Here is a 71,097-nt window from a genome sequence, read left to right as displayed (position 1 = left end):
TATACTAAAAAATCAATATCTACAATACTGATTATAATGAGTATAAGAACTACGTTTTATAATGAGTATAAAAATATTGATTTGACATTGTGAATGTTGATACATTTTTCTATAAGTTTGGTCAAAGTAGAGGTACATTGACTTCAGACAAAACTTAAATGCACAATGCAGACTAGTTCCTCTGTCCAGGTGCGTGCCATGTCCTATCTTGTCATCACAACAAGGTTAGCTATTAGAGTACTACTACCTCCCTTCTAGTTTAAAGGGCTCGATTCAAAAATTTCACCTACTCTTAGCAAGATGGAGGCGGTGGAATAGTTTTTGTAGTCTGCAAAAGTACTCAACTAATGTTGTCGTTCTTCAAAAAAATGTGTTTACCAATGCATGCATGAACACTAGTTACTCTAACCCCCCTCTCTTCTTTAATTCTTTGCCACATCATCATGTTTGCTATTCCCGTGTGCATGATACCGCTAAGATACCACCATTATGGCCAGCCTTAATCATCGCATGCAATAATTTAGTGCACCTTGAAATATGAACATGTGTGGGGCGTGTATGTTTTTAATGACTTGAGACTATACCTAGCCCGGCATGCAAGATGACTTATTATGCACCGTTCCCCATACCTGCAGGAAGCCCGTTCGTCTCCAAATCTTTTCCTCTCCATGTGTGGGAACAATATGCCTGCCAGACTCTCCTCCCTCCGGCGGTCCCACCACTCCACCCCGTGTGGGAAAAATCTGCATGCATGACTCTCCTCCCCCCGCGCTCGTCCAATCCGTTGTGACCAGCAATATCTCCACCCCTTCCCTCCCCCATAATTTACTCCAACAAATATGCCCACGTAGCTGTTACGTTAATCATGCAACATATCTTCTGGGACGCTGCTTCAGTTACTTAACTGCAGGTGCATTGGGTCACTGACATATGGGCCCAATAGGGGTCTGGCCCACATGTCAGTGACGCAACTGGACCTGCAGTTAATTCAGTGCAGCTCAGTCCATATCTTACGTAGGTATGCCATTGCTCGCTATAAATACTGCACCTCCCACGACATTCGGAAGAACGCTCATGTTCATCGCTATCTCCTCCCCCTCCCTCTCACGTCGACCACCATGGCATCGCCCCTCCCAAGCCCTAGGCGACCCTCGCTGCACCGCCTGGGCGGTCACGCATCGCCGTTCCGTTCCTCGCCGCCACTAGTCGAGGAGGACGCGTAGGCGTTCCACTCCTCGCCGCGATGCGTCGGCGTTCCCAATCTCGCCAGCACGCGCGTCGGAGGACGCGTCGGCTCCCCGCTACGAGGAGAACGCCGCGCCGCCCGCCAAGCCCCCCCCCCCAGCCTTGAGGAGCTTTGGAAAGAAATAGATGTCGCCATGTGGGAGGCTTTGCCGCCGGCAGAGCACGCCAAAATAGAGGCGGAGAAGAAGGCCGAGGAAGAGAAGCGCGCGCGGGGCAAGCTGCCTGGCAGGTCTATGTCGCGTCCGAGAGAGTCAGGTGATTGGCTCTTTGGCAGAAGGCTCGTGCAAGGGCCGTGAGGGTGGCGGAGGACGCCCGTGCCAAAGCCCTGAGTGCAGTCGGGCCCAAGCGCCTCATCTACGCTTGGTGGTACGTGGACCGGGTGCACGCTTCCAGCGAGGAGGAGTACCTGTTGGCGCCGGATCACCACACCGGTGAGATCGCGCTCGCCCGCCGGCAAGCCGCCAATCAGCACCTCACGAGTTGCGAGGCTGAGGAAGAGGCGTTGTGTCGGCGCGCTGGGAAACGGCCGCGCACCAGGGCACTCGTGGCGCGCCGCGAGCGCTCCTGTGAGCGTCGTGGCTTTTAGTAGGAGTATAATTTAGTTTCATAAGGTGATCTCATTAGTTTTGGGACGCAAATCATAAATCCCGAACGTTCGGGAATTATTAGCGTCCTTAATTAAGTATGTAAGAGGGAAAGTTTGGAAACCTTGTGTATCCGTACGCATTTTGTAAGTAGGTGCATATAACACAAAGTTTACTATATACTATCGCACTACACGTCTCTCTCTATATATGCTTGCAGACTGTGCTACTCCCTCCGTCCAGGTGAATAAGTGATCTTTGGTTGTGCACCGTGACCAAGAAGGAGGGAAGACTTTATACACCTAGACGGAGGGAGTACTACTATTACTTATGTACGTGCAAATGCACGTTTTAACATTACGATGCGGTTTTTGTAAAAGTAGAAAAATAGCACTAGTCAAGCTTGTGAAACGATTCGATGCAAAACAAATGCAAAAATGCTCGTTTGATTGTTTACTTTTAGCTTCCTTCTCTGTGGTTATTTCTCTATCGTACTTTGTACGGAGTATCTCACTAGTCGGAAAGGCATGCAAATTCCCAAAGCGCTTCCTACACCCTGTATCGAATTTTTTGCCTAACAAGTTGTGTCGTGCAATTGGAATTCCAACTTGAGTACTAGTACTACTAGTAGGAGTACCAGGGGCCAGTTTGTTTAGGCTTCTAGATTAGTAGTAATCCCATTACTACTAGCTCTGTCCTGGTTTATTGGTCCCCATTGTAATCTGTGTCAAATTTTGATCATAAATTTAACTAATGAAATGTTTGTGCATGTCACATGCACTAACATTTTATAAGTTAAATCTTTGGTCAAAATTTACCACAAATTACAATGGTGAAGAATAAACCAGGACGGAGGTACTAGTAGTAGTTTAGAAGCCCAAATAAATGAGTGAGGCACCTTAATGTTACTCTCCACTGTGACTAGTCTTATGGGAAAAGCTGGGGAAGAGACGGCTTATTTTTTAGGCCGCCAAAAGAACTAGCCCTAGGAGTAGTAGCTAGGGATACTAGGAGTAGTAGCTAGGGATCGAGTGTGCGAGATGAACCGAAGAAAGTAAATGCAGAGAGATGAAATGCAAAAAAGACGGAGGGATGTGATGGTTGCTTGTCCGTTTATTTTACCAGGCCACTTATTACTAGCAGTGGTTGGGTTTATTGATATGACGTCTTTACTGCCGCGCCACGAGCGGGGTGAGAGTGAGGCCCAGTTCTTTTGCCAGAATCTGGGGATTCTCCCAGAATCCGACCCCTACCCAGCTTCTCCCAGAATCTTTGAGCCCCATTTGTTTCACAATCCTATCTAGTTAGGTTTAATTAGACAGGGTTGTAAAACAAATGGGGCTCAAAGATTCTGGGAGAAGCTGGGTAGGGGTCAGATTCTGGGAGAATCCCCAGATTCTGGCAAAAGAACTGGGCCTGAGACTCCCGTGCAGCGCCGCCCTCTACACTTGTACTACACCGGTCATAGTTTATTAGTCCCCCATTGAATTTGACTGAAGATTTAACTGACAAAATATTAGTGCATGTCAACAAAAACTATATCGTTGGATTCGTATTTGAACATAGTTTTCAATGATATAATTTTGGGTGACATGCATCAGCATTTATCGTACTATATATAATGTTTGTTCAATTTTTGGTCGTACTAATCTATAGTAGTATGGTGCCCGTGCGTTGCACGGAAGAGTGAAATGCATTGATCGGGGAGTTGTTTATTTTGACAAAGGATGTGGGGGTCATCTCTAGAGCTCGCAAACATCCAGGTGAAATAGATAAAAAAAAGGTATATTTTGCAAACAAAAGCGTTCAACTGTTCAACCTGCATCCAAAACTTGTGAAGAAATAACACTTATTGTGCTTTGCAAGAAATGATCTTTAAGAATTAGTTTTTGAGTATCAATTGTTTTACATGTTGGCTACAGATGACATGGCACTTTCTTATAGTCAACAGTTGGCTATACTATTAAGTATTAACCATGCCCTTATACACCTAGACGGAGGGATTAAATTAGGATTTCTTGGAAGGGGCAGAGGAGATGTAAGAAATGGTTCATAGTAAGTCTTTCACCAGTACTGTAGTAAAAATTCATACAAGGAAGATTCTAGACTAAACTATAAATGGATACACTTTTATTCATGCGCGATACTCCAATAGAGCAAGATCATGCATGGAAGTCTCGACATGCTTAGACAGTGGATTACACTGAGCGAAGACTAATGATCAACATTTAACTTGATAATGCGTATGTCCAGGTGAACCTCCTTGGAGTCCCCGTGCACCGCGTTGGGGGGTAAATCATACCATGCGTCTTCCATGTCCACATCGGCGGGAAGGTCCCAGCTCTGCACAGTCCTAGTCAGCATGATGGAGCCGGTGTCGCCGCCCACGTACCTCGGAGGGGTAGTAACAGTGAGCACGCACTCGTACATCAGCCTCGTGTCAGTGTCAGCGTCAGCGGCATCGCCCCTGACGCACACTACATAGACGGGGCGACGGCCTGCGCGGGCCTCGCCGGTGCCCACGATCAAGAGAGGAAGACGCTGTCGTCCTCCTCCGAGACTAGCAGGCGGTGGTGATCCTCCAGCGACTCCGGCATGGTGAACGGGTAGCACGTCTCGTACTTGATGTTCTCGGCCAAGGGCCAGTAGTGACCGCTGCACGCATCCGTGAGGTGATGCACGACGTCCGCCGGCGAGCCCCAAAATGGCATCGGGCACTCATAGCAGTAGACGAAGGGCTCCTTGGAGGCATCGACCAGGCCGTCCATGAAACGGGAGTGGCTGTAGGGGACGTTGCGCCAGTTGAATATATGAGCAAGTTACTACGAGATTTAATCCGAATAAGCACACAATAAATCATGATGGCTATAACAGAGATTAAACTAATCATGTGGACTAGCATAGTAGATGAACAGATAGAATCTAGTAGGATACAGAGTAGAAACATGAATTCTACCATGATTTCGAACAGGAAGGACAGAAACACATACGGTGCAACGGGAGCAGCATCGTTGGCGCTGAGGTTGTCGCCCATGTCGTTGAGGAAGAGGTTGCCGAGGTCGGGGAAGAAGTCTTCGTCGGTGAAGTCGTGGCTGCCAGCAGTCGCGAGAGTTAGCTCCCCAAATTTCAGCAGCGCCCGCTGAATGGAGCGCAGGAGGGAGTGGCTGTAGGGGACGTTGCGGCCGCCGAATGGAGCGCAGGAGTAGCACACGAAGCAGTAGATGGTGCTCCGGTGCCCAGAAATTTTTGTTTGGCATCGCTTGGGCAATGTAAGGCATCGGTGCCAAATACCCCAAAAGCAAATTTAGCACCGCTTTTGGCCTACATAGTGGAAGGCCTAAGTCTCTATCTCTACTCTTATCACTATCTCTACTACTCTTCTTTGTTTTTTATAACAAATCGAATAGCACTGCGTCGTCCGATGCACGCCCGGCTGAACACGCCTCCTCGCCTCCATCACCAACTGAATCTTTTATAGGAGTAGGAGTAGAGAAAAAACTGAGTTGGTGATGATGGTGTGCCGCGCAATGCACGGGCATCTTGCTAATTTTTTTGCATATAATTCCAAACACCACGTAGACACGGTCTTTGACCATTTTACAACTATGTTAGTATCATTGTTAGTGGTCAGCCGGTGCAAGTTATAGCCCCGGGTGTTTTAACCTTTTTTTAGTAATGATATCTGGCGATTGTTCGGCACGAGCTCAATCCTGGCGAATCCCAGGTAATCGTCAGATTTCCATCCGACGGTGGCCTGTTTTTAAGCCATAGTATTTGACAAAACCACCACCCTTACACACGTACTGTAACTGCATCGCGGGCGTTTGCAACTGCCATGTCTCCCAGCGAACATTTGCTGGGGATTGGAGTTAGCACCGATGGCGGTTCGTAGTTGTTCCACGCTTGGACATTGAAGTTTGTAACTATTTTAGATTAGAATATACTACTCCTCCGGTGCTAGTAGTAGAGCAGAGTCCTACTCCACTACCACTCTACTCAAGCAAGTTAGGGCATAGTAGTAGGTATTGTAGGGAGTACCAGTACTGTGATCACTCAAGCAAGTTCTCTGACTTTGATATGACCCTACGCTGCTGGTATGTGTCTCGTAAGTCAAGCGGCGTGTTGTAGTCATCATCACCTGTCCACTTCCCGCGGCACATATTCGCTTCTTCATCTTTGTCCACTCTTCCATCCCTGCTAAGGCGCCTCCCCCCGCGTCCAATCTTCCATCCCCGCTAAGGCGCCTCCCCCCTCGTCCGAAACCCAAGTGAAAGGATCGAGAAGAAGTGTCTAGAGGGGGGTGAATAGACTCCTAGCAAGAAAAGTTGCAGTTTTTAAATTCTTTAAGTTGAGGTGGAGTTTTAGCACAAGTTCAAACATTCACAATACATATCAAGCAAGCATGATAAGAGTATGTGAGCAGCGGAAAGTAAATCATGCAAGTTGCAAGAATGTAAAGGGATGGGATTGGAGTGTGCAAACGCAATTGGAGACACAGAGATTTTTTATCCGTGGTTCCGATAGGTGGTGCTATCATACATCCACGTTGATGGAGACTTCAACCCACGAAAGGTAACGGTTGCGCGAGTCCACGGAGGGCTCCACCCACGAAGGGTCCACGAAGAAAAGCAACCTTGTCTATCCCACCATGGCCATCGCCCATGAAGGACTTGCCTCACTAGGGTAGATCTTCACGAAGTAGGTGATCTCCTTGCTCGTACAAACTTCTTGGTTCAACTCCACAATCTTGATGGAGGCTCCCAAGTGACACCTAACCAATCTAGGAGACACCACTCTCCAAGAGGTAATAGATGGTGTGTTGATGATGAACTCCTTGCTCTTGTGCTTCAAATGATAGTCTCCCCAACACTCAACTCTCTCTCATAGGATTGGATTTGGTGGAAAGATGATTTGAGTGGAAAGCAACTTGGGGAAGGCTAGAGATCAAGATTTATGTGGTTGGAATGGAATATCTTGACCTCAACACAAGTGTAGGTGGTTCTCTCTCAGAAAATGTATGTTGGAAGTGTAGGCATGTTCTGATGGCTCTCTCCACGAATGAAGAGTGGGTGGAGGGGTATATATAGCCTCCACACAAAATCTAACCGTTACACACAAATCACCAAACTCGATGGGACCGAATTAGAAAACTCGGTCGGACCGATTTGGTTCATAATGTGACCGTTAGGCATTTCGGTGGGACCGACATGATCAACTCGGTGGGACCGATGTGCTAGGGTTAGTGTAAAGCCTTATCTCGGTTGGACCGATTACACAAACTCGTTGGGACCGATTTGGGTAATAAGCACAACAGAGAGTTGGCAAAGCAAACTCGGTGGTACCGATTTCATATTTCAGTGAGACCGAAATTAATGCAATAGACAACAGAGAGTTTGCAAGCCCATCTCAGTGAGACCGAGATCCCATCGGTGAGACCGGATTGATTAGGGTTTCTGGCAGTGGCTATGTCAAATGAACTCGGTGGCGCCGGATAGAAAGTTTCGGTGGGGCCGAGTTTGACTTTTGGTTTTGAGACATATATGTGGATGTGAGAAAGTGGTTGAGGGCTTTGGAGCATATCACTAAGCAGTTTGAGCAGGCAAGCCATTAAGCAACACCTCATCCCCTCTTAATAGTATTGGCTTTCCTATGGACTCAATGTGATCTTGGATCACTAAAATGAAAGATGTAGAGTCCTGAGCTTTGAGCTTGAGCCAATCCTTTGTCTTCATCATCTTGAAGGGGTTCCACATCCTCTTGTCCATGCTACTCCACTATTGGACTTATCTGAAGTATACTAGATGAAAGTATTGAGATAAGTTGACATTAATTACCAAAATCACCCAGGGAGCACTTGTGCTTTCACCAAGCACTAACAATGGCAGAACCGAGCAGCGTTCGCCGAAAGAGTGGCTGGAATTCGCTCCCCACAGAGGTGTAACACCCCGCATGTAACTTGCCATATTTGTAACTCCGACTCTTGCCATTTCCGGCTATGTGTTTTGATTTTCCCTCAGTTGTCGGGTTTTGTCTTTCGTTTTGTATTTTGTCATGTCATGCATTTTCATATCATGTCATCTTGTGCATTGCATTCGCATACGTGTTCGTCTCATGCATCCGAGCATTTTCCCCGTTGTCCGTTTTCCAATCCGGCGCTCCTATCTCCCTCCGGTGCACACCTCTTGTTTTCTTTTGTGTGCGTGTGTCAAACTTTCTCGGAATGGACCGAGGCTTGTCAAGTGGCCTTTTTATACCACCCGGAGACTACCGGTCAAGTTTCGTTCCATTCGGAGGTCGTTTGGTACTCCAACGGTTAACCGGGCATCCGCAAAGTCCATTTGAGAGTCCAGCAAAAAAACCCTCTAAAAGCAGCCCAAAACCCACCAAACTCTCTTCCATGCTCTAGGTCGTTCGATCACGATCGTGTGGGCGAAAACCGCACCTCATTTGAAGCCTCCTAGCTCCCTCTACCTATAAATATGTGGGCATCCCGAAAAACGAAACTGCACACGAAACCCTAACCCTCTCCCTCCGCGCCGCGCCGGACGCGTCCGCTCCGGCCGGACAACGTCCGCCGCGCCGCCCGACCAGTCCGGAGCCGCCACGTGTCGCCAGGCCCGCCGCCGGCCCGCGGGCCCGCACGCCCCTCCGCGCCCAGCGCGCCGCCGGCCCGACGCCCGCCGCCCGCGCGCGCGTGCTCCGCCGCCTGCCGCTCGCCGGCGCCGCCGCGGCCTCTCCGCCGCCGGCCGGCGCGACCCCGCCGCCTCGCCGCCGCGGCCGCCCCTTGCCGCCGGTGTCCCTCCCCGCCGTCGCCTCGCCTCCCTCCGGCCTCGCCTCCTTCCCCCCGGCCTCTCCCTCCTTCCCCGTCGCCGGCCAGGAGCACGGGCTCGATCCAGATCCGCCGTGAAGAGGTTGACTTTTCCTCTCCCGTACCCCTCTAAATTTTCCAAGTCTTGATATTATTTTAGCAAGTGCTCCTGTTCCCGATGCGATAACTTCTTGCATGTAGCTCCGATTCGCACGTGTAATATGTCAAATTGTTCGTCTCATGATGCTCTTAATTTTGTTCAATTGCACCATGTTCATTAGAGGTAATCTTGATGCCCAAATCTCTGTTGGAAGAGGGCTAGTTGATGTTATTCTCTGGTTCTTGACAGAACTTGGAGAATTGTCTTTTTTTGTATCATTTAATCTGTGCATCTTTTGGGCATGAGCTCTACATGTCTTTTGAAGTATGCCATACCATCTTTCCAGTGGTGTAGCCCATGTATTTTTGTGATCTCTGTGGTGACTAGCACAAGCATGCAAAGTAGGCCCCGTAATATTTCTGATTTCAGGGACAGTGATTTCTCTAAGTCCTTGTCTGCTGTAATTTTGTTGCCATGTAAACTTGATGCTACAGAGAGATCCATGCATATTTTGGAGATGTTCAGTAAGGATGTTTTGTATCTGTAGTTGTAATTGATCCATTCCTGCAATTATTTGCAATTATCGAGTGCCATAGCCTGACTCAATCTTGCTCTACTTTTGCTATAAAATATTTCTGGCAGATTCTTAACATGATATGCAATTTTGCCAAGCTTATTGTAGTTGATCCATACATGCTATACTTTTGTTATTGCCATGGATAGCTTCATAAACATGCCATATTGCTGTAGGTGTGCTTGGTTTGTAGTGCATTGCTCTGTAGTGAGTGCATCAAGCTCACAAAGAGGCCTATATATTAATATTTCTGCCATGCTCTGTTTTCTGCTAAGTCTGGAACCTGTTAACGAAACTTGCTATGTTTACATGCTTGCCATCATATCTTCTGGTCCTTTTTGTCTTATGGTCAGTAAGGGACTTTTGTCATGTGCATTTAGTAGAACACTGCCATGCCTTGTTTTGCTATGTTAAGTTCCTGTAGCATGTTGATTTCGTGCTCCGAACATTGCTACCTGATGCTGTTTACTGCCATGTCCAGTTTTTCACTAATTCTGTGAACCTGTAATCCTTTGCACTTTTGCCATGCTTGTTTGAGCTTGATATGTTGTGAACTAGCCGTAGCTCAGTGTTCATCTTTTGTCAAGCATCTCCTGTAGATTACTGCCATGTGCTTTGTTGCTTGTTGGGGTGCTGTAGCATTGTTACTTGTTGCATTTTGAGTGCTATCTTGCTGTTTATCGCAGATTAGTGTCATTCTTGTTTTGCTTGCCATTTGCAAACCGTGCATCCGATTCCGGTGATCTTTATATCGATTTCGACCGAAATCATCTATCTTTCCAGTGGCATGCTTGGTTTGCCAAGTTACTGCCATGTTCATCATTTTTCCTTCCGGAGCACGCATATGCATCGCATATCATATCTTGCATATCATACATGTTTTGCATCATGTTGCTTGCGCATTTCTTGTTGTTGATTGTGGTTCCGTTTGTTTGTGTTCTTGTCTTGGGTAGAGCCGGGAGACGAGTTCGTGAACGAGGAACCTGTCGAGTACGCTTACGAGAATCAAGCTTTCGACAATTCTGAGAACCTTGTAGGCAAGATGACCACCCCTCGAAATCACTTCTATCTTTGCTATGCTAGTTGTTCACTCTATTGCCATGCTCCGCTACCTATCACTTGCTATATCATGTCTCCCATTTTGCCATGTCAGCCTCTAACCATCCTTCCCTAGCAAACCGTTGTTTGGCTACGTTACCGCTTTTGCTCAGCCCCTCTTATAGCGTTGCTAGTTGCAGGTGAAGTTGAAGTTGGTTCCATGTCGGAACATGGATATGTTGGGATATCACAATATCTCTTATTTAATTAATGCATCTATACATATTTGGTAAAGGGTGGAAGGCTCGGCCTTATGCCTGGTGTTTTGTTCCACTCTTGCCGCCCTAGTTACTGTTATACCGGGATTATGTTCCTTGAGTTTGCGTTCCTTACACGGTCGGGTGATTTATGGGACCCCCTTGACAGTTCGCCTTGAATAAAACTCCTCCAGCAAGGCCCAACTTTGGTTTTACTATTTGCCGCCTAAGCCTTTTACCCCGGGTTTTCGCGAGCCCGAGGGTCATCTTTATTTTAAACCCCCGGGCCAGTGCTCCTCTGAGTATTGGTCCAAACTGTCAGTCGCCGGTGGCCACCAGGGGCAACTCTGGGCTGGCCTATCGGAAGCTTGGACAATCCGGTGTGCCCTGAGAACGAGATATGTGCAGCTCCTACCGGGATTTGTCGGCACATTCGGGCGGCTTTGCTGGTCTTGTTTTACCATTGTCGAGATGTCTTGTAAACCGGGATTCCGAGACTGATCGGGTCTTTCTGGGAGAAGGTTTATCCTTCGTTGACCGTGAGAGCTTATGATGGGCTAAGTTGGGACACCCCTGCAGGGTATTATCTTTCGAAAGCCGTGCCCGCGGTTATGAGGCAGATGGGAATTTGTTAATGTCCGGTTGTAGATAACTTGTCACTTGACCCAATTAAAATACATCAACTGCGTGTGTAGCCGTGATGGTCTCTTCTCGGCGGTGTCCGGGAAGTGAACACGGTCTGAGTTATGTATGACGTAAGTAGGTGTTCAGGATCACTTCTTGGTCATTGCTAGATGACGTCCGTTCCGTTGCTTCTCTTCTCGCTCTCTTTTGCGCAAGTTAGCCACCATATATGCTTTTGCCGCTCCAGCTCCACCTCACTACTCCTCCTTTTCCTACATGCTTAAATAGTCTTGATCTCGCGGGTGTGAGATTGTTGAGTCCCCATGACTCACAGATTCTACCAAAACAGTTGCAGGTGCCGACGATGCCAGTGCAGATGATGGCGTCGATCTCAAGTGGGAGTTCGACGAGGAACGTGGTCGTTACTATGTGTCTTTTCCTGATGATCAGTAGTGGAGCCCAGTTGGGATGATCGGGGATCTAGCATTTGGGGTTGTCTTATTTTCATCTGGATTTTGACCGTAGTCGGTCTATATGCTTGTATTTTGGATGATGTATGATGATATTTATGTATTGTGTGAAGTGGCGATTGTAAGCCAACTCTTTATCCCATTCTTGTTCATTACATGGGATTGTGTGAAGATGACCCTTCTTGCGACAAAACCACCATGCGGTTATGCCTCTAAGTCGTGCCTCGACACGTGGGAGATATAGCCGCATCGTGGGTGTTACAAGAGGTAATCAAGCTCATTGTTTCACGTGTGGACAATCTCAGTACCATGCCGCTCGCCGCGTGCTCATCGCGGCTGTACCGTTTACTCAAAGCCCTCAGGCCGGAGCTTTTTAAGCCAGCTCCTTGCTTGCTAATGCCGCCTGATCTTCAGAAACGGCGTGTCACGCAGCATAACGGTCGTAGGGTGGCGAACATCAACCCCCTTGACTGCGATCCGATCCCCGTCACCCTCAACTACATTAACGATATGTACTGGGTCGGCATGAACACGTCTTGGATGGTGCTCGTCGACGGTCGCGGCAGCTGGATGCTCGTGGAGGTCTACACCCGGCAATTGACCCCCCTTCCTTCGATTAACACTGCACTGCTTTGGCACCGCGGCCCAGAATACTCGAAATCTTATAGTAGCCAACATGATACCAAGTTTGATTTGCTCAAGTTTGTAATCTGCGAAGTGCCCACAAGATCTGTGAATTATAAAGACTTCAGGCTAATTGCGTTCTTCAACCGCGGTCTCGCCTATCTGATAGGTCATTGCGGTAAGTGGATAAATCTGCACGTCCATCGCAGGATCATACATCCTCCATGGTTCTCTGATGCCATTGAACACAAGGGCTTCATTTACGCTGTCGACTCCTTCTATGGCTGGACGTATTGCTGGCCTACTCCAGTCATCGCTACAAACGGCTGTTACAGCAGTATGTTACTTTCCTATGATATCATGATGGCTTGCTTATATTACTATCAACATTTACTGAAAAAATATTCATGCTCATAACGTGTTGTTCTTAAGATTGACTACATCAAGAGCCCTTTTTTATTTGACTCCAACTTGATATGATGTTGTAGGCCACCTGGTGTCCCTACCCTTCCTAATCCCAGAACCTTTCAAAGAAAAGCGGCATGGCAGTTGCAGGTGGTTCCTGGCTCGATCATACGACGGCGAACGATTGATGATTGTTCGCACATAAAAGACGTGTTGTTTCGCGGAATACAATCACAGTCACTGCAAGGTCTTTGAGCAGGATCCCAGCTTCTCTCGGCCTTTAGGAATTTTTGACTGGAGGTTGGTAAGTAGCCTTGGTACACGCTCTCTGTTTGTTGGACTGAATTATCCGATTAACCAGGAGATAACCGACGGCAAGGATCATGATGGCAGCGCGGTTTCGTTCATCAGGCAAAACTGTGTGTACATAGCGTACCATGCGTCTCTGCATGCACCATACCCTGATATGTGCCGCCACGCTCTGCAGCCCAAAGCAGGAGAGAGGGTCGCAAGTATCAGACTTCGACCTGCTGGCTGGAGTTTCCCCCGTCAGGCACCCATCTGGTTCAAGTCGTCAGCCAATCTCCACAGCTTAATAAATAGTAACGTCTAACTGAGCCAGTTAGTTAGATGCGCACACTTGGTGTAGTAGGATCTTTATTTAGTTTGATGCATACACTTGTTCTTTTTTGGTAGCCCTTTTGTAATGATGGCTGATGTTTGGTTTGGAAGAGAGAGCTGCGTCTTCACTCTTCTGGCCTGCTTACTGCTTCTGTTGCACCCCCAGCCCTGGTTGCTGCTGCTGTTTTCAATGTACAATCAGTAGTATATTTCGTCTGTTGGTTGAATAAATGTGTTGTTAGAACGACAAACACAATGTTTTGGAGGTCGTTGCACGGTTCGATCCTTTAGTGCCCTGTACCGTACGTAACGCATACTATTTTTCGTACGGAACACATTTTCCACTTGTTGATAACATGCAGCCCATTAATGAAGGCCCAATAGAGGAGCCCATAATTAACTGGAAGGGAGGCTCTCACATGAATCCGGCCCAGGTACATGCTCATGGTCCCCTAAAGAATAAGTAAATAAATAAATAAAGCTAAATGCTCATGCACCAGTTCTTTAAATTCACGATTTAACAGGAGGATATTATTTCCTATGATAGTGTCGTTACATTCACTCGATATTATTCTTAGGCAAAGATAGCGACCAGTCTTCTTTCTCCCAGCATTTTCTTCGTGCAACCAGCGGACCCATGCAAATCGTTGTCAATGTCGTAAATAGTTCCGGTCCATTTTTATTTTTCAATAAGAATGTCCAACCCAGCCCAGCACATTGGCGACAACACTTTATCCTCCGCCTTGGTGCGCTCGCCGCGGCGCCGCCGTCCGGCCCTGTCAACATAGTCTTTTTTCGAAACGGTCCCTGTCAACATAGGGAATCAGGAGAGGACTGTAGTTGTGAGTATTACAGTACGGACCCACCAGGTCCACTGCCGAACACAAGCAAGTACCTCTTTTACTACTCAGATGAACCCCTCGTTTTTTACTCTAATCCACCCTGCTGATATATGGGACCCACATCAATTTTAACGTATAGTCAATTAACGACAGAATTGCACAACTTGTTTTTGAGTAGTAATTCGGAGGAGCAGGCTATAAACTGGGTTGTGCGGTCTCTGTGGCCCGTCTAACAACATGACCAGCCCAGCAGTTTTTTCTTTGGGAAAATAGGCAGCCCAGTATTTCTTTTTGAAGAATACCCAAACTAGGCCTATTTGTTTTCTCCGACTTACTGGGCTGCAAATCTTTCAAGACGAGGAGGGATGCATTCCGGCCTGGCCAAAGAGTATGGTCAGTGTCTGTTAAAAGTAATATCAAAAGGGGTTGAAAATTCCAAAAAAATATAGCAAATGGGATATTAGTTTATTTTTTTGTTTTTGTTTTTGTTCTTCACTGATATCTTATACTCCCTCCATCCCAAAATTCTTGTCTTAGATTAGTCTAGATACAGATGTATCTAATACCAAAACGTGACTTGATACATCTATATTTAGACAAATCTATGACAAGAATTTTGAGACGGAGGGAGTATTTCTTTGGATTTAACATGACATAGTACTAATTTATTTTTAAAATTGTTTTAGTATGGCTACTAATTTTTGGATTAAGAATATTTTGTTCCCCAGCAAAAATTTGTGAATTTTCAAAATTTCGCACATATTTGGTTAATTTTTTTAACTCTGGTACTAACCAGAAAATGGGCAGCAATTCTAAAAATGGAAAACGGGCTGCAATAAATTCCATATGAATTAAAAAATGAGTAAAAATTATAAAAATAATAGCAAATGGGTCGTACACGCCATAGATTTCGGGGCTGACTTGTTTACGCAAGGCTTTGTCAGTCAACACACGATTCTAGCAGCAGTGACTGTTGGATGTCCATCCAACGGCCGACGTGCTTCTTCAATCTCTGATTTTCCTGCTCCAGCCGCCTAAACTAGCGCCGGCGGGACTGCCTGCTCCCTCCTCTTGTGGCCCGCTGTGATGCCGCGCAGGCTTCCCCGGCCCACCCTACTCCCTCCGCTAGCCAGGCCGCACGCAATCAACTGCCTCCATATTACTCAAAAAAAAATGATTCCTCCCACTAACATCTGGGGCGCACCGGTTGGGAGGTTGGCCTGTGGGCCTACTAAGTTGACGCGTACACAGGGCTTGTTAACTTAGTCAACAAACGATTCTAGCAGCAGTAACCGTTGGATTTGAATCGGACGGTCCTGCTGCTTCTTCAATCGCTGCTCTTCCTGCACCAGCCGCCCAAACCAGCGCCGGCGAGACCGCCTGCTCCTGCCTCCAGTGGCCGGCTGTGCTGTCGTTGAGGCCTCACCGCCCCCTACTACTCCCACCGCTAGCCAGTCCCTGCGGCGACGGCAGCCTCACACTGCAGCCGAACCAGTGAACCCTCGTACTCCTCTCCGCGTGGGCATCCACTGCCGCGTCTTCCCCGGCTCCGCGTCGTCCCCTTCCTAGGCCTCGCCGTCGTCCACCACCTTGGATGCGCTCGGCGCAGAGTGGTCAACATGGTCAACGAACGACACCATCGGAAGTAGACTGTGCGTGGAGAGGCTGACAGCTGGGTCCACGGCTGCACGCAAGGAAATGCCTCCTTATTACGCGCAAAATAATGATTCCTCCACCTGACAGCTGGGACCCATCGGAAGGGCCTCTGTATTTCGTGAAAAAAACGTTCCCACCGCTGACAGGTCGGACCCACCAGCTATATCTTCGCACACAAGGAAGTGCCTCCTTATTACGCACAAGAAAATGAATACCCCCTGCTAGCTGGGACCCACAATAGTGGGAGGCTGACTTGTGGGCCAACTAAGTTGACGGGGACGGAGGGCTTTGTCAACTTAGTCAATATGAACGATTCTAGCTCCAGTGACCGTACGATGTCCATCCAACGGCCGTAGTGCTTCTTCAACCTCTGGTCTTCTTGCTCCAGCCGCCCAAACCAACGCCGGTCGTGCCTCGTGCTCCTGCCTCCCGTGGCCGGCTGCGATGCCGCGGAGGCCTCACCGCCCTACTACTCCCACCGTTGGCCAGGCCATCCTTCTACTCACCCACACCCCCTGTTATTCTGCGGCGACGGCAGCCTCACACCTCAGCCGAACCAGTGAACCCTCATACTCCTCTCCGCGTGGGCATCCACTGCCGCGTCTTCCCCGGCTCCACGTCGTCCCCTTCCTAGGCCTCGCCGACGTCCATCGCCTTGGTGCTCTCGGTGCGGCGTGGTCAATGTGGTAAACGACCGACTTCCATTGGAAGAGTACTGTACGTGGAGAGGCTGATAGCTGGGTCCATGGTAGTCGCAAGGAAGTGTCTCCTTATTACGCGTAAAATAATTATTCCTGCACCTGACAGCGGGGACCCACCGGACAGGCCACCGTATTTCACGAAAAAAATGTTTTCCCCCTGACTGCTGGGACCCACGAGCTACATCTTCGCACGCAAGGAAGTGCGTCCGGGCAAAAAAAACAATTCGCCCTGTGACTGCTGGGACCCACCAGCTATATCTTCGCACGCAAGGAAGTGTGTGACAGTCGGGACCCACCTGGTCGAAGCGTACGTAGCGTTGTCATTCTGGTCGCGAACGTGTACGTACATACTGGTCGATGTAGAGCGTGCACGTGTCGTAGTAGAGGCGCGCATGTAGCATGTACACGTACGCACAGCGGCCAGTGTGCAAGAAAGAAAATACGGCCACGTACGTACATACGGGCGAGGTCTCGAATGCCTACTCGCGCATACGTACGGCTAGGGCTCGTGTACATGGCTGGGTCAGAACGGAGAAATAGCATCGTCGTCGTGTTCATGGGGAGCCAACCGGCTGGGTCGGAACGGAATGCGTCGTCGTGTTCATCGGGAGGGCTTGGACGGAACAGCCGATGGAAACGAGGCATGGCGTACCACAGAACGGAGGAAACGGCCTTGTGTTCGACCTGCCACGTTTGAAACGGGATCCTGTTCAACGGGAGGGGTCTGGCGTACCACAAAACGGAGGAAATGGACATGTGTTGGACCTCCTACGGTCGAAACGGGGTCCTGTTGATCGGGAGGGGTGTGGCATACCACAAAACGGAGGAAACGGACTTGTGTTGGAGCGCTACGGTCGAAACAGGGGTCCTGTTCATCGGGAGGGGTGTGGCGTACCACAAAACGGGACTCCACGGGATATTGTTCATCTCCACCGTCGACCCCCTCCAGCCTCCATGGGCAACTGTTCATCCACCGTCGACCTCCTCCAGCCTCCACCTACGACTGTTCATCCACGGGCTCCTGTTCATCCAGCCTCCACCGCGCGCTACTCCACCGGCTACTATTCAACCAGCCCTCTCCACGGGCTCCTGTTCAACCACCCCTCCACGGGCTACTGTTCATCCAACCCTCCACCTTCTACTGTTCATCAAGCCCTCCACGGGGTGGTCCTGTTCATTCAGCCCTCCACGGGGTCCTGTTCATCCAGCCCCAACCGGCTCGATCGATCGGGGTCCTATTCATCCAGAGGCAACACCACGGGGTCCTGTTCATCCACCCCCACCGGGAACTGTTCATCCAAACCCCCCCAGCAACGCTCACTGTTCATCCAGAGGCAGCACCGATCGGCTTCAGTTAGCAGTAGTAGCGAAGGAATCGCTCGATCGGGTTCAGTTAACAGCCATTGATCGATCGCTCGGGTTCACCTGCAGTGCAATTGCTCGGGTTCAGTAGGCGAACGCCTCGCTCGGGTTCAGTTAGAGCCCAACGCCTCGCACCCACGCGTGTGCGTGTACGAGAGAAACGAGCAAACCTCCGTGCATCGCTCGGCCCCGACCACCCACCGTAACCGGGAACACCCCGATATTTTCCTCGCCCTTGCTTCTACCACGGTTTTTTCCATCATGGACGGCCCAAAGAATGTCATGCAGCTGCGTCTCCGGCCCGCCCAGGACGAGAAGCCCATTTTCTGTCATGATTTTTTGTCATAGAAGTAGGAGCCCACCACATCTATGATGATACCGGGTTTTGTCACAATTATCGTCATAGAAGTGTCATAAGTATGACAGAATTTTTTTTCGTTCGGCCCAAAATGTCACGGATGTGTCTTTTTTTGTAGTGGTAGAAGGGATCCCAGTGATTCCATAGGTGTCGTTTCCACCGACATCTTTGGCGCGCCAGGTAGGGGTGGCGTAGTTGTGGAAATCTGGTCTGGTTGAAGCAGCGGCTTCATCGTGGTCGTCACTCCAAGGAAGAAGACGACCAAATGAGCGACGTCATCGGCGGATGCAGTGAACGCTCACGCAGCGGCAAAAAAAAGCTAAGTCATGCGAAATATTGGCTAATTTCATTTATATAAGTCTGTCCTCCCCGAAAAATCTCATTCCTTGTACGGGAAACCTGCACGCAATGGGACCCTTCCGCTATCGGCAACGCCCTTGTCTCTGTCTCCAGTCCGCTCGACAGTTCATGCGGCCGCGCTGAGAACAGCAAGGTGGCCTACCCGCCAGTAGCAGCGCTCTTGTCCTGTTTCGAGTCCGCTCGACAGTTCAAGCGACCGCGCTAGCGGCGGCAAGGTGGCTTGCCCGGCAGCAAGCGCCCTTCCGGCAGGGTGCTAAGGATCCATCCTCAAAGCACCACGGCATGGGTTTACGCGCCGACAGCCTTATCCCAACAAGCGTAGGGTGCGAACATACAAGGGGAGATCTAACGGGAAGATAGCATGCGTGATACTAAAATATTGCAGAGTTATATCACATCAAATAATCGTTGCGGTTCTAACTTAAGATAAAATCGTCTTGGTCTTGAACTCGCAGCGGCGATGAGAAACGGGGTGCCTAGTCCCGGCGCTGGCACTCTATCCTCCTAACTCCGTCGACGCGGCTGATGACGGGCTCTATACGCTCCTCGAGCGCCGCAAGGTCCACACCCTCCGGCAAGCTCTCCAGCGTGGCGTCGAAGTCGAGGTTGGGGTTCCAGTACGCCACCTTGGTGAGGACTTTGGTCATGGCACCCCGGCAAAGCCTCCGGGCCTCATTGGCCAGAGGGTCGCCCTATTGGAGCAGAACTGCTCCAGGGCTCCAAGAACGCCCTCAAAGAGCAGGGTCAGCTTGGCGTTGGGACTCACGTTCGGCTCCGGGGCGTACCTCACGTTTGGCATCCCCATGGCAGCTAGCTTCGTGGTGATCCTGCCGGCAACGTAGGCGAGGCGGCTGATCCAGAGGTTTTCGCCCTTCACGTAGTCCTCGTGGTTGGCGGCGATATTCCTCCGCAGATGCCTCTCCTCCTCCAGGCCCTTGGTCAGGGTCTCCTCCCGGGCCCTGACCTCCGAAAGCGTCCCCTCAAGACCCTCCAGCTTCAGCTTCGGGTCTTTGATGGAGTCGTTGGCCTTGGAGAGCTGCTCGGCCTTGCCGAAGACTGCGGCCTGCACCTCAACCAGAGCACCGTTGAGCGTGTCTTTCTCCTTCGTCAGCTTCAGGGCCTGTTCCTTCAGCCCATCTCGCTCCACCTCCAGCTCTTTCACCTTGCCGGCATGGACCAGAGCTTGGGCATTGAGCGCCTCCTTGTGCTTCTGCTCCAGCTCCTGGGTCCACTGCGCGACGAGCTTCCCGATCTCCTCATCCTTGCCGTGGAGTGTGGCGGCGAGCGCCCCCTCATGAACGGCAAGATCCTCCTCCTGGGAGTTCAGTTCGGCCTGGTGCTGGTGCCGAGCGGCCTCGTCCTTGGAGGCCTGTTCCCTCGCCACCTCCTAGGCCGTCTCGATGTCGGCTTGCTTCATGACAAGCTCCAGCTTGCGCTCGGCCAGCAGGTCCTGGGCAACCTTCAGCTCCTCATGGGCTTGGCGAAACCAAGCCTGCGTCTCAGCGACGCGCCCCGCGAGATCCGCCTCCGCCTTGTCCACCGCTGCCATCCTGGACTTTGCCTTGTCCAGGCGGGCACGGTGAAGCGCCCGGAGCTTCTGGAAGTTGGCGCTCATGGCCCGAAGGAGCTCCTCCTCCTGGGAACCGCCGCCACCGGCGCTCGGTTCGTCAACAACCTCAAGCCCGGCGGCGGCGAGCGCCTCGTCGTCGAACACCTCCCCCTTGGTGGGCGCCCTGGTGCTCGCCGTCCCTGGGAGGTGGACGAACAGATCATCGCTCACCTTCAGGTACTTGCCCGAGTCGGAGGCAGCAAAGAAGGAAGGCTGGTCATCAACCATCCCCTCCTCGGCAGCGGCCTTGCCAGCCTCTCCGGCAGGCCCCTTGCCGGCCTCCTCGGCAGTGGCCTTGTCGGCCTCCTTGTCGGGCCCCTTGGCGGCATCCTTAGCAGCGGTCTTGGCGGCCTCCTTGGCAGAGATCTTGTTGGCCTCGGCCTCGACTTCCCTGGCGACTTCCTCGATGATGGTGTCGATGCCCTCCCGGTCCGCCGAGGAAGGACCTGGACACCAAGAAAGGAAATGCGGCGGGGCCAAGGTCAAGGCCCAAGAAGAAGAAAGAAGAACAAAGACATGAAGTGAGCAAACTTACCTGCACTGGGCTGGGAAGAAGTGGCGCCATCCCCGCCAACGTTCGTTGCCGGGGTGGAACCACCGGCACCCAAGTTCGTCTCCTCCTCCTCCTTGGGCGTGGGCTCGGTGGTGGATGCCCTTGCCGGGGACGCCCCTCGGGGCCGCGTAGTCGAGAGGGGCGGCATGCTGGGGGTAGCCCTCGGCGGCTCCTCCTGCTGCCGTTCTTCTCCTGCAAACCCGGCAAAATCAACATCAAAGATTCACACCCCAAAGTTCATCAATGGAGGAGTGAGTGATGGACTCACGTTGGGGGCTGAAGCGGGGGCTGCGTCGAGGGCTGATCACCGGGCTGCTCCCTACCACCAGCGGCGTACTCGAAGTACCGGTCGGGGGCTTGTCGCCCGTCGAGGCCTTGGCCCTCTTCGCCACCCCTGCGCCAGCGTCTCCGTGTCCCTGTGAAGGCAACATCGGGTCAAGGAAAGATGACACAGGAGTTAAGTCAGGGGATAATGCGGGGGAAGGAGAGATACTTACTCTTCCTCCTCCTCCTCCACTGGCTTCCTCTTCCTCCTTGGGCTGAGAGACCCAAAAACGAAGACGACCTCCGTGTCGACATCCACGGGAGGAGAAGAAGGAAATGGAGTCCGACGACGCTTGGACGAAGAAGAGGCGGTCGCTTTCTTCTTTGCCACCGCGGCCTTCACCGCCTTCTTTGCTGCCGCGGCCCTCGTCTGGCGCACGGACTGCTCCTGAACTTGTTGCCGCGACACAGCCCTGCCGGGCCGAACTGGTTCGCCGAAGCCATCCCGGCACAAGACGCGTCTCCTCCCTGGGGCCGGAGGGTCGTCGGCCTCGGCCTCCCCGTCCGTCGACTCCTCGACCACACCTTCAACAAGAGGAGCACCGGCGCCGGCACTGGTGGCCTCCCCGGCAGACTCCACCCATCCGACTCATTAAAGTGGCAGCAGGCGAGGCCATCGACCGCCCTTCCCGCCCAATCAAAGGCACGTTTGTATCGTCCCCCGTGCGCCTTCCCATATTCCATGCGTGTGTCACCTACCCCGCGCCGTGCATGCGGCGTACGTGGCGTAAGGAGCAGGCGTAATGGGAAACGTGGAACGATGGTTCCAAGGCGGAGAGAGTAAATGGCCAGCGGCTCCGCTGTTTCGAGGGAACACGCAAGCCGCCTCTTTACTGTTCACCGCGGATGACGCAAGCATGCTGCAGTCATTCCGCGCACGATCCCCACATCATGCATTCAACATGGGTCATGGGGAAGCGCGACGGGCGAGGGAATTACCACAGTAAAACTCCGCCCCGCGTGCCCGTGCACCATTCTGGGCCCGGCCCAACAACGCGTTGCGCTCATGTGTGGCCCAGGCCCGGGGGCTCCTGTCGGTGTACAAAAGTAGGGGCTCCCCTTTTCTACCCCTCTACTTGTGCACGGGTAGTCAGAGCCGCACCTGCGGCCACACTTAGCAGGGCAGACGAGGGAAGCAAAACCACAAGACAACCAAAGCAACGCCAAGACCAGAGACACAAAGAGCAAGAGGGCGAGGTGGACTCCCCCAGCAAGACCCTTGCCGGGGCGGCCTCCGCGGCCCCGGCAAGAGCCTTGCCGGGGCAACTCGCCCAACGCCAGCAGAGCACGCCACCCTTGAGCCCAAGGGTTCCAACACCATCAACCACATTGCAACCGAGGCTCGGGAGGCACCTCCATGGTGGCATGCAGATCTTTGTGAAGATCATAAGCACACAAGGTCAGATGAGGACCAGAAGACGACGATCCTCGGCGAGATCTTTGCCAAGGGAATCCACGAGACCCCCGGCAAGATCCTTGCCGGGGACGACCGCGATGCCACGGCAAGACCCTTGCCGGGGCCCCGGCAAGACCCTTGCCGAGGACACCTGCGGGGCCCCAGCCAGGCCCACATCTACTAAGACTCCACCGCCGTTCCCATACAGCGGCCAACCCAACCAGCTGGGCAGGCACCTGCGTGGCGACGTGCGGCCTCCAGGCCAACTCAGCAAGCACCTACGTGGTGGCATGCAGATCTTCGTGAAGACCCTACCACCACGCCATCTCAGCAGCCTGCCAGCCTACATGGCGCTGCATGCCTCGATGGCCTGGACGCGTGTTGGAGCGAGGTGGAGCGGCGACGGACGGGCGAGCCTCGTTCCGTCCCCAATAAAGCAACGGGACGAGCGCATTTAATGCGCCTTGTCCCGTAATGACAGGCGATAAGCTTGTACACTGTATACCTTTCCACCTCCTGTGTGCCACTGTAGCAACCCCTTTCGTCTATAAAAGGAGGCCCGAGGCGTACTGGGGAAGGATTCAGATCTTTTGGACTACGCACGCACCGCAACTAGTTCGAGAGCTGAAGAACACTCAAATATACACCAAAGCAGGACTAGGGTATTACGCATCCTTGCGGCCCGAACCTGGGTAAACGATCTTTGTGCTGACAACCAGACCCGCTCTTTGCACAACCCCGTGCCCGCCAACCGTAGAAGGGATCCCAGTAATTCCATAGGTGTCGTTTCCACCGACAATGGCCATCGAAGATGATTCCCCCCTCCGGTAGGGTGCCGGAACGAGTCTAGATTGGTTTTCGGTGGCTATAGAGGCCTGCGGCGGTGGAACTTCTGATCTAGGGTAACCCCGAAGGGTTTCGGAATATTTGGGAATTTATAGTGCAAAGATGGGGTACGGGAGGCCACTGAGGTGGGCACAACCCTGGGCGCGCCAGGCACCCCCAGGTGCAGCTCTGGCCCATCGGGAGTCTTCTGGCCCATAAAAAATCCACAAAAAGTTTCGCGGTGTTTGGACTCCGTTTGATATTGATTTCCCGCGATGTAAAAAACAAGCAAAAAACAGCAACTGGCACTGGGCACTGGGTCAATAGGTTAGTCCCAAGAAATGATATAAAGTTGCTATAAAATGATTGTAAAACATCCAAGAATGATAAAATATTGGCATGAGTACTTCATAAATTATAGATACGTTGGAGACGTATCAGTTACTAACACTTAGTAAAATTCTTTGGCCCTTTTATATATCATAACTATCAAGATGAATCCATTCATCTACCCATGCTTATCAATTTATTCCCATAAGCATCTAGTTATATGACATTGAGAGAAAACATTTTCTCTATCTAAACCTTTTAAACTTTCTTATAATATATAAACTTTTTTTAGCTCAATCAAACATATTGATCTACCTTCATAGATACTTTTATGCCTAATATTTTTCCTTATAATTTGACGGAAAATCATTTTGTTTGTGCTTAGAAGCCTTATATTATTTCCATTCCATAATATGTCATATACATATCAGAACAGAAAATACTATATAGCTCCCACTGAGTTATATACACAAAGTACTTTTATTATTTTGACAAGATCAAAATCTCAATCCCAGCTCACTTGTTATAATCTTCAAAACTCTTTTTGAAGTTTGCCCATTTATCCGGTGTCCTGGGGATTTTAAAACTTTTCTGGTTATATCATTCATACATCTTTTCCTATTTAGGAAACTTGTTTTGATATCCAGTGTATTTACTTCATACTCTTTGAAGTATCATCCAAGTTCTGAACTTGTTTATTATGTATGAAAATTAACAACCAAGTTCTTAACTTAATTGTATATGAATTTTCATTCCGGTCTGCACGGCTATCAGCCATTCCTTTGAGCTGGGCACCGCCATCACTTCCCCGTAGTGTGCTAGGTTATCTTCTTCCAAGATAAATATCTCATAGTGAATTTTTAGAAAATTCAATGATATTCCTGATTTGTATAATCCTATTACAAGCTTTAGAGTTTCTGCATCCAATGCAGTAACTTACAGTTTATTTTGCAGACAATCTATTGGAACAATCTTTCGGTTTGTTAATCCTGCTTGTTACCGTTAGACAATAAATAATTCTCTCAGACTTCTAATGTCCTCCCACTTATATTTTTGACAAGAGAACCCTTTCTTAGAAGGTGTTCATTTGTGACAAACACTTTGCCATTTTGAACATTTTAATGGAACGAATCCAAATCATATTTTTTGAGATATCTACAATTCATCATTTATCTAGTTTATATAAACTACATAACTCATATGATTTCTATTAGCCAGACTTATATGCGGTGCTCTTTTTTAGTGTATATTTTGTTGTTTCCCAAATTTTATAAAAGCAGATCGGTAATAAAATAATTCCACAATTATTCAAGTGTTTTTGCTAAACTTATGACTCAGATAATTTTTCTTGAATTTGAAGAATTACTTTACCTTTTGTCATAATGATCCTTATCTTCATCATAAAATATTTGAACTCTTCAAATAATATATTCTAAAGTTCCTTTGAACTATTAAAAAAATTAGTTTTGTGTTTCAAGTAAATCATATTTACCTAATCTTTAATGAAGTTGCGTCCAGTGTTATTCATCGGACTTTATACATCATTATGTATTCTTTTATTTGATTTCTCAATTAAGATAATTCAATACTTCATCTATATGAAGATTGTTTCCCGGTATAACCAAGCAGTGCCTCATTTAAGTGGAGCTCATCAGTCTTCTCAAGACGTTTAGCATTGATGTTATAAATTTTCAAATCAAGATTCATGAATGAACCATCAAAATCTGAGGTAAATCCAAACATATTCCTATAATCACTTTAACAACTATTGTTCAAAAATTTATAAGAATATCCGTTGCATAATCCAAAACATAATGTCTTACACAACTCCGAAACATAATAACTATTATTCGATTCTAAGATAAATCTTGAAGATAAACTAAAGCCATGATTCCATTGGTCTTGAGTAGAGATCCCATCACCATCCTGGACTAGCATCACATCTTTATTTCTTCTCAACTTGTGAGCTTTCTGTAGTCCCTGCATCGGATTGCAAATGAGAGCAATCGATTAGTATCATATACTTTTGACTTGCAGAAACAAGAGAAATAACATTAACTTTGTATAACTTTTATACCATTACCGGAAGAACCATTCTTCTTATCCGCCAAATATTTCTTGCAGTTCCAGTTCCAGTGACCCTTCTGTTTGCAATAGAAACATTCAGTCTCCTTAGAGGATCTGCCCTTGTTCTTCTTCTGAGAGACGGTCTTACCGACACCAGTAGATTTCTTCTTGGACTTGCCCTTCTGTATGCACGTATCTGTACCGGTTTTGCCCACAAAGAGAAACATGTAAAGTGGTTTAAAAATCTGATGTGGCATTGTGTTTAGGCACCGCTATAGATGCACACTAGAGGGGATTCTGGACTCCCTGGGAATGTTTTAATCCAACTTGTCTCAAGTTTCTCATTTTATAATTCTAGTTGTTTACTTTTTTTGAATTATTTGTCTTTACACTTGCAACATCATTTGCACCACTTTACCACTACTTTGGATCGCTAACAATTTACATGCATTTTGCTCGAAGCATTCAAGAGAGAAGAGATTGATTCCTGTGCTCCTAGTAGGACCGATACTCTTACTTCAAAAAAGCTAAAACTAAACCTTGTGCACTTGCGGACATCAATGGCCCAAGCATTACTCTGTTTGTTATGAACTTAATACCTTAAGATGCATGCTGGATAGCGGTCGAGGTGTGAAGTAATAGTAGTAGATTTAGTAAGATTAACGGTCTACTTGTCACAAACATAATGCCTATATATTGATCATGCCATGAAGAATCATCATAACTATGCGCTATTCTATCAATTGCCCAACAATAATTTGTTTACCCACCATACTATGCTCACAAGAGAGATGCCTCTAGTGAACGTTATGGCCCCTGGGTCCATTCACTTTATATTACCTAAAACCCTAAATATACTTGTTGTAATTTATTTATTTTAATTTCCTTTTTATTTTATCTATCTACTACTATCAGATTTAATCATTGCAATTAACGAGTACAAGGGGATTGACAATCCTCTTGCGCGCATTGGGTGCAAGTACTTGCTTTATGTGTGTGCAGGTACCACTGAAAGTGTTCGTGTGGTGTCTCCTACTGGTTCGATAAACTTTGGTTCTTAATTGAGGGAAATATTATCTGCTACTATACTACATCACCCTTCTTCTTCAGGAAAATCCCAACGCCTATCGCAAGTCGCAGTCCTTAGCAACATTGATGATTGGGCCACTTGCCGCACCTTGCTACTTTTGTTGTTTGTTACTTGCTAACAATTATATTGCTATCAAATTATCAAACTATCTTCCAGCACTTGCAGAGAATACCTTGCTAAAAACTGTCTATCAATTCCTTCTCCTTCCTGTTGGGTTCGACACTCTTTATTTATCGAAAGGACTATGACTGATCCTCTATACGACTGGGTCATCAGTACCCCATGGTGTAGTTGTGCCCATTTTGGTATAGTTGCACGATGGAGCTTCCCATCACAGAGTCTCTTGAACAAAGGAGATCGTTGGAGCATATTGATGTCATTGCACGAACCTGGTGTGCCATAGAAAGCATGTCAAATCCACAAGTCATGTGATATCACCGCTTCAAGTATGATGGTGACTTCTATGACGTGACCTTGGTATTGCCCACGCAAACTTTTTGGGCAGTTCTTCCATTGCGGGTGCATGCAATCAACTGAATCTAACATACTGGTAAATCCTCTTGTTGCTCCAATTGCCAACAATTTTTCTGTGTCCTCCACATTTGACTCTCTCATACTCTGGTCTAAACCCGGGCATGGATAACCCGACCTGATGACCCGGCCCGAAAAAAGGGCTTCGGGCTTGACATTCGGGTCGGGCTTGGGCCTCATTTTGCAGCCCGGAAGGTACTTCAGGTCGGGCTTGAGCTTCTCTTTTCCAGAATTTCGGGCCGGGCTTTCGGGCTTGGGGCCGGGCTTACATGTGCGAACACTAGAAAACAACATTCGGGTCGGGCTTGACTTCGGGCCGGGCTCGGGCTTGAGAAAAGAGTGCATTTCGGGCTTCGAGCCGGGCTCGGGCTTGAGAAAAGGGTGCATTTCGGGCTTCGGGCCGGGCTCGGGCTTGAGAAAAGAAGATCGGGCTTTTACAAGCCCGGCCAGAAACCCGGCCTGGCCCGGCGTATGCCCGGGTTTACTCTGGTCCGAACACTTTCACCACAGTGCGTGCAAATTGCTTCGTGGTGTTCAGGACCGTGGTCTCTCCAATCTGAATTTCTGCATCAATTGCATCTGCTATTTTAACATAAGCAAGCATCCTGAGAGTAGCCGTGCATTTATGTAGAGGAGAGAAGGATAGTTTTCCGCAACAATCCTTTCTCAGTTTGAACTTGTCATCAGCCTTGTCCACGCCCTTCCACTACCCACACGAACAAGTTTCTGCTCATCCGGTAGCAACGGCGAAAGGAAGTTTCATGAAATGTTTGGACCACTGTGAAGTAGTCTGTGTAAAGAAGACGTGCACCTGCCCTTGATGGAACCCTTGAAGTAATGGTCCAAAGTATAAAAAGCCAGCTCAGACACTTCAGCGAACACGTAAAGCGTGAGGTGCAAATAGGAGTGTTAACCGGAGCGGCGTCTGGTGGCGACGACCTTGTCCGATGGCGGCCTGGCCGGTAGCGTGTGGGCTGGGGCGTCCGGTGGCGAAGCCTTGGGTTGGGAATGGTGGCGGAGCACAGATAGCGACAAAAGTTCGGTGACGGTTATGCGGAGGAGCACGAACATAGATGAAAAGAGAGTTGCTAGAGCAAGGCGGGGGAGGCGGATATGAGCGAAGTGGCGCAGACCCTACCGGTCAGTCCGACGTAACGGACACGCCTGAGCATCCTTATATCCACCCTAAGTACGGGCCGTGTATAGAAAATGCGAAGCCGATAGCGTTTTTGGGTCCGGTCATTGACCAAGTAGCCCGTCCGGATCGTTTGACGCTCTAACACAAATATAGTCGGTGCATCAATGCGCCTCCCTGATCTGCATATCTCCAGCCCGGAATCTAATCAACTATTCCGGCGGACCGAAATCTGCAAATCAATTGAAGAACCTCCCACGTTTCTGTAAAGAGAAACCAACGTCATCACAGCAAGTAATCATCCATCCCCAGGCAGCACCTTGCCATAAAATTAATAAATAGGCTTTTTTGGTGGGAAATAAATAAATAAATGTGAACTTTTTTAGTAGTTGAAAAATAAATGTGAACTTGATTAGCGACGGGACATACAGGCAGTGCAGCACCGGCACGGGAGAAACCTCGAAAAGGCGCCGCCCCACCCACCCCACCCCCCACCGCACCCGAAAACCCCACTCAATCCCAGTCCAAGCCGCTGCGCTAGAACAAGCGAAGAGAGTGAGATTGGGACGAGGAAGAGAACCAGAAGCAGAGCAACACGCGGAGGGGATGGGCGACCTGGCACACTCCCGTGGCTGCTGCCCACGCGACCCGCCCATGTAAATCTCCTTCGCAAATCTCACTCGCCAGAAACCCACTCCCCGATACCAGTCGGTCAGCATACCCCAGTCCCCGCCGAGGAAGAGGCATTGCGAGGTCGGGCGCGGCGGCGGCGAGGAGCAGCCACGGCGCCAGGAATGAAGGGCGGCGGCGGCGGCGGCGGCGGCAAGGAGTCCGTCACCGGCTCCTTCCTCCGCTTCCTCCTCCTGCTCCTCCTCCCCCTCACCGCCCTCTATTTCTTCTACACGCTCCACCTCCTCCTCGCCTCCGCCGCCTCCTCGTCCGCCGCCTCCTGCCCGCCGGACCCCACCGCGGTCTCCTCCCGCGTCTCCACCAACCGCACCGCCGCGGCGGTGGCCGGCAGTAAGGCCGCCCCCGCGGCGGCGGCGGCGTCCACGGCGACGACGCTGCAGCACGTGGTGTTCGGCATCGCGGCCTCGTCGCGGTTCTGGGACAAGCGCAAGGAGTACATCAAGGTGTGGTGGCGCCCGCGCGGCGCCATGCGCGGCTACGTCTGGCTGGACCGCGAGGTGCGGGAGTCCAACATGTCGACGGCGCGGACGGGGCTCCCGGCCATCAAGATCTCCTCCGACACCTCCGCCTTCCCCTACACGCACCGCCGCGGCCACCGCTCCGCCATCCGCATCTCCCGCATCGTCTCCGAGACCTTCCGCCTCGGCCTCCCCGGCGTGCGCTGGTTCGTCATGGGCGACGACGACACCGTCTTCTTCCCGGACAACCTGCTCACCGTCCTCAACAAGTTCGACCACCGACAGCCCTACTACATCGGCTCCCTCTCCGAGAGCCACCTGCAGAACATCTACTTCTCCTACGGGATGGCGTACGGCGGCGGCGGCTTCGCCATCAGCAGGCCGCTGGCGGAGGCGCTCGCGCGGATTCAGGACGGCTGCATCAGCCGCTACCCGGCGCTCTACGGCAGCGACGACCGGATCCAGGCGTGCATGGCGGAGCTGGGGGTGCCGCTCACCAAGCACCCGGGGTTCCACCAGTACGACGTGTACGGGGACCTCCTGGGCCTCCTCGCGGCGCACCCGGTGGCGCCGATCGTGACGCTGCACCACCTGGACGTGGTGCAGCCGCTGTTCCCCAACGCGCCCGCGCGCCCCGCGGCGGTGCGGAGGCTGTTCAGCGGGCCCGTGAAGCTGGACCCGGCGGGGATAATGCAGCAGTCCATCTGCTACGACGGGGCGAACCGGTGGACGGTGTCGGTGGCGTGGGGGTTCGCCGTGCTGGTGTCGAGGGGGGTGACCTCGCCGCGGGAGATGGAGATGCCGGCGCGGACGTTCCTCAACTGGTACCGGCGCGCCGACTACACGGCGTACGCGTTCAACACGCGGCCCCTGGCGCGCACGCCGTGCCACAAGCCCGCCGTGTACTACCTGTCGTCGGCGCGCAGCGCGGAGGCCGCCCGCGGCGGGGAGACAACGGTGACGCGGTACGAGCGGTGGCGCCCCGCGAACGAGACGCGGCCCGCGTGCCGTTGGAACATCACCGACCCGGACGCGCATCTCGACCACATCGTCGTGCTCAAGAGGCCCGACCCCGGGATATGGGACCGGGTAATCCCCTTCGCTCCTTCCCTTAACTCAATTCCTTTTCCAGCATATACTACTGTACAAATGGCCCAAATGCTAATTAAAAAGGAGTATAGATACACTTAACTATACAGTCCAAAGATACAATTGCAACACAAGATAGTTAAAAATTCCAGCAATGGTATTTGTAGGAGAAACGTATCCACTGGTAATTGCGTACTAGGTTTGGTTGACTACCTGAGCGAATGTTAGTACTACTAGTATATACCTTTAATAAAGGATTGCTGATGTATCTGAAACATTACTTATATTGCTTTTGGCGAATTTGTTTACTGATGTATGGCTCACATGGATGATGTGCAGTCGCCGAGGAGGAACTGCTGTAGAGTGCTGTCGTCGCCGAAGGTGGGGAAGGAGGGGAAGAAGACGATGACCATCGACGTGGGCGTGTGCAGGGACGGCGAGTTCAGCCAAGTAGTCTAGGTCTAGCCTAGCCTGTTAGGAGAACACTGTAGGACGATTCAATATTTATTTTCTCTCTCTTCTTGTATTCTTGCTGGAAGGTATAACAAACGAGAGCCTCGTTCGGTCATCTCCTGCCTGCGTACCTACTACCGTGCCGCTGCTTTGCGCCTCACGAGCCATCACGAGAAGGACTCGAAGCTTTGGCCGGACTTCTTCGCCACCGTATCGCTGCTGCCCCCACAGTGTTGACGGAGACGTGGCAGGGCATGCATGCAGGTTCGCTGTGCTAAAAGGTGTGGTGCTGTGTGTTGTGGGGCTGGGATTTGGACTTGGGGAAAGCTTGGCTCCAGCCTTCGGTGGCAAGATCCAGGCCTTCAGCCAACACGGGGGAGATGGCAACAGGAGGAGCACGGTTCTGGTGTGTGGGCGTGTGTTTGTGTGTGAAACTGGCCAAAGCGTCGGTTTTTACTTCGTTTCTGGCACCCGGCGTGGCTCGCCTCGGCCGTGACGGGCAAGAGGCAATAGCTCGTCCGGAGACAGCATGTATAGGGGCTTGGCATGCTTTCTGGCAACAGGGACGACCAAATCTACTAGCCCCATCCGCCCGAGACATAATTCAGGTGATGTGGAGAGTGTTCATTCATTCCTCCGAACCATCAGCAACAGAGCTATAAATGCTCGCTGAGGCCGGTTCAACAGGTGGCGCACCGGCGCAACCAAAAACCATTTACACTTGTCGGCACGCACATGGCCACGGAAAGGAGGTCACATGCCAACGTTCTCCCGTGATTCATGTCGCTCCCGATTCCATCCTAGTCCTACAAACGAGAGCGAAAGGCGTTGCCCAACTCGAGTATTTTATGCCATTCCTGTGTTAATGATTCCCTAGACAAGTCTACAGTGTCAATCGTATACTAGTAGTAGTAGCGATATAGCCTTTTATCGAGCGACGACTTGTTTAGGGTCTGTTTGGTTCCCACTCAACCTACCAAAACATTGGTCGCGCCAAATCTCTGGTACGTTGTTTGGTTTGTTGCCAAATATTTGGCTGCCAACGAGTCCTTTGTTAAATCTTTGGCCAACCCCTAGGCGGTGTAATCCCTCGCCAAATAATTGGCAAGCCAATATTGGCAAGGGAGCTACAGGCAAGAACCAAACATACCCTTTATTCCTGATGTACTCAACGGAGTACAAGCAAATTTTTTTTTCAAAACGAAGGCAAAAGTTTTGCCTCATCGATTAATTAAGAAGAGAATTGCCCAGTTAATTTATGAAAAACCGGGCGAAAACCAATACAAACGAAGCGACAAACTACTCCTAAACATGAAACCCCACAACCGCACAGGCGGCCCGCCAAAACTATCCAAAAACACAACATCCACAAACCCCACAACCGTACAAGCAAATTAACAAGCATATGCATAGGACTATAGTAGCCAGATCTAGAAATAAAAGCCGAACGACGCGTGTCAACATGGTCCCCGACACACCGATTCAGGACAAAGGTGTCTATCACGCCTAGTCATGCATCAAAACAACACTTGCACGCATGTCGACGTTCCAGCATTTAGAGTTCCAAGGCCAGACGGGATACTCCTGGGCCCAGATGCAGACCTCCGGTGGATCATGCCACTCCATGTGTTTGAAGTTACCACGACTGAGCACTGACGAATCGTGGTAAACTACTCGCTAAGCAGTATCAGCGCACGTAGCAAAATTATGTAACGCAAGATTCTCCGGCAACAGATGATGTATGTTTGCCAAATTGAGGACAGGCAACAAAAGTCCCACCTTGGTTCCAAAAGAGGTCCCTGCCTTCGCACGCGCACCAAGCAAAATCTCCTCTAACCCTCCGCGTATGTACTCCTCCAGGCTAACGACGTTCACCTGCCATCGATACAATTCCCCCTGTCATTTTTTTACAAAACTAACTTGTTCAAAACTGTAATAAGCAGCCAAACTTCTATTACTAAAGGCTAGAAATGGGGTGAAAATGGTTCACCCAATCAATCATGTTTGCTTAGAATAGTACCGACTGAAAATGAGCAGCTCACATTACATTACAGGTAAGCTGCGCAGCCAAATATTGACTTACCCTACTTGAGTTTTGAGAAAACATCAGAATCAGCAGCACTGTGTGGTGCTTCCAAATTCAACGCCATGTGACTTGATAATCCTGGCAGCTCCTAGAAGAATGTCCTGTTCTGCATATATCAACTCGTCTTTTCTCTGAAAGTGTTTAAGAGATTCATATCAAACAAAAAGGATGATAACGAGCATTCTAAACTTGCACTAGCACAGCAGGTCACAGAACAGTAAAAGCATTGTTCTATGTGGCTACGCCTTTGCGGTGAATTGTGGATAATAACAAACTATGAATAGCTCTCGGAGATGTTTGCATCACTGTAGAACATCAAACTACTTAAGCTGGACAGACTCTGACAGAAAATCGTGTTATGTTATGTTCATTTCGATGGGACACTATTTTGGATCACATTTCTTAGTCTTGCTGCAGCACACCTCCAGAACAGCAACAGATAACAGCAGCTTACAAGTTGGATTCAACAGAACAGGTTGATATGATGCAATGCAATGTAAGTATTGAGCACCAATTTATGCTAAGGCGTCAGTTGACCTGGGATACATAAAATTTCAAGTCATATGTTTTCTTCTACTCTCGACCACTGACCCATGTCAAAGAGAAACATGCATGTAAAATCAACAAGTGTTGCCAGGTAATCACAATTTAACCTTTTATCTGGTGCTTACTGTGAGAATTAGCCACTACTTTCTTCACCTTATCATCCAAACAAATGCCTTACTGAAATGCAACATAATACTCCCTCCGTTCCGATTTACTCGTCGTGGTTTTAGTTTAAATTTGAACTAAAACCACGACGAGTAAATCGGAACGGAGGGAGTAACTTTGAACGAAATAAATTGAACGCACCATTTTTTGGAGGATGCACCCTATGACAAGCTCTCCATATGAACTTTCCAATCTGGAGAGGTAGCAGTAAGGAGCATCTGTTTCCAAGATAACTTTTGGGTTGGACCTTAACATAGCCTTGATCTCCTCTGCTACAGCAGGAACCTTCTCAATATCCTCAAGTCTTATAGGAATCTTGGTCACACTTACCCGCCACTGAGCTCGTGATCTATTCACTATAATCTGCAATTTTTCAAGAATGCCATGAGAGAAGGTAGGTCAACCCTGATACTGATAATCCTATGATTGAAAGAAATTTAAACAACATTATTTTTTACATGCATTGTCATCTTTCTATGATTTGTCATCTTTCTGGGTGATTTTAACTAATAAAATGAACAAAAGCATTTGAGCAAACTTCTCCTACTCCAAACTTCGTACAGAAGAAGTGCATCATTCAAAGTTGATTTCAATCCCCAAAATTCATGTGTCCATTACAACTGCAATGAGGCTAAATGTACAAAGTTCAACTCAAGCAAATCATGAACTTTTAAAAAGGCTGTATCCAGTCTCAGTGCGAAAAGTCCCCACATGTTGTGGTCTGAGCAAAACCCTAACAAATTAAATTTCAGTAGAAAGTAGTCAGCTTTAGCAGTGTAACTGACAACTACTGTAGAAGTTAAGTTCTGAATTTGCCATGCTTGAGCTATAACTGAAAAGTATACTATAGCTAATCATAAAATAATTGCTCTTACATGTGATACATGTGCGAGGATACCACATATTCTTGTTTGCATGTTTCCTAGGTGTTTCGGATGTTTTTTATGCCTTTATGGTGTGTCTAAAGATTGTCGCAGTGAGTAAACATATCAAGGGTGTTACTATTCCAAGCAGTTGAATATCATAAGATGGTTCCAGCGCCATATACTGATATACATACATTTAAATGTGGATACTGATTCAAGTTGCCTTAACCAATCCATGTGACAGCACATTGCAGCACAAATTGCTAACTAGAGGAAATTCAGCCTATAATAGCGAGTGATATCACACCATCCAGTGATAAAGAAAGAAACATGCAAAAAAAACATTGCACCAAGTAAAACAGGATATAATCAGCAAAATGAAAAAAAGGTAAGATGGTAGGCGTAATATGTGTTGTTTAAGAATATGGTATCCAGTAGATGTGATGATACCTGACTTGAGAACAAAGAGTTGGGTACTGTGAAAGGAAGCTTTTCTGGACTCATCATCGAAGTTGAAGTAAGTCCTATTTCGAGTACCGTGCCTTCTATTGACCCAGCCTACAAAGGAAAATGTTTTACTTAGGGAGTCTATATATGCTACACAATTATAAAGCAATACAAGATAATAATTGGCCTGTGAACATGCATTATTATCTGCAGACATGAACTTCAGGAGAAATAAGGTAACATCTGACTCACATCAGGATAAACAGATGAAACACTTACTCCTCAGGGACACATCTAACAGTAACATGAGATACTTGACACATTCATCATTATTTAGGAACAGTGTATTTATTCATCAAAACAAACACGGTGGTCATAACTATAAAAGTGGGTTTTCATGTCTCGGGTCAACTTTGTTTCCTCCTCTCGCAAAACCTCTCAATTACCACGAATCGGTAGCTGGTATCACTTTGCTGGAGACGTCTTTCGTAATCCAATGCTTTAACACTGTAAGAGATGAGTTCTATTTCTCCTCAGGGCATGGATCAAGCACATATCCCAAGCTTAAGATGAACATCTTCTATTCTCCTAGGGCATTTGATAATCATGAGGTCATATTACCAAATGTTATGGTTTGACAATTTACTAGCACCAACTAGTGCCTACCACATGGCAAACATTTGTCATTTATATCAACATCTATGTATACTAGTAAAACAATTACACATGCAGTCCCAGGTAAACGAAATTTCGTTGTACATATGGTACACTCATGGTTTGAACAATGTATGTCCAGTAATCACATATACAAATATATGATAAGGCACCTTTATGTATTCTCCAACTGAGAATGGCCTAGAAAATTGTAAGGAGAACCCATTCAACACGTTGCCCAGGACATCTCTAGCAGCAAAAGCCGTAGCAACACCTGCAGTGCACATCAGTGTAAAAGGATTTTACTTTTGTTTGGAGTATTAACTACTGAATCTAGAAATACGAGGAGTCCTCACATGGAAGAAGAAATAGTGCATGCTGTAGTATTTACACAGACTACTGAAGACTGTAATATTTCCTAACAAGATTTCTGCATTATAGCATGCATAGCATAAGTATACATGAGTTATCGAAGATCCATATTACGCAGCTATTGGAAAGGACTTTAAGGTCGAACACGGCTACATTCCTTATTGTCATATTGTTCTAAGATATATAAACAACCACATCTCATTTGTGATAACTAATTTGTACAGCACGGTAGGCCATGGAAACAAAATGCGGCTTCGATGAAAAAAAATGTAAGAAAAAGATTCTTTCAGAGAGAAAAAGGAAGATACTGAGCTATTCACGTCTAAGAAGCACAGGACAGAACACATAGTTATTTAGCGCTTACTTTTACATGCTACATTTGGTTATTAAATGATTTTTTTAGTGCAGATAATGATTGCTAAAGGCATTATCATATGGGCATATCACATATTATTCCTCAAAACAGTTTCGAACATTACCTCCCACACCACCAACAGTTAATATTGATTGAACAGCTACACCACAAGCCTCAGCAAGACCCATTACACCAAGCGCAATCAGTCCCAATGAGGACACTTGGTTAAAAGCTGATAACCTTGCTCTATCAGTAACTAAGGCAGTTTGGTTGGCCATAGCTTTAGTGATAAAGTTTGCTTTCCACCTATGAAGAAACCAGACAACTGACAATACAAATGCACCCCTCAAAGCTTGTGGAAAATAAGGTGATACACTTGGTGCGATCACTGCAGCCCTGATGAATGAAGAAAAAACATGAACATCCTCAGAACATAATATGCCACTTTTTATCAGGCTAAAACTTAGCATAAGCATGCATACAATTAATGAATATAAACGAATGTGTACTGTTGTATCACTAACAAAAAAAGGCAACAAGCATCCTTGATTTTGATAGGAAGTTTCTCTTTCAAATATTAAAGAAATATGGTCAGTCTAAGAATTTTTCAAAAGCATCAGCTGCTTCTCTTGTTTTTTTTTTCTTCAGAAAAGAGAGACAAGACGGACGCCACCATAGTACAAATAAACTTGCATCAATTTTTTGATACAAAATGAAAGGCGACACTCCAGATTAAATGCAACACATATAAGAAAATATTTAAATAACAATGGCAAAGCTGTGCAAGGTAAGTTCAATAGAAACTCACATCTCTGAAAATGCCATAAATGTGATCAAGTATTTTGCAGGATCCTCCAATGCACTCCAAAGGCTGGTGCTATATGAAGCATTAGTGTTGACTGAGTTCCCCAAAAGTGCTGATATCGGGTTCTGTGAACCATACTTATGAAGCCTCTTGAAGATGATAGGCATGACAAACCAGGCCAAAAGGGTACCACATAATGTTCCTCCAAGTGGAACAACTACCTTTTCTAGATCTGGATTTGCCTCAAGAAAACTTTGAACATGGGGTGTGACTGCATCAGTCATCTCCTTCACTTTCTTGCCTGCATCAGTCGTAGCATCGATGGTGGAGTTGCGAGCATTTTCAAAAATGTCCATCCAAGTGGTTCCTCCAGTACCAACCTCAGCAGTTTCAGTGGGAGGAACAATTGGGACTTCAGGCTTAATTCCAGTGTCTGATGAGTATGCACGGCGGATGCTGGAAACACCTAACGGTCCTGGCAATGCATTAAAACTGGGCCTTGAAGTATTCAACCAATTAGTGCCCATATAAGCAGAAAGGGGCATCATAGCCCTTGACACACCATTGGCTGGAGGAAAACGATCCATTGCTTTCATCTGCCCAATAATTGAATTGCCTGGTTTTACCTTGCCCCTGGCACAGCTGTTGAACCCCCTCAAAGAAGCGCCAGGAGATTTGGACCCAATCGATAACTCCATAAGATTCTGAGATGACCGACGCAAGATTGCTGTACACCCAGACATTGTGCACTACTTAAGAAACTGTGCCCTGAAATATGAAAACAATTAATATGAAAATTGGAGAATATAAACATAACTAAAAAGAAAACAAGACTACTACCAAACTCTATTAACGATGACTAAATGACCAAGTATAAACCATAATTCAACAGCAAAGCAACAATGTATGAAACTACTAGTTATCAACATATACCATATCAAACTTCATTAAGCTTGTAGGACCAGAAAATAACTCTGGATGCTAAATCCGAAAATTCTGAATCATGAGAACTTCAATTTCATGGTGCCAAAGAGCTCGGCAAACTATAGTATTCAAACATCAAAAGATAAAGGGTCGGCTGCTTCTCTAACTGTTATCCATGCTGTTGTCTCAAACCATAACAGCAAACTCCGGGATTTGCATCAAATGGGTGTGCCAAACCTTCTAAGGAGCAAACATAAAAAAATTACAGTGCAAAGTGACCACTCAAGCGATCCTTGCCAAATTTCCCAATCACAGCAACAATAATTCGTCGGCACAACCAAAATCAGCTTAATCAGCGGGAAAATTCAGGTCTCAAGTTAGAATCAGACAAACAAACTATAAACCAACAATTCTTACTCGGCCCAGATGCTATATTTGCATAAACCCTTCAGGCAACACCAAATCGAACCGGTCCAAGAGCAGCAGTTACAAAGAAAAGCTCGCATCAAACAGCTGGAAACATAATTCAAGCAACAGAAATGGGAATGATGACTAAAAGGAATGAGGATAAACCACTAATTACACAACTCTCACTCGAACTTGACCGGCAGAGAAACAATGTGTATGAAATTACTAATTATCAACACGCACATGACAAAAGTATACCCATCACTGTTTCTCTAACTGAAAACCACGCTCTCTATCACTATGTCTCAAACGTAACAGCAAACTCTGTTTGCGCCATATGATTGGGCTAAATCTTAGCCGCGGCAAAAACTACATTGCAGAGCGACCACGCAAGTGATCCTTGCAGTAGGTTGTATCAAGAAGCACCCAAAATTTCCAAATCACAGCGACTATAATTCGTCGGTACAGTCAAATCAGATTAATCAGAGGCGGAAATTCGGGCCTCCCATCAGAATCGAACGAACGAACTAGGCATCAACAATCCTTACTTGAATCCCGGATGCTACATTTGCATAAGCCCTCGAATCGGGCGACACCGAACCAGCGGAAGAGCATCAGTAACAAAAAATAAACAAAACCAAAGCAGAAAACAAGACTATACCAAACACTATTAATGATGACTATAATCAACGATGTATGAAACTACTGGTTATCAACATATAGAATCTGAAACTTTATTAAGCTTATAGGACCAGAAAGTAACTCTGGATGCTAAATCCGAAAAATTCTCAATCATGAGAACTTCAACTCCATGGTGCCAAAGAGCTCGGCAAATCATAGGTATTCAAATATCAAAAGATAAAAGGATAGCCGTCAGCTGCTTCTCTAGCTGTTAACCATGCTCTTGCATATGTGCGTCTCAAAAAATGACAGCAAACTCCGTGATTTGCATCAAAAGGGTGTGCCAAATCTTATAAGGAGCAAACATAAAAAAATACAGTGCAGAGCGACCACTCAAGCAATCCTTACCATAGCTTGTGTTGATAAGCACTCCAAATTTCCCAATCACAGGAACAATAATTCATCAGCACAACCAAAATCAGGTTAATCAGCGGGAAAATTCAGGCCTCCAGTTAGAATCGGAATAAACCAACAATTTACTCGACCCAAATCTTATATTTGCATAAACCCACAAGACAACACCAAATCGAACCGGCAGAAGAGCAGCAGTTACAAACAAAAGCTCGCATCAAACAGCTGGAAACATAATTAGAGCAACAGAAATGGTAATGATGACTAAACGGAATGAGGATAAACCATAACACAACTCTCACTTGAACTTGACCAGCAGAGAAACAATGTGTATGAAACAACTAAGTATCAACACGCACATGACAAAATACACTCATCACTGTTTCTCTAACTGAAAACCACGCTATCCATCTCTATGTCTCGACCGTAACAGCAAACCCCGTTTGCACCAAATGATGGGGCAAATTCTTCTAAAGAGCCACGGCAAAAACCACATTGCAGAGCGACCACGCAAGTGATCCTTGCTGAGCGACTACGCAACAAGCACCCAAAATTTCCAAATCACAGCGACTATAATTCGTCGGTACAGTCAAATCAGACTAATCAGAGGGGGGAATTCGGGTCTCCCATCAGAATCGAACGAACGAACTAGGCGAATCCCGGATGCTACATTTGCATAAACCCTCGAATCGGGCGACACGGAACCAGCGGAAGAGCATCAGTAACAAACAAAAAATACTCGCATCAAAACGCACGCCGGAAACGGAGCCCGCGGCGCACGGGGAAGGCTCTGACTACAACTGTCGGCCGCGCCATCTGGAAGCGATAAGAACCCGCATCGAGGAAAGGGGTGGTTCAGCCGCGGCAGTGATTCGAAGAGGGGAGGGTGGTAGTGGTAGGGCTTACGCTTCGGAGAGGCGGAGGGGTCCGGGAGCCGGCGGCCCTCCTGCCTCGTCCCCGCGGCGCTTCAACACCTGGCCCGGAGGGGCGCGGCCGCGTGGGGTGGGGGGTGTGAAGCGTGAGGCCTCGACGGCGACGGAGGCTGCGCTGGTTTATTTTCCTTGCTCTCTGCTTGCCTTTCTTGCGGGACAGGAAACAGGCGATGTCGTGGAGAGGCTGCTGGTGGGGTCTCCTCCCTGCCCCACCCCCGCGTCGTGCGGTGCGTGCTCGAGTTAATTGCACAGAAGTATCACAATTGGGGCATCACATGCAGATTGGTATCACGATTGCTAATTTTTGCGTGTCAGTATCAACATTGCTCTAGATTTTTGCAAATAGGTCTAAACTGCGTATAAACACGTATTGACGGTGTATCTGACTAGCGGGGCCCGCCCGTCAGGTGCCGACGTGGCATGTTTTTTGCAGAAAACCCCCGCCCTCGCCCTCGCCCTCACCCTCTCGCTCCGCGCCTGCCTCGCCGCCCTCTCCCCGTGGCGGCCTCCTACCTCAGCCGGCGCGCGCACGACCCCAGCGCGCCGGTGGTGCTGACCCCGCCGAGGATACTGCTCGCCGCCGCGGGGCTCGGGCTGGCGACCGGCGCCGACGACTTCCTGTACGTGTACGGGCTGTCGTTCGTGCCCGTGTCCACCTCCGCGATCCTCATCTCCACGCAGCTGGCCTTCACCGTCTTCTTCGCGTTCCTGATCGTGCGGCAGCGGCTGACGGCGCTGTCGGTGAACGCGGTGGCGCTGCTCACCGTGGGCGCCGTGGTGCTGGGGCTGCACGTGTCCTCGGACCGCCCCGCCGGGGTGAGCAAGGGGCAGTACTGGCTGGGGTTCCTGCTGACCCTGGCCGCCGCGGCGCTGTACGGGCTGGTGCCGCCGCTGATCGAGCTGACCTACAAGCGGGCCGCGGGCCGCGGGCGCGTGGTGACGTACGCGCTGGTGATGGAGATGCAGCTGGTGATGGGCTTCTTCGCCACCGCTTTCTGCACCGTCGGCACGATCGTCAACAACGATTTCCAAGTGCGGTGCCCATGTCACTCACCCCTCTCTCCACACTCTACTAGGAGCAGGATAGGAGTATGCCACGGTAGTTTCTCTGATGCGTGCGTGGATTTGCTCACAAGCCCGGCGAGAGGAAGCGAGAGGACAAGCCCGGCGAACGCGATGGGGTCGTCGGGGAGGACGGGCTCACCTACGACGAAGCGCGCGGCCGCGGAGCCGGTGAAGAGCGCGACGAGCAGGGCCGCGCCGAGCCAGAAGGCGCGGAGGTGCGGCGGGTGGGCGCGCGCCGGGGCGGCCCCCGCCTTCTCCGCCGCGACGGTCCCCGCGGCGGCGAGGTGCGCGAGGAGCTGCGCTGCGAGGAAGGCGCGCTGGACCGCGGCCCAAGAGCTCCCGTCCTCGCCCTCCCAGCTCGCGGGGAGGAGCAGGAAGGCGAGCGCGAGCAGCACGAGGGACGCGGCGGCGAGCGCCGAGGAGGCCCCGAGCGCGAGCCTGTGGCGGAACCCCCTCCCGCGGGCTGGCTTGGGGAGCAGGGGCTCCTCCGACTCCTCGTGGAGCGCGCGGGGGTGGAGATGGAGGCGGGCGCGGAGGGAGAGGGCGGCGAGGCGGGCGTGGAGCGAGAGGGCGAGGGCGAGGGCGAGGGCGGGGGTTTTCTGCAAAAAACATGCCACGTCGGCACATGACGGGCGGGCCCCGCTAGTCAGATACACCGTCAATACGTGTTTATACGCAGTTTAGATCTATTTGCAAAAATCTAGAGCAATGTTGGTACTGACACGCAAAAATTAGCAATCGTGATACCAATCTGCATGTGATACCCCAATTGTGGTACTTCTGTGCAATTAACTCTGCGTGCTCAGATGTTCCCTCCCTTTTCCTTTTTTTCTTTTCTCCGAGGGATCTTTTTTTTAGTGGTTTTTTTCTCTTTAGATCTGGCCTTCTGGATCGCGAAGCCCAGCTTTTCTCTTCGAGCAACCCGTGAAGCCCAAGCGGGGAAGTGTCCTCACTGGGCCTCTATGGGTAGCAAGTACTGTTAGAAATTAGGCCCAGCATAGCTAAAAAAAAAGGAAATTAGGCCCGTGCATTCCACCTTGCCCGCCAGCACCGCGCGGCTGAGACCAGCGTGGCACGCTCGGCGTCGTGAGACGGGCGGCGCGGCACGTTCCGGCGCGTGCGAGGCCAGCGCCGCCACGCGCGCAGGCTGCCATGCTTCACCGCCGCCCGTGGTACTTTCAGGATCGCCGTACAGTGGCGCCACCAATCGTGCAGGCCGCTCAGGCTTCACCGCGCTCAGTGCGGGATGCCCGTCCTTGATCTTTTCGGGCTCGCCGTACAGTGGCGCCACCACCGCCCTTGCCGGGTCCTCGTCGCTGATTAGCCGGCGAGCGCGGCGAGATTCCGTCACACATACCACCTCCCGGCTCCGTGGGTGTTCGGTGTAGTGCACCTCGCCTCATAGGCGGCCACACGCGTCATCCGATCGCACGGCAGACATCATCAAGTTGACCAAGGGCTAACGGAGAGGGGACCGGACGCGACGGAACACGACGCAAGTTGACCATCTAGCTAGCGATGGCGCCACTCGTGACAGTAGTAATAATAGCACTAGATTACAATATATAGCACGATAAATGATTGACAGTAATATACACAGGCGCGACAAATGATTACAATACGCACATTGCTGCCGCGGTACGCATACGATGATAAATACGTGCGAATCAAAAATAATGTATACGGCGAATCAAGGAGTAGAGGAAGTCGGCATCAATGCATTACCAAGCGCAATACTCAGGCGCGATAATGAAGTGGATTCCCTGCCACTATCTCCATTCTAATTATATATATCTCCCGATATGAATGAGCACCGAGCACGCCACACACACTACTGCTCCGCCCCGCGAGCATCTATCTACTTTTAGGAAGGCATCTATCTACATACGATTGGGAGTTCGAGATGGACGATCGTACTCTTGGCAAAGGCAGGAAGTGCGTCCCCTCGCCGTCGGCGGCGGCGGTGGCCAGGCGCGCGGTGCTTCTCCTGGCCGCCGTCGTGTTCGTGGGGTGGCTCATGATGTGGGCCATGCTGCCGACCAGAACTTACAGCTCGACATGGGCGCCGAAGCTTGCGGCGCTCACCGGCTTCGGGAAACAAGGTTTTCTTCTGACTCTTCACGGCCTGTCGGAATTGCACCGATGTCGGTTTTCACGAGGTACTCGTTTCTTTTGTTCATCATGGCTTATAATTTGTTATTACAGGGATTAGGATGACGGTGTACGCCTTCCCGGTGCTGTTCGTGTACGTTGTTGCGTGCGTTTACCTGCATTTGCAGCAGCAGAAGGGGGGTGACCCTGACACCCAGCGCCGGACCAGGTATGCTTGAGTTTTTTCCGACTACGAAGTTGTACTAAAGCAGCGTCAATTAATATGTATCGGTGTAGTATCTCATCAAGTATTTCGCATGTACTACGTGATACTAATAGCCACGGAACAAACGACAGAAAATTCCTGATGATTTTGCTTATGTTATTATTAGTACGAGAATAGCAGCAGCCTGGAGGAGACCCGTGCTGGTGAGAGGCCCGCTGGGGATCGTGACGGGCATAGAACTGGCCATCCTTCTCATGTTCATGGCGCTCCTCGTCTGGTTCTACTACGCGTACATCACCGTCGAGTTCTCCAAGCTACGCGTCAAGCCAGGCGAGAAACTGTAAGGAACCACACGCGCGCAGCCGATCGACACAAAACTGCAATTCTGATGATGAAACAACTAACTGTAAACTGACGTTGGTTACGTACGAACGTGCAATTGGTGTTCTCAGGTGGCAGGCGGAGCTGGAGAAAGCGGCGAAGCGGCTCGGCAGTGTCGGGAGTTTGTGCTGCGCGCTGCTGTTCCTGCCCGTGGCACGCGGCTCGTCGCTCCTGCCGCTCGTCGGCCTCACGTCGGAGGCCGGCATCAAGTACCATGTCTGGCTGGGGAACACGGCCATGGCCATCTTCACCGCTCATGGGCTCTGCTACGTCTTTTTCTGGGCATCCACTGATCAGATCCACCTGGTACTCCCCTAAGGTGCACAACCATCTTCAAGATTCAGATTAAGCGTACGACTAACTTGGTATGCCCGGCCAACTTGTGACCCAGATGACGAAATGGGCGAGGACGAGGGCCTCCAACGTCGCCGGGGAGCTGGCCTTGCTCTGCGGCCTCGCGATGTGGGCGACGGCGCTGCCGCGCATCCGCCGCCGGATGTTCGAGCTCTTCTTCTACGCGCACCACCTCTACATCCCCTTCATCGTCTTCTCCGCGCTCCACATGGGCGTAATGGTGTTCTGCTACGTCCTGCCCGGCGTCTTCCTCTTCGCCGTCGACCGGTGCCTCCGCTTCCTGCAGTCGCGCGCCCGTGTCCGCCTCGTCTCTTCCCGCTTCCTGCCGTCCGGGGCCGTCGAGCTCAACTTCGCCAAAAGCCCCTGTAAGCAACGTAGATATCCATGCAAGGAGGGTTACGAGGCAACGACAGGAAAAATGTGCTGACAACTTTGTTGCAGGTTTGAGGCACAATCCCACGAGCACGCTCTTCGTCAACGTCCCATGCGTCTCGCGGCTCCAGTGGCACCCTTTCTCGGTGACGTCGAGCAGCAGCCTCGAGCCGGACACGCTCAGCGTCGTCATCAAGAACAGAGGCGGGTGGACGCAGAAGCTGTACGAGACGGTCTCGTCTCTGCCCCCGTCCGGTGGCCACCTCGGCGTCTCGGTCGAGGGGCCGTACAGCCCGGCTGCCGGGGTCACGCCCTTCTTGGGCCACGACTCGCTGGTAATGATCAGCGGCGGCATCGGCATCACGCCGTTCATCTCCATCATCCGCGAGCTGGTTTACCAGAGCGCCATGGCAGAAACGGCGTCCATGCCGAGGCTCCTCCTCGTCTGCGTCTTCAGGACGTCGGCCGAGCTCGACATGCTGGACCTCCTCGTCCCGGCCTCCGGCGGCCTCAACGGCGCCCCCAGCCTCGACCTGCGCATCGAGGCCTTCGTGACGAGCGAGAGCGAGCCCCGCACCGGCAACGACCCGCACAAGCGGCCTTGTCAACCGGTCTGGTTCAAGCCGTGGCCGTCGGACGCGCCCGTCTCCCCGGCGCTGGGAACCAACGGCTGGCTCTGGCTCGGCGCCGTCGTATCCTCGTCGTTCGCCGCGTTCCTCCTGCTCGTCGCCGTGCTGCAGCGGTTCTACATCTACCCGGTTGACCGAGACAGCAACCACGTGTACCCGTGGGCGGCCAGAACGATGCTGAACCTGCTGTTCCTCGGCGTCAGCGTCGCCGCCGTCACCGGTGCGGCGTTCCTGTGGAGTAAGCGGGGGAGCGCCAGGGAGGCCAAGAAGATAAAGAGCGTGGACAGGCCGATGTCGCCGGTGTCGTTGCTCCACTGGGCTGGTGGAGGCGGCGTGGAGAGGGAGCTGGAGAGCATGCCTGCGCAGCCTCTTGCGCAGGCAACCAATGTGCACTTCGGTCACCGTCCCGATCTCAAGAGTAAGCTCTACCGCGCACATTTCATTTTTCAGACGTACATTTGGTTTTGTTTCTCTGCCAAGTTGTGAGAAAAATGGTCGAATTGAATTGTGCAGAGATGCTGCTGGGGGTTCACGACGAAAACGTTGGGGTGATGGCCAGCGGTCCGTCGGGGATGCTTGAGGAGGTCGCGACTATCTGCTCGTCTGGGCTGGCGAGCAACCTGCATTTCCAGTCTATAAGCTTCACCTGGTGAACAACCAATTCCGAGCATCTAGCTCAAGGGGAAGAGGCTTCGGTTCTACTTTCTACTACTCCCTCCGTCCCAAAATAAGTGTCTCAACTTTGTACTAACTTTAGTACAAAGTGGTACTAAGGTTGAGACACTTATTTTGGGACGGGACAGTAGTTCGTACATCACCGTAGTCTGTTGTGTAGATTTTTTTTTCTTGTTTGCGGGTTAGTACAAAGTTGTACTAAGGTTGAGACACTTATTTTGGGACGGGGGCAGTAGTTCATACATCACCGTAGTCTGTTGTGTAGGTTTTTTTTCTTGTTTGCGGGTAAATGTTGTGTACCTATTATTCTCTCGTTTCTAAGACTATCACCGTTTCTTAGCTCGAAACATGCTTTCACCCTGCTTTAAGTTAATAAGAAACAAACGATTGAATTGATACAAGATGACGAAGAAATCCTTTTACAAAGTTGATAAAAAAACCGGCGGCTAGGAATCATCCGATTGATAATAGATGAATTTAAGCCGCCTCGTAGGCTGTAGGATCCCCGATCTCCGACCCTCCAGTATTATGCTCCCACAAACTGGAAGTTGTCGCAGCGCCCACAAACTGGAGTCATCACAACACCTGTCCGTCGGAGCGCCGAACAACCCTCCATCGCAACACAACAACTACCCCAGCCAGCGGCAGTGCCCTGTTCGTCGGAGCGCCGGTTGCAGCAGCTCTCCGTTGTAGCACCGGCGGCATAAGGATGCTCCATCGTAGCTCCGTCGCAGCCCTGACAGCACCGGTGATGCTCCATTGCAACTCCATCGCAGCACCGCGCAGCCTGGTGGTGCTCGGCGACTCCTCGCAGCAAACGTGATGTTGCAAATCCCCATTGCAGCACCGGCGATATTTCGACCGCTCGACGATGTTCCATTGCAGCACAGATGATGATCCCGACAGCCCGGTGATGCTTCATCGTAGCGACGCAAGACCTCCCAATGCTCCATGGCAGTAGCGGTGACTCATTGTGGTGCTGCGGTGTTGTTGCCGTCACAACAATGGTTTCCTCCCCTCAAAGCACCGTGTGTGGCCTGATGCAGCGATGGTGTCTGATGACGCGCGTTGGCTTGAGCGAAGGGAATAGTGGCGGAGGGGCACACGAGCAGGTTTAGGCAGGACGACACGAAGGAATTATGCCCTAGAGGCAATAATAAAGTTATTATTTATTTCCTTATTTCATGATAAATGTTTATTATTCATGCTAGAATTATATTAACCGGAAACATAATACATGTGTGAATACATAGACAAACAGAGTGTCACTAGTATGCCTCTACTTGACTAGCTCGTTAATTAAAGATGGTTATGTTTCCTAACCATAGACATGAGTTGTCATTTGATAACGGGATCACATCATTAGGAGAATGATGTGATTGTCTTGACCCATTCCGTTAGCTTAGCACTTGATCGTTTAGTATGTTGCTATTGCTTTCTTCATGACTTATACATGTTCCTATGACTATGAGATTATGCAACTCCCGTTTACCAGAGGAACACTTTGTGTGCTACCAAACGTCACAACGTAACTGGGCGATTATAAATATGCTCTACAGGTGTCTCCGAAGGTACTTGTTGGGTTGGCGTATTTCGAGATTAGGATTTGTCACTCCGATAGTCGAAGAGGTATCTCTGGGCCCACTCAGTAATGCACATCACTATAAAGCCTTGCAAGCATTGTAACTAATGAGTTAGTTGCGGGATGATGTATTACGGAACGAGTAAAGAGACTTGCAGGTAACGAGATTGAACTAGGTATTGAGATACCGACGATCGAATCTCGGGCAAGTAACATACCGATGATAAAGGGAACAACGCATGTTGTTATGCGGTTTGACCGATAAAGATCTTCGTAGAATATGTGGGAGCCAATATGAGCATCCAGGTTCCGCTATTGGTTATTGACCGGAGATGTGTCTCGGTCATGTCTACATAGTTCTCGAACCTGTAGGGTCCGCACGCTTAAAGTTCGATGACGATTGTATTATGAGTTTATGTGATTTGATGTACCGAAGGTTGTTCGGAGTCCCGGATATGATCACGGACATGACGAGGAGTCTCGAAATGGTCGAGACATGAAGATTGATAGATTGGAAGCCTATATTTGGATATCAGAAGTGTTCCGGGTGAAATCGGGATTTTACCGGAGTACCGAGGGGTTACCGGAACCCCCCGGGGGGGTTAATGGGCCATAGTGGGCCTTAGTGGAGAAGAGGAGAGGCTGCCAGGGCAAGGGCCGCGCGCCCCTCCCCCCTAGTCCGAATAGGACAAGGAGAGGGGGGCGGCCCCCCTTTCCTTCTTCTCCTCCACTTCTTTCCCCCCTTCTCCTATTCCAACAAGGAAGGGAGGGAGTCCTACTCCCGGTGGGAGTAGAACTCCTCCTGGCGCGCCTCCTCCTGGCCGGCCGCACCTCCCCCCTTGCTCCTTTATATACGGGGGCAGGGGGCACCCTAGAGACACAACAATTGATCGTTTGATCTTTTAGCCGTGTGCGGTGTCCCCCCTCCACCATAGTCCACCTCGATAATACTGTAGTGGTGCTTAGGCGAAGCCTTGCATCGGTAGAACATCATTATCGTCATCACGCCGTCGTGCTGACGAAACTCTCCCTCAACACTCGACTGGATCGGAGTTCGAGGGACGTCATCGGGCTGAACGTGTGCTGAACTCGGAGGTGCCGTGCGTTCGGTACTTGATCGGTCGGATCGTGAAGACGTACGACTACATCAACCGCGTTGTGCTAACGCTTCGGCTTTCGGTCTACGAGGGTACGTGGACAACACTCTCCCCTCTCGTTGCTATGCATCACCATGATCTTGCGTGTGCGTAGGAATTTTTTTGAAATTACTACGTTCCCCAACAGTGGCATCCGAGCCAGGTTTATGCGTAGATGTTATATGCACGAGTAGAACACAAGTGAGTTGTGGGCGATACAAGTCATACTGCTTACCAGCATGTCATACTTTGGTTCGGCGGTATTGTTGGATGAAGCGGCCCGGACCGACATCACGCGTACGCTTACGCTTACGCGAGACTGGTTTTACCGCCGTGCTATGCACACAGGTGACTAGCGGGTGTCAGTTTCTCCAACTTTAGTTGAACCGAGTGTGGCTACGCCCGGTCCTTGAGAAGGTTAAAACAGCACTAACTTGACAAACTATCGTTGTGGTTGTGATGCGTAGTTAAGAACGGTTCTTGCTCAGCCCATAGCAGCCACGTAAAACTTGCAACAACAAAGTAGAGGACGTCTAACTTGTTTTTGCCGGGCATGTTGTGATGTGATATGGTCAAGACGTGATGAGATATAAGTTGTTGTATGAGATGATCATGTTTTGTTGAAGTTATTAGCAACTGGCAGAAGCCTTATGGTTGTCTCTTTATTGCATAAGATGCAAGCGCCAAATAATTGCTTTACTTTATCGCTGTGCGATAGCAATAGTTGCAAGAGCAATAGTTGGCGAGACGACCATGTAACGACACATTGATATAGATCAAGATGATGGAGATCATGGTGTCATGCCGGTGACGATAGAGATCATGACGGTACTTTGGAGATGGAGATCAAAGGCGCAAGATGATCATGGCCATATCATGTCACATATTTTGATTGCATGTGATGTTTATCTTTTATACATCTTATTTTTGCTTAGTTCGACGATAGCTTTATAAGATGATCTCTCACTACATTTCAAGATAAAAGTGTTCTCCCTGAGTACGCACCGTTGCCAAAGTTCGTCGTGCCCAGACACCACGTGATGATCGGGTGTGATAAGCTCTACGTCCATCTACAACGGGTGCAAGCCAGTTTTGCACACGCAGAATACTCAGGTTAAACTTGACGAGCCTAGCATATGCAGATATGGCCTCGGAACACTGAGACCGAAAGGTCGAGCGTGAATCATATAGTAGATATGATCAACATAGTGATGTTCACCATTGAAAACTACTCCATTTCACGTGATGATCGGTTATGGTTTAGTTGATTTGGATCACGTGATCACTTAGATGATTAGAGGGATGTCTATCTAAGTGGGAGTTCTTAAGTAATATGATTAATTGAACTTTAATTTATCATGAACTTAGTCCTGGTAGTATTATCATATCTATGTTGTAGATCAATTGCTCGCATTTAGCTCCCCTGTTTTATTTTTGATTTGTTCCTAGAGAAAACTAAGTTGAAAGATGTTAGTAGCAATGATACGGATTGGATTCGTGATCTGAGGATTATCCTCATTGCTGCACAGAAGAATTATGTCCTTGATGCACCGCTAGGTGACAGACCTATTGCAGGAGCAGATGCAGACGTTATGAACGTCTGGCTAGCTCAATATGATGACTACTTGATAGTTTAGTGCACCATGCTTAACGGCTTAGAATCGGGACTTCAAAAACGTTTTGAACGTCATGGACCATATGAGATGTTCCAGGAGTTGAAGTTAATATTTCAAGCAAATACCCGAGTTGAGAGATATGAAATCTCCAACAAGTTCTATAGCTAAAAGATGGAGGAGAATAGTTCAAGCAGTGAGCATGTGCTTAGATTGTCTGGGTACTACAATCACTTGAATCAAGTGGGAGTTAATCTTCCAGATAAAATAGTGATTGACAGAATTCTCTAGTCACCATCACCAAGTTAGTAGAACTTCGTGATGAACTATAATATGCAAGGGATAACGGAAACGATTCCCAAGCTCTTCGTGATGCTGAAATCGACGGAGGTAGAAATCAAGAAAGAGCATCAAGTGTTGATGGTTAACAAGATCACTAGTTTCAAGAAAAGGGCAAAGGGATAGAAGGGGAACTTCAAGAAGAACAACAAGCAAGTTGCTGCTCAAGTGAAGAAGCCCAAGTCTGGACCTAAGCCTGAGACTAAGTGCTTCTACTGCAAAGGGACTGGTCACTAGAAGTGGAAACACCTCAAGTATTTGGCGGATAAGAAGGATGGCAAAGTGAACAAGCTATATTTGATATACATGTTATTGATGTGTACCTTACTAGTGTTTATAGAAGCCCCTGGGTATTTGATACTTGTTCGGTTGCTAAAAAATAGTAACTCGAAACAGGAGTTAAAGAATGAACAGAGACTAGTTAAGGGTGAAGTGACGATGTGTGTTGGAAGTGGTTCCAAGATTGATATGATCATCATCGCACACTCCCTATGCTTTCGGGATTAGTGTTGAACCTAAATAATTGTTATTTGGTGTTTGCGTTGAGCATGAATATGATTTGATCATGTTTATTGCAATACGGTTATTCATTTAAGTTAGAGAATAATTGTTGTTCTGTTTACATGAATAAAACCTTATATGATTACACACCCAATGAAAATGGTTCGTTGGATCTCGATCATAGTAATACACATATTCATAATATTGAAGACAAAAGATGCAAAGTTAATAATGATAGTGCAACCTATTTGTGGCACTGCCGTTTAAGTCATATTGGTGTAAAGTGCATGAAGAAACTCCATGCTGATGGGCTTTTGGAATCACTTGATTACGAATCACTTGATGCTTGCGAACCATGCCTCTTGAGCAAGATGACTAAAACGCCGTTCTCCGGAACAATGGAGCGAGCAACAGATTTGTTGGAAATCATACATACTGTTGTATGTGGTCCGATGAATATTGAGGCTTGCGACAGGTATCGTTATTTTCTGACATTCACAGATGATTTGAGCAGATATGGGTATATCTACTTGATGAAACATAAAGTCTGAAATATTTGAAAAGTTCATATAATTTCAGAGTGAAGCGGAAAATCATCGTAACAAGAAAATAAAGTTTCTACGATCTGATCGTGGAGAATATTTGAGTTACGAGTTTGGTCTTCAATTAAAACAATGTGGAATAGTTTCACAAACTCATGCCACCTGGAACACCACAGCGTAATGGTGTGTCCGAACGTCGTATTCGTACTTTACTAGATATGGTGCGATCTATGATGTCTCTTACCGATTTACCACTATCATTTTGGGGTTATGCATTAGAGATAGCTGCATTCACATTTAAAAAGGGCACCATCTAAATCCGTTGAGACGACACCGTATGAACTGTGGTTTAGCAAGAAACCTAAGCTGTCGTTTCTTAAAGTTTGGAGTTGCGATGCTTATGTGAAAAAGTTTCATCTTGATAAGCTCAAACCCAAGTCGGAGAAGTGCGTCTTCATAGGATACCCAAAGGAGATAATTGGGTACACCTTCTATCACAGATCCGAAGGCAAGACATTCGTTGCTAAGAATGGATCCTTTCTAGAGAAGGAGTTTCTCTCGAAAGAAGTGAGTGGGAGGAAAGTAGAACTTGATGAGGTAACTGTACCTGCTCCCTTATTGGAAAGTAGTTCATCGCAGAAATCTGTTCCTGTGACTACTACACCAATTAGTGAGGAAGCTAATGATGATGATCATATAACTTCAGATCAAGTTAGTACCGAACCTCGTAGGTAAACCAGAGTGAGATCCGCACCAGAGTGGTACAGTAATCCTGTTCTGGAGGTCATGTTACTTGACCATGACGAACCTACGAACTATGAGGAAGCGATGATGAGCCCAGATTCTGCAAAATGGTTTGAGGCCATGAAATCTGAGATAGGATCCATGTATAAGAATAAAGTATGGACTTTGGTTGACTTGCTCGATGATCGGCAAGCCATAGAAAATAAATGGATCTTCAAGAGGAAGACGGACGCTGATAGTAGTGTTACTATCTACAAAGCTAGAATTATCGCAAAAGGTTTTCGACAAGTTCAAGGTGTTGACTACGATGAGAGTTTCTCACTCGTATCTATGCTTAAGTCTGTCCGAATCATGTTAGCAATTGCCGCATTTTATGAAATCTGGCAAATGGATAAAGAAAACTGCATTCCTTAATGGATTTATTAAAGAAGAGTTGTATATGATGCAACCAGAAAGTTTTTGTCGATCCTAAAGGTGTTAACAAAATATGCAAGCTCCAGCGATCCATCTATGGACTGGTGCAAGCATCTCGGAGTTGGAATATACGCTTTGATAAGTTGATCAAAACATATAGTTTTATACAGACTTGCGATGAAGCCTGTATTTACAAGAAAGTGAGTGGGAGCACTACAACATTTCTGATAAGTATATGTGAATGACATATTGTTGATCGGAAATAATGTAGAATTATTCTGCAAAGCATAAAGGAGTGTTTGAAAGGAGTTTTTCAAAGAAAGACCTTGGTGAAGCTGCTTACATATTGAGCATCAAGATCTATAGAGATAGATCAAGACGCTTGATAAGTTTTTCAATGAGTACATACCTTGACAAGATTTTGAAGTAGTTCAAAATGGAACAGTCAAAGAAAGAGTTCTTGCCTGTGTTACAAGGTGTGAAATTGAGTAAGACTGAAAGCCCGACCACGGCAGAAGATAGAAAGAGAATGAAAGTCATTCCCTATGCTTTGGCCATAGGTTCTATATAGTATGCCATGCTGTGTACCAGATCTATTGTATACCCTACACTGTTTTTGGCAAGGGAGTACAATAGTGATCTAGGAGTAGATCACGGGACAGCGGTCAAAATTATCCTTAGTGGAATAAGGATATGTTTCTCGATTATGGAGGTGACAAAAAGGTTCGTTGTAAAGGGTTACGTCGATGCAAATTTTGACACTGATCCAGATGACTCTAAGTCTCAATCTGGATACATATTGAAAGTGGGAGCAATTAGCTAGAGTAGCTCCGTGCAGAGCATTGTTGACATAGAAATTTGCAAAATACATACGGATCTGAATGTGGCAGACCCGTTGACTAAACTTCTCTCATAAGCAAAACATGATCACACCTTAGTACTCTTTGGGTGTTAATCACATAGTGATGTAAACTAGATTATTGACTCTAGTAAACCCTTTGGGTGTTGGTCACAGATCGATGTGAACTATGGGTGTTAACCACATGAAGATGTGAACTATTGATGTTAAATCACATGGCGATGTGAACTAGATTATTGACTCTAGTGCAAATGGGAGACTGAAGGAAATATGCCCTAGAGGCAATAATAAAGTTATTATTTATTTCCTTATTTCATGATAAATGTTTATTATTCATGCCAGAATTGTATTAACCGGAAACATAATACATGTGTGAATACATAGACAAACAGAGTGTCACTAGTATGCCTCTACTTGACTAGCTCGTTAATTAAAGATGGTTATGTTTCCTAACCATAGACATAAGTTGTCATTTGATTAACGGGATCACATCATTAGGAGAATGATGTGATTGACTTGACCCATTCCGTTAGCTTAGCACTTGATCGTTTAGTATGTTGCTATTGCTTTCTTCATGACTTATACATGTTCCTATGACTATGAGATTATGCAACTCCCGTTTACCGGAGGAACACTTTGTGTGCTACCAAACGTCACAACATAACTGGGTGATTATAAAGGTGCTCTACAGGTGTCTCCGAAGGTACTTGTTGGGTTGGCGTATTTAGAGATTAGGATTTGTCACTCCGATAGTCGGAGAGGTATCTCTGGGCCCACTCAGTAATGCACATCACTATAAAGCCTTGCAAGCATTGTAACTAATGAGTTAATTGCGGGATGATGTATTACGGAACGAGTAAAGAGACTTGCCGGTAATGATATTGAACTAGGTATTGAGATACAGATGATCGAATCTCGGGCAAGTAACATACCGATGATAAAGGGAACAACGTATGTTGTTATGCGGTTTGACCGATAAATATCTTCGTAGAATATGTGGGAGCCAATATGAGCATCCAGGTTCCGCTATTGGTTATTGACCAGAGACATGTCTCGGTCATGTCTACATAGTTCTCGAACCCGTAGGGTCCGCACGCTTAAAGTTCGATGACGATTGTATTATGAGTTTATGTGATTTGATGTACCGAAGGTAGTTCGGAGTCCCGGATGTGATCACGGACATGACGAGGAGTCTCAAAATGGTCGAGACATGAAGATTGAAATATTGGAAGCCTATATTTGGATATCGGAAGTGTTCCGGGTGAAATCGGGATTTTACCGGAGTACCGAGGGGTTACCGGAACCCTCTGGGGGGTTAATGGGCCATAGTGGGCCTTAGTGGAGAAGATTAGAGGTTGCCAGGGCAAGGGCCGCGCGCCCCTCTCCCCTAGTCCGAATAGGACAAGGAGAGGGGGGCGGCGCCCCCCCTTTCCTTCTTCTCCTCCACTTCTTCCCCCCTTTCTCCTATTCCAACAAGGAAGGGAGGGAGTCCTACTCCCGGTGGGAGTAGGACTCCTCCTGGCGCGCCTCCTCCTGGCCGGCCGCACCTCCCCCCTTGCTCCTTTATATACGGGGGCAGGGGGCACCCTAGAGACAGAACAATTGATCGTTTGATCTTTTAGCCGTGTGCGGTGCCCCCTCCACCATAGTCCACCTCGATAATACTGTAGCGGTGCTTAGGCGAAGCCCTGCGTTGGTAGAACATCATCATCGTCACCACGCCGTCGTGCTGACGAAACTCTCCCTCAACACTCGGCTGGATCGGAGTTCGAGGGACGTGATCGGGCTGAACGTGTGCTGAACTCGGAGGTGCCATGCGTTCGGTACTTGATCGGTCGGATCGTGAAGACGTACGACTACATCAACCGCGTTGTGCTAACGCTTCGGCTTTCGGTCTACGAGGGTACGTGGACAACACTCTCCCCTCTCATTGCTATGCATCACCATGATCTTGCATGTGCGTAGGAATTTTTTTGAAATTACTACGTTCCCCAACAAATACTGTTGCGGATTCTACGATGAAAGCAGACTATATTGCGGCTTCAGAAGCTTCGAAGGAGGCGGTGTGGATTAAGACGTTTCTTGAAGAAGTTGGTGTGGTCCCAAGTGCAATGAACCTAATGGCGCTCTATTGTGATAACCATTGTTCAAGCAAAGGAACCAAGACCCCACATGAAGACCAAGCATATCGAGCACAAATATCACATTATCCGACATCATGTCGAGAAGGGTTTTGCGAAGGTTCTCAAGGTTCATACGGATTTGAATGTGTCAGACCCGATGATGAAGGCTCTACAACGAGCAAAGCATGAGCAACACCAAATAGTCATAGGTGTTAAAGAGACTATGTAAACTAGATTATTGACTCTACTGTAAGTGGGAGACTGTTGGAAATATGCCCTAGAGGCAATAATATTGTATTATTACATTTCTATTTTCAAAATTAAGAGTTTATATTTCATGCTATAACCGCTATGATTCTGGAATATGTGATTCAGTGGAAAACTCATATGCATGTGTGCAATGATAAATAGTAAAATAAAGATTCCCGGTCTTGCCTCTAAGAATGGCTCAAGTCTTGTTTGGTGATCACGTTTTTCGGACTCATGATATCGTTAAGTTTATTCATATTGCTTGAGTTTACTTTGTCTAAATCATGTCATCTTGCTTAAGGTGTTACTCCCTTCTTTATGAACTTAATACTCTAGATGCATGCTGGATAGCGGTTGATGTGTGGAGTAATAGTAGTAGATGCAAACCGGACCCCGTCTACTTGTCTCTGACGTGATGCATATATAGATGATCATTGCCTTGAATATCGTCATAACTATGCGCTTTTCTAACCATTGCCCAACAGTAATTTGTTTACCCACCGCATGCTTTTTGTTCGAGAGAGAAGCCTCTAGTGAAAACTATGCCCCCACGTCTACCTTTATCATATATTAAAATCCAAAAATACCTTGCTGCAATTTATTTACCGTTCTTTTATTTTGTGTTTTTATTTATCTATCTACCATTATCAGATTTGATCCTTGCAATTAACGGCCGAGGGGATTGACAACCCCCTTGACCGCGTTGGGTGCAAGTATTTGTTCTTTGGTGTGTACGTGTTGTTCATGAGGTCTTGCGTGGTTCTCCTACTGGATTGATAACCTTGGTTCTTAACTGAGGGAAATACTTATCTCTACTGTACTACATCATCCTCTCCTCTTTCAGGAAATCCCAACGCATCTCACAAGTAGCAACGGGCAAGTTCATTGTTTCCTTGTCCGGTAAATTTGACTTGGAAACCAAGTCGGTTTGAGATCGTGACTGTGACACGATACCACCTCTGATTCTTCTATATATACTACTTACCAGCCTCGGCCAAAGGCACACCAAAAACACCTAGGGCTTTGCCTCATCTCACAACTTGAACCGCCACCATAGTCTACTCTAACCCGAACGCCAGCGTGCATCGGCGTGCAGGAGAGCAGGTCTCTGGAACCGTTCGTCCTTGTGATCCTGCACCGGGAGAGGACAAATTAGGTTTATGGGAAGCGATGTGCGCGACTGCTCAAGTTCATCAGCATGGGTCGTCTTCCGTCCAAGTCAGGCGGTGCTACTCATCGTCATCTTCATCGTTGTCAACAACAGATCATCGCCAACATCGTCATCAACACCATTGCTCCCACAATAACTAACGAATAGCACGTCCTTTGTGATCTATTCATGTCTTCCTCCGTAGTTCCTACTTCGTGTGTGATGCTGATATGCATGTTTTGCTGTTCATCTAGTTTGCTAGATTGTTGCATGCTAGTCTATGTTCGTCATGAATTATTTACTAGAATTGATCATGAACTTGCCTAATATTCTAACATGCACCTCCCTAACCAGCAGTCAAAGCGAGATGAACTCCTAAAGGAGTTAGGAATGGTGAGCCCATGGATCTTCCTAATCTGTCTGCTGCCCGTGATGACAAACTCCATGACATTATTCCTATCAACAAGCTTGAAAATACCAATGGCGATCTCTTGAAATCTGACTCTGTAAGAGCAAGTACAACAAGGTGACATCAGCAGGCTATAATGACTAAAATATTATATCTTTACTTAGTTGACGAAGAGAGAAGAGAGACATGATGTTGATTACCAGCCAACTGCAGCACAAGCCCCAAGACACTTTGTGACATTGTAAAATGGGCAATTTATTAATAAAATAGTGCACATTTAAGATTTACTATTGTACATGTCGGCTATTTTAGGTTGGATCTAGATGACATGACAATTCCTTATAGCCAATAGTTGATTGTACTATTAACCATGCTCTAAGGCCATCTACAACCGTAGGTTGCAAATCTGGGCCCTCAAACGCCCGCGGACGCGCCCGCGGACAGTAACCGGGAGAGCCTCAAAATTTACCATTTGCACCCACATATCCTATTTCCGAAACACCTACTACATGCAGCGCAATGCACGGCGATCATCCCGTGCGTCTTCGGCCGGCTGGGCTGTCAAAATACACCAAAAATTGCTCATACTTAAGATTTCACACCCGTATTAGTCTCACCTCACCGCGTGACGAGCTAGTCAACCGGCTTAAATAGCCGGGTCGTGCAGAAGCGATAAGCTTCTAACATCATTGGATCCTTTGTAAAGAAGACAAACTATTACTATGAATCTTCTATGTTTATCACATAGAAGGTTCATAGTCAGAGTCTATCTCCTTTATACTAGGGAAATATTCATGTCCGTACTGCCATTTATGAATCAACTTTGTCAAAAAAATCGATGAACAAAATAAAAAAAATCTATTGTCATTGTGATACGTCTCCATCGTATCAATAATTTTTGATTGTTTCATGCCAATATTATACAACTTTCACATACTTCTGGCAACATTTTATATTATATTTTGGGACTAACATATTGATCCAGTGCCCAGCGCCAGTTCCTGTTTGTTGCATGTTTTTTGTTTTGCAGAATATCCATATCAAACGAAGTCCAAATGCAATAAAAATTTACGGAGAATTATTTTGGAATATATATGATTTTTGGTAGGTGGAATCAATGCAAACGGAGGCCCACGGCCTCCACAAGACACATGGGCGCGCCAGCACCCCCCAACGCGTGGTGGTGCCTTGTGGGCACCCCGTAAGTCGGTTGGGGCTCTTCTTCGGGTGCAAGGAAGCTTATATCCAAAAAAATTGTGTGAAAATCTCAGCGCAATCGGAGTTAAGGATCTCCGGGAATATAAGAAACGGTTTTCAGCCAGAAAACGGAAACGCGAAACAGAAAAGAACAGAGAGATAAATCAAATCTAGGATGCCCCTCCTCCACCATGGAGGCCATGGACCAGAGGGTGAACTCTCCTCCCATCTAAGGATGAGGCCAAGGAAGAAGAAGGTAGGAGGGGGGCTCTCTCTCCCTCTCTCCCTGTGGCGCCGGAGTGCCGCCGGGGGAAGGATCGTGACGACGATCTACATCAACAACCTTGCTACCGTCAACACCAACTTCCCCTCTGTAACATCACAAAATTCTAAATTTCGGAATGTTATACTAAATAGATAGTTATGATTGATTGTTTGATTGATTGTGTGAAATTAAGTGAATTTCGAAAAAATTTGAAAGTTAAATGAGAGGGAATAAAAGGACTTTCCCAAACTTTCATTTTTTCTTTTATGATCTATGTGAATTCAAATTCTTTTCAAATACAAAACCCTAGAGAGAAGATGACATGACTTCTTCCATTTAAATAAATGAAAATGTTTTTTTTGAAAATATTTGAATTCATTTGGAAATATTTTCCAACTCAGAAACTTTATGCAACTCAATGATTTTCACGAGAGAAGATAAAATGACTTCTTCAAATTGTATGAAATATAAGTTGGAAGTTTAAAAGGATCAAATTTAAAATCCTTTTGAAATTATTTTCAATTTGGAGTTATTTGATTTATATTCAAATTATTTTTCTCCAAAAATAAAATACATGGAAAATAGGGTAACATGATTCCCTACATCAGAAAATTGGAGATAAATAAATATGAAATCATTTTGGTATTTTTAAAATGATTTTTATTGGATTTTAGTAGAGCAGTAGCACTCTTTGCTTTATTTAAATTTGTGTGAATTTTATTTGGCGTTGTAAAAATGTTCACGTTGTAGAAAATCTTTTTCTGAAAGTTTTGATATATTATATGCCTAGGATATTTTAATTTATTATATTTTGTTTTATTTTCTTGTCTGCAAAAGTATTTTAAAAAAAGGAAACCGCCGAACTGGGCCGGCCCAGCCAACCAGGCCAAGCCAGCCGCAGCCCAGCAGCTCCCCACGCCCGAACCGGCTACGCCTCGCGCGCCCGCTCGCTCCCTCGCTCTCACGCCGCCACGCCCAGCCACCGACAGGTGGGACCCACCTGTCGGGTTCTTCCTCCCCAAGCCAAGCAGGAGTCCAGCTCCCGTACGCCGTCGCCGGCCGATGCCGAGTCCCGCTCGGGACTCCTCTCCCTCTACCCCTCGCACAAGCCGACTCCCTCCTCCTATTTATACCGCCGCCCGGGCCCCGTTCCTCCTCCTTTGCCGCAAACCGCAGCCACCGCCGCCCTCGCCGGAGTTCCCGCCTCCGACGAGATCTGCCGTCGCCGCCGCGCCCCGTTCCGTCACCCTCGACCTCCGCCGACGCCGCCATCGCCTTCCCCTCCTTGCGCCGCTTCTCCCAGACCCCGCGGCCACGCCGGAGGACCGCCGGAGCAGCCACCCCGACGCCGCTGCCGACTCCTTCTCCGGCGACGTCGACGCCCACCACCGCGGTAAGCCGCCGGTGCTCCTCGTCCGTCCGATCTAGGTTAGATGGATAGGATTAGATTAGTTCTTTTTTTATTCGAATCGTTTTTGTACTTAGTGAACGTTCACTGCTTTGCCTTCGCAGCGAACGGTTTTTAACCAATAGATTTCTGACACGTGGCCAGGGACCTAGGTGTAGATTTTATTTTTCAGTTCAGTCCCTGATTTTCAAAACACCACAACTTTTTACTCGTTTGTCCAAATCCAACGAAACCAACGCCCACTTCTTCGTTATGATCCCTCTATCTAGTAATCCAACTCAAACATGTTTTTGAAAGTTCTAAAATTTGAATTCAAACAGATTTGTATTTGAATCTTGTTTTGATCGTAACTTGAGTTTCGTAGCTCCGATTTAGTTGATTCTTTTTGCAAATCGAAGCTCTTGACCTAAACTTTCTGATAAGGCCAAATTGACATAATTTTGGTACTGTTAGAAATTGTTTCATGTTGCAAGAGTTATTTACTTTGGTTCTGATGTTTTCCGAATTGTCTTCTTCATTCTTTCCGATCTTTTGAGTGATTGCTTATGTGTGGTTACCATTGCTTGCTTACGATAGATTGACCAGAGTGTGACGAGTAGAACTATCAAGAGTTTTGAGTGCGAATCATCTTCATCAACATTGCAGGCAAGTTCACACTTTGATCATATCCCTTCCATACCCAGTTTTTATGCATTAGTTTCACCCTCAAACATTGCATGAGTAGGATTGATAACATGTGGGTATTGGGAAGTAGTTGATGAGGTAGGAACCTATTGCCATGCATTCAAACCTTGGGAGTTACTTCTACGTTATGCTTATACTGCTATGCTATGCTCGTAGACGTGGATTGGGTTTGAGAGTATTCATGACAGATGTGAGATTGTTAATATATGGTTAAACTTAAGGTGGCAACTAAAACTCACATCTGGGTGGATTGAGGTACCTGGGTATTCCAGGATTGCCTGTTTTTCTTTTGGACCGCCACCCAGGTTCAAAGGGATCATGAGATTATTCATGCTACAAACTTCCGTGTGCAGCCACAAGCTATTATGGGCTCTAGCATAGTTGATTAAGTTGTGTGAACTCTTATAGTTGTAGACTAGCAGATGTAGGGGATGTAGGTGTACCGGTCTACCCATCGTAAGGTGCTAACGCTTCTGAAAGACTGTGTCTCGGTCATCCGTTTCTCAAACATCATGTAGTGCGAGAATCAAGCGGAGGCGATCGAGTCTTATGGGGAAAAGTGCACAAACCTCAGCAGAGTGTACAAACTAATCATGATTAGCCGTGTCCCCGGTTATGGACAATTTTGAGTCTCTGGTCTTTGGATATTCATATTGATCTCATCATGTTACTTTAATTAATCTTGTTGGGTTAATGATGATACTTAATTGGGATTGAGATGCTGTCAACCATCTCAATGTTTCACAACCACCATGATAGTCAAATAAAAATTTATTCCTTTGCAGTAGGGAAAAATTGGCTTTTCGCAAAAACATTATAACCATAGAGCTTTTCCACCAGCCATATATGCATGTAGTGATAGCCTTTGTTCATCATTTCTCTATGGTGTGAATTTGCCAGCATATTCCTTGTGCTGACCCGTTTTCGGGCTGCAACGTTTCATGTTGCAGGATTCTTACGACGAGTAAGTGATACGTTAGGGTTACGATTTCTACACTCAACTTTGCCGTTGGTGTTGATGGGAATCCACAACCTTGTTACTTTCGCTATTTGGATTGAGGTAATAGTATTTACGTTACTTTATACATGTGATTTACCTCTGTTATAAATCCTCGAGTACTGTGTGTGTCAGCATACCGATCCAGGGATGACACTTAAGCACAGAGACTTGATCCATTCGGGTCGGGTCGCTACAAGATGGTACCAGAGCACATGTTGACCGTAGGACGTGACCCTAGAAACTGGCAAGCCCATAGGAAGGATTTTCTCTAAAACTTTCCTTTTCAAAAAGATCTTTTACCTCTCTCCTTTTCTGAGTCTTATTCAAATATTCCCTTTTAGTGAGACCATATCCCTTTCCTCTTTTGACCACTCGAAGATTCGACTGATGAGACCACTCCAAGAAGTACAAGATATCGGACAACTAAGACCACTACGGAATGAAGGAGATTCTACCGTGCATCTGAATAATGGAAACTACAACAGTTGAAGACTCCGAAGACTAGGAGAATTTGAAGGCTCTGAAGAATTTCCAGATTTGACCTAGTAAGGCTACCCCTATGGAACTTGGCAGACTATGGAAGCTGTCAATACCTGAGATCAAGGTGTATCGGAGAAAGACCGGAGCATGGAGAGTTAAAAACTCAAAGTTCTGTCAAGGAAAACCCTAAGGCAGGAGATATCAACTATGGAGAGATAGCTCATGGAAATGACAAGAGCAGAAACATGGCTATCCATGATGTTATCGCCCGCTTATGCTATTGTCACCGTGCTGAGTTAAGCATGCATATGCATGGAAGGATTGGATGGTAGAAGGCTGATGGAGCACCTATCAGCAAGATGAAGTTTTAACCTTAGCCGGTGTATCACCAGGATCTGGAGTGTTACATCAAGAAGTTAAGATGGAGCTACAAGAAGCCGTATTTGAAAGGAAGCATTTCATGAAGAACTCAGGACCTAGAAGCTAAAAGTAGCCAAGCTGGAGGAGCAAAATTTCGAGATACCGGAGATTCGTCAGGAACTGAAGGACAGTAGGACCATGGTTCATGCCAAGGTTGATGAAACCCAGAAGTTTGGAATGCAACTCCAGAATATTCAAGGATGTCATGAGAGACTTTGAGTCAACAGAGATGATCTGGCAAAAGAACTTAAGAAGGACAAGCATGATTGGAAGAAGCCATTGGAGCCATGAACAAGACTTGAAGAGTTTGATGACGTTGAAGATTTGTTGACCTTTAGAAGACCAAACCCCTGTTATACCTACGTTAGATGCGACGTTTGTGAGCTGTCATTTGTTTGTTGTTTTCTGACAGCCACAATAAAAATCTGTCTTTTCAAAACCATTGTTTGTATTGTGTGCATCCCTCTCTATTTCTCTTATCCCACCGCAAACCCATGGCCCCAATAGAGGATGAATGAAGATGAGCTTGTATTTTCTGGACCGATAAGTCAATTGGAGATGGACCGATGGATTCAGAACATGGAGGATCCTATGGAGAATAACCCTATAGTCGGAAAAGATACGGCCCAGCACGCTCTTCAGTGTTTTGAAAGAGGTGCTGCTACTTGGTGGAGGATGTACCAAACCATCAACGGATGGCAAGGAGTAACCACTTGGAAGGAATTTAAGTGGACTTTGTTAAAGTCTTGGCTTGTGTCCCAAAAGTTGAGGCCTTATGGAAGGGATATGAAGAAACCTTGTGCATACAAGCTTTGTGGAGAAATAGGACACAACCATAAAGAAAACAAGGACGAATACCCTCATAAGCGGAGGATTTCCAAAGGAGTTAGCCGAGGATCTCAGGGAACTTCGGTTGGAGATTGTTCCCAAAGGTTTTGTTGCAGCAATGGAAGTTCAGTCTACATTGTTGGGAAAGATCCGTGAAGCTCAGAAGGATGACAAAGAGATTACCGAGGTAAAAGAGAGGATGAGCAAAGGAAAGGCCAAAGGTTTTCGTAAGGATGAGCACGACACCTTATGGTTCGAGGACCGTGTATATGTGCCCAATAATGCAAAGATCAGGAAGTTAATACTTCAGGAGGCTCATGACTCACCATACTCGATTCGCCCTGGAAACACCAAGATGTATTTGGATTTGAAGGAGCGTTTCTGGTGGACTGGTATGAAGAAGGATATTGCGGAGTATGTAGTCGTAGGTGATGTATGCCAGAGAGTAAAGGCAGAGCATCAGAAGCCAGCCGGATTACTACAGCCTATGCCGATACCCGAATGGAAGTGGGATAAGCTTGGCATGGATTTCATTATCGGATTTCCCAGAACCCGAATGGGATATGATTCTATCTGGATAGTAATTGATTCGCTTGACCAAAGTGGCTCACTTTATCCCAGTAAAAAACCACCTATACAAGCGCGAAGTTGGCCAAGATATATATGACTAGGATCGTATGTCGGCATGGAGTTCCGAGGACCATCGTATCAGATAGAGGAACACAGTTTACCTTAAAGTTTTGGCATCAGTTGCACCAGACTTTGGGTACTAGGCTAGAGTTTAGTACAACTTTTCATCCGCAGATAGATGGACAGATCGAGAGAGTCAATCAGATTCTGGAGGACATGTTGAGAGCTTGTGCATTAGATTATGGATCTAGTAGGGATGATAATCTACCTTACGCGGAGTTCTCATACAACAACAGTTACCAAGCCAGTTTGAAGATGACCCCTTTGAAGCTTTGTATGGGAGAAGGAGCCAGACACCGTTGAAGTGGGATGAAGTTGGAGACCGTCAGTTGTTTGGACCAAATGTGATCAAGGAGTCAGAAGAGAATGTTAAGTTGATTCGAGATAGACTGAAGGTAGCTCGGTCCAGGCAGAAGAGTTATGCAGACTAAAAAACGCAAGGAGGTAGTCTATGAAATTGGAGACACAACATGTCTTCGTGTGTCCCCTCTGCGAGGAATTAAACGATTTGGAGTTAAGGGAAAGTTAGCCCCGAGATTTGTAGGACCATACCGAGTTTTGGAGCGTATGGGAGAAGTGGCCAACAAGTTGGAGTCACCCGAAGGACTGTCAGGAGTTCATGATGTATTTCATGTTTCCCAGTTGAAGAAGTGCCATGCAGAGATGGCCAATATTCCCCTGTAAGGACGCTTGACCCTGGAAAGGATAATGATGTTCCACGAAGTGGAGTATGGACTTCATAAGTATAAGTTTTTATCTCGGTATGTGGGATATCCCACGAGAATGAAGAGATGAATTATTATTGGATATAAAGGAGGTATGATGTTGGAAATATGGATCAATGGAAATTCCATGATGAGTCTGAGTAATCATGTCCTAGTTTGGTGCCAATAGAAGGAAGGAAGACAGTACAATTGGATGGATTTAAGAATACTAGGAAGTTGGATGTTGGATTCAGGATCAGTTTGCCCGATGATGAGTTCAAGGTTTACAAGTGATGAGATGGGCCATAACCCACAGGCCCCAGGACCTGCCAGGAAGCAAGCACCCTCTTGCTGAAGGAGAAACCCTGGAAGAAGATACGACTTTATTAGCAGACGATCTCATAGGAGTAACGCAAAACCTGAGAGTTGTGAAGAAACGATAGATGTTTGTTTGGCTTGCAGAATCAATGGATTTATCCGAACCTAGTTCGTCGACAAGAGAAATTCTGCAATGCTTGCGAGGATGACCGAGTGTTAGAATGCGAGATTCACTAAACCATATACAGGGTAATGATTTGGGTGCGGGATGGATTGATCACCATACCGACTTACTCTTATTATTCGCCTTGCTATACGGGATGGTAAATCTGAGTGACTTGCCTATAGTGGAGAGACGACGATCAAAACCTTGTTTGAACCATAGAATGGTATAAGTATTTTTCCCTTGTACAAGGCAGTTGTTGCCAACCGTAGGTTATACGGTGAGGATCAGCCCAGACCCATTTCCTGCAGGAGAAACCATAAATTGTTGACCGCCAGGAGATATCGCTAGTTGTTTAGTATTGGCGCCATACCCGTCAGCTATGAAGACCCGTCAGCTATGAAGACCCAGTCTCGGAAGAACCTTACCAAGAAGAAAGGACAGAAGAATTGAGGAAAAGGTTGTGCCACTACCGGAAGAGACAGAGAAGGAATTATACTAAAGATCTGAGAAGACCGGCCCTGTCAAGAATAAGGATGGGGTATATAAGTTTTGATGGAACCATAACTATGCTTCAAAGGGTGGTAGCACCCCAGACCCCGGTGATGATCGATGGATTTTGAGAAGACCCCAAACCTAACCTATTTCTTTCTAGCCTCTCCGAATCTCGAGGACGAGATTCATTTTAAGGGTGGTAGGTTTGTAACATCCCAAAATTCTAAATTTCGGAATGTTATACTAAATAGATAGTTATGATTGATTGTGTGAAATTAAGTGAATTTCGAAACTTTTTGAAAGTTAAATGAGAGGGAATAAAAGGACTTTCCCAAACTTTCATTTTTGCTTTTATGATCTATGTGAATTCAAATTCTTTTCAAATACAAAACCCTAGAGAGAAGATGACATGACTTCTTCCATTTAAATAAATGAAAAGGTTTTTTTTTGAAAATATTTGAATTCATTTGGAAATATTTTCCAACTCAGAAACTTTATGCAACTCAATGATTTTCACGAGAGAAGATAAAATGACTTCTTCAAATTATATGAAATATGAGTTGGAAGTTTAAAAGGATCAAATTTAAAATCCTTTTGAAATTATTTTCAATTTGGAGTTATTTGATTTATATTCAAATTATTTTCCTCCAAAAATAAAATACATGGAAAATAGGGTAACATGATTCCCTACATCAGAAAATTGGAGATAAATAAATTTGAAATCATTTTGGTATTTTTAAAATGATTTTTATTGGATTTTAGTAGAGCAGTAGCACTCTTTGCTTTATTTAAATTTGTGTGAATTTTATTTGTCATTGTAAAAATGTTCAGGTTGTAGAAAATCTTTTTCTGAAAATTTTGATATATTATATGCCTAGGATATTTTAATTTATTTTATTTTGTTTTATTTTCTTGTCTGCAAAAGTATTTAAAAAAAAGGAAACCGCCGAACTGGGCCGGCCCAGCCAACCAGGCCAGGCCAGCCGCAGCCCAGCAGCTCCCCACACCCGAACCGGCTACGCCTCGCGCGCCCGCTCGCTCCCTCGCTCGCACACCGCCACGCCCAGCCACCGACAGGTGGGACCCACCTGTCGGGTTCTTCCTCCCCAAGCCAAGCAGGAGTCCAGCTCCCGTACGCCGTCGCCGGCCGATGCCGAGTCCCGCTCGGGACTCCTCTCCCTCTACCCCTCGCACAAGCCGACCCCCTCCTCCTATTTATACCGCCGCCCGGGCCCCGTTCCTCCTCCTTTGCCGCAAACCGCAGCCACCGCCGCCCTCGCCGGAGTTCCCGCCTCCGACGAGATCTGCCGCCGCCGCCGCGCCCCGTTCCGTTACCCTCGACCTCCGCCGACGCCGCCATCGCCTTCCCCTCCTTGCGCCGCTTCTCCCAGACCCCGCGGCCACGCCGGAGGACCGCCGGAGCAGCCACCCCGACGCCGCTGCCGACTCCTTCTCCGGCGACGTCGACGCCCACCACCGCGGTAAGCCGCCGGTGCTCCTCGTCCGTCCGATCTAGGTTAGATGGATAGGATTAGATTAGTTCTTTTTTATTCGAATCATTGTTTTACTTAGTGAACGTTCACTGCTTTGCCTTTGCAGCGAACGGTTTTTAACCAATAGATTTCTGACACGGGCCAGGGACCTAGGTGTAGATTTTATTTTTCAGTTCAGTCCATGATTTTCAAAACACCACAACTTTTTACTCGTTTGTCAAAATCCAATGAAACCAACGCCCACTTCTTCGTTATGATCCCTCTATCCAGTAATCGAACTCAAACATGTTTTTGAAAGTTCTAAAATTTGAATTCAAACAGATTTGTATTTGAATCTTGTTTTGATCGTAACTTGAGTTTCGTAGCTCCGATTTAGTTGATTCTTTTTGCAAATCGAAGCTCTTGACCTAAACTTTCTGATAAGGCCAAATTGACATAATTTTGGTAATGTTAGAAATTGTTTCATGTTGCAAGAGTTATTTACTTTGGTTCTGATGTTTTCCGAATTGTCTTCTTCGTTCTTTCTGATCTTTTGAGTGATTGCTTATGTGTGGTTACCATTACTTGCTTACGATAGATTGACCGGAGTGTGATGAGTAGAACTATCAAGATTTTTGAGTGCGAATCATCTTCATCAACATTGCAGGCAAGTTCACACTTTGATCATATCCCTTCCATACCCAGTTTTTATGCATTAGTTTGACCCTCAAACATTGCATGAGTAGGATTGGTAACATGTGGGTATTGGGAAGTAGTTGATGAGGTAGGAACCTATTGCCCTGCATTCAAACCTTGGGAGTTACTTCTACGTTATGCTTATACTGCTATGCTATGCTCGTAGATGTGGATTGGGTTTGAGAGTATTCATGACAGATGTGAGATTGTTAATATATGGTTAAACTTAAGGTGGCAACTAAAACTCACATCTGGGTGGATTGAGGTACCTGGGTATTCCAGGATTGCCTGTTTTTCTTTTGGACCGCCACCCAGGTTCAAAGGGATCATGAGATTATTCATGCTAAAAACTTCCGTGTGCAGCCACAAGCTATTATGGGCTCTAGCATAGTTGATTAAGTTGTGTGAACTCTTACAATGGTAGACTAGCAGATGTAGGGGATGTAGGTGTACCGGTCTACCCATCGTAAGGTGCTAACGCTTCTGAAAGACTGTGTCTCGGTCATCCGTTTCTCAAACATCATGTAGTGCGAGAATCAAGCGGAGGCAATTGAGTCTTGTGGGGAAAAGTGCACAAACCTCTGCAGAGTGTACAAACTAATCATGATTAGCCGTGTCCCCGGTTATGGACAATTTTGAGTCTCTGGTCTTTGGATATTCATATTGATCTCATCATGTTACTTTAATTAATCTTGTTGGGTTAATGATGATACTTAATTGGGATTGAGATGCTGTCAACCATCTCAATGTTTCACAACCACCATGATAGTCAAATAAAAATTTATTCCTTTGCAGTAGGGAAAAATTGGCTTTTCGCAAAAACATTATAACCATAGAGCTTTTCCACCAGCCATATATGCATGTAGTGATAGCCTTTGTTCATCATTTCTCTATGGTGTGAATTTGCCAGCATATTCCTTGTGCTGACCCGTTTTCGGGCTGCAACGTTTCATGTTGCAGGATTCTTACGACGAGTAAGTGATACGTTAGGGTTACGATTTCTACACTCAACTTTGCCGTTGGTGTTGATGGGAATCCACAACCTTGTTACTTCCGCTATTTGGATTGAGGTAATAGTATTTACGTTACTTTGTACATGTGATTTACCTCTGTTATAAATCCTCGAGTACTGTGTGTGTCAGCATACCGATCCAGGGATGACACTTAAGCACAGAGACTTGATCCATTCGGGTCGGGTCGCTACACCCTCTATGCAGCGTTGTAACCTATCTATTCCCGCTACAATTCTCTACTTAAATAGGGTGTTCAATGATACGTCTCCAACGTATCTATAATTTTTGATTGTTCCATGCTATTATATTATCTGTTTTGGATGTTTAATGGGCTTTAATATGCTCTTTTATATTATTTTTGGGACTAATCTGTTAACCGAAGGCCCAGTGCAAATTGCTGTTTTTTTGCCTATTTCAGTGTTTCGCAGAAAAGGAATATCAAACGGAATCCAAACGGAACGAAACCTTCGCGAGGATCTTTCTTGGAACAAACGCAATCCAGGAGACTCGGAGTGGAAGTCAGAGATGCAACTAGGCAGGAGGGCGCGCCCAGGGGGGTAGGCGCACCCCCCACCCTCGTGGGCCCCTCGTAGCTCCACCGACCTACTTCTTTCGCCTATATATACTCTTATACCCTGAAAACATCCAGGAGAGGCACGTAACCACTTTTCCACCACCGCAACCTTCTGTACCCGTGAGATCCCATCTTGGGGCCTTTTCCGGTGATCTGCCGGAGGGGGATTCGATCACGGAGGGCTTCTACATCAATGCCATAGCCTCTCCCATGATGTGTGAGTAGTTTACCACAGACCTTCGGGTCCATAGTTATTAGCTAGATGGCTTCTTCTCTCTCTTTGGTTCTCAATACAAAGTTCTCCTCGATGTTCTTGGAGATCTATTCGATGTAATACTTTTTGCGGTGTGTTTGTCGAGATCCGATGAATTGTGGGTTTATGATCAAGATTATCTATGAACAATATTTGATTCTTCTCTGAATTCTTATATGCATGAATTGATATCTTTGCAAGTCTCTTCGAAT

The 71,097-nt window shown here is 47.6% G+C and overlaps 3 protein-coding genes and 1 long non-coding RNA gene across 7 annotated transcripts; 2 read left to right on the top strand and 2 right to left on the bottom strand.

The window, feature by feature from the left end:
* Positions 1 to 25,354: 25,354 nt before the first annotated feature.
* LOC120974650 (uncharacterized) lies at positions 25,355 to 28,879 on the bottom strand. 2 transcript variants are annotated; one of them, XR_005769999.3, is made up of 2 exons: positions 25,744 to 28,879; positions 25,355 to 25,646 (listed from the first exon to the last, which is right to left on the bottom strand). It is a non-coding gene; the product is annotated as an uncharacterized lncRNA (long non-coding RNA). The 2 variants fall into 2 exon arrangements; XR_006671092.2 differs by having other exon boundaries at positions 25,750 to 28,879.
* Positions 28,880 to 28,915: 36 nt separating this feature from the next.
* Positions 28,916 to 31,294, top strand: LOC109759863 (uncharacterized). Its single transcript, XM_020318702.3, has 2 exons — positions 28,916 to 30,726; positions 31,066 to 31,294. The coding sequence occupies exons 1-2, from the start codon at positions 29,284 to 29,286 to the stop codon at positions 31,183 to 31,185; spliced, it is 1,563 nt and encodes a 520-aa protein (XP_020174291.1). The 5' UTR covers positions 28,916 to 29,283; the 3' UTR covers positions 31,186 to 31,294.
* A 1,279-nt stretch (positions 31,295 to 32,573) lies between these two features.
* LOC109759861 (mechanosensitive ion channel protein 1, mitochondrial) lies at positions 32,574 to 40,942 on the bottom strand. Of its 3 annotated transcripts, none has more exons than XM_020318700.4 (8): positions 40,746 to 40,942; positions 37,479 to 38,243; positions 36,795 to 37,066; positions 36,117 to 36,217; positions 35,293 to 35,400; positions 34,118 to 34,339; positions 33,263 to 33,396; positions 32,574 to 33,075 (listed from the first exon to the last, which is right to left on the bottom strand). In XM_020318700.4, exons 2-7 carry the CDS (start codon positions 38,216 to 38,218, stop codon positions 33,292 to 33,294), a joined length of 1,548 nt encoding a protein of 515 aa, XP_020174289.1. In that variant the 5' UTR covers positions 38,219 to 38,243; positions 40,746 to 40,942; the 3' UTR covers positions 32,574 to 33,075; positions 33,263 to 33,291. The 3 variants fall into 3 exon arrangements, with proteins under 3 accessions (XP_020174289.1, XP_020174288.1, XP_073365023.1); XM_020318699.4 differs by having other exon boundaries at positions 32,574 to 33,054; XM_073508922.1 differs by having other exon boundaries at positions 32,574 to 33,054; positions 40,595 to 40,808.
* Positions 40,943 to 43,518: 2,576 nt separating this feature from the next.
* On the top strand, positions 43,519 to 46,911 carry LOC109759862 (ferric reduction oxidase 2). Its single transcript, XM_020318701.4, has 7 exons — positions 43,519 to 43,938; positions 44,042 to 44,156; positions 44,320 to 44,493; positions 44,606 to 44,840; positions 44,926 to 45,253; positions 45,330 to 46,307; positions 46,403 to 46,911. Exons 1-7 carry the CDS (start codon positions 43,740 to 43,742, stop codon positions 46,540 to 46,542), a joined length of 2,169 nt encoding a protein of 722 aa, XP_020174290.1. The 5' UTR covers positions 43,519 to 43,739; the 3' UTR covers positions 46,543 to 46,911.
* Positions 46,912 to 71,097: the final 24,186 nt, after the last annotated feature.

Source organism: Aegilops tauschii, chromosome 2 (genome assembly GCF_002575655.3).
Source record: "Aegilops tauschii subsp. strangulata cultivar AL8/78 chromosome 2, Aet v6.0, whole genome shotgun sequence".
NCBI lineage: Eukaryota > Viridiplantae > Streptophyta > Magnoliopsida > Poales > Poaceae > Aegilops > Aegilops tauschii.
Note: the sequence above shows the minus strand (reverse complement) of the source record. Positions and strands in the feature narration are given on the sequence as shown.

Excerpts from the sequence above, each read along its gene's own strand:
- LOC109759863 (XM_020318702.3), top strand. The coding sequence starts at position 29,284 with ATGAAGGGCGGCGGCGGCGGCGGCGGCGGCAAGGAGTCCGTCACCGGC. Across the intron at positions 30,727-31,065 it reads ACCCCGGGATATGGGACCGG|TCGCCGAGGAGGAACTGCTG; the intron begins GTAATCCCCTTC and ends GATGATGTGCAG.
- LOC109759862 (XM_020318701.4), top strand. The coding sequence starts at position 43,740 with ATGGACGATCGTACTCTTGGCAAAGGCAGGAAGTGCGTCCCCTCGCCG. Across the intron at positions 44,841-44,925 it reads CCACTGATCAGATCCACCTG|ATGACGAAATGGGCGAGGAC; the intron begins GTACTCCCCTAA and ends CTTGTGACCCAG. Across the intron at positions 45,254-45,329 it reads CAACTTCGCCAAAAGCCCCT|GTTTGAGGCACAATCCCACG; the intron begins GTAAGCAACGTA and ends ACTTTGTTGCAG.
- LOC109759861 (XM_020318700.4), bottom strand. The coding sequence starts at position 38,218 with ATGTCTGGGTGTACAGCAATCTTGCGTCGGTCATCTCAGAATCTTATG. Across the intron at positions 37,067-37,478 it reads TTTATGGCATTTTCAGAGAT|GGCTGCAGTGATCGCACCAA; the intron begins GTGAGTTTCTAT and ends TTCATTCATCAG. Across the intron at positions 35,401-36,116 it reads CAGTTGGAGAATACATAAAG|GCTGGGTCAATAGAAGGCAC; the intron begins GTGCCTTATCAT and ends TTTCCTTTGTAG.